Genomic DNA, 72,089 nt, shown 5'->3' on the forward strand with positions numbered 1-72,089 from the left:
CTATGTATAGCCTTGAGCTAAGCCCATGCTGTACACAGTTGATATTTTGTTCCATAAGAAGTAGACTTTACCAATGGCCTTGCCTCCAGTAACAACTATGAGCCACTACCATGAACAGTTCTGTCTAAGACCCACAACGATGATAACAGGGAAGTATATTGATCAACAGAGAAGGATTGATAGCCAATCGAATAAAGAAACAGACTTCATTGTTTTATTGTTCCAAAGCGAGAAGAAATTTGTCATCTCAAGAGGAGGGATACTATGGACTTCTGGAGTTCAGATGCAGATCAGCCATCGCCAAATGGTGGACCGAGAGCTGATGACCAATTTCACCAGCTGCCACTGCTCCCACTGGATCATCATGGGACCCAGATCAAAGGTGAGTGAAAGTACTCTGAGGATCGCAGGGTGGGGGTCGTGGAAGAGCTTTCAGGAACATCCCACTTGCCCATGCGGGGTCCCTTAATTAGGCTTCCAAAGGAGCGGGACATTTAATCCCTGAGCCGCAACTAAATTGAGGTGGGCTCAGAGATAATGGGTGTTAATTGTGGGGCAGACCAGAACATGGAGCTGCTTTGTGACCCTGGCTAGTTTCCCATAAGTACAGGGAGTCATTGGCTGCACACCCTCACGTCCTCACCAACACCGCCCCACCCCCCCAACGGTCCCCGCCCTACCCCACCCCTACCACGGCCCAGATCACTGTCAGCCACAAGGGCTTCCATTCCATCAGTGTTCCTCTTTATTTAAAAAAAATAATAATTTTTATTCAAATTTTCACAAAATATCAACAACAAAATACAGAAAGAAAAGAACAGCCCCCCCCCCCCCCCCCCATATACATAAATAATAAATTAACAGCCTTCATCAACACATAGGCAAATATACACTCCCACACAAGAAAAACGAATCAACCCCCCACCCCCCACCCCCCCCCCACCCCCCACCCCCCCCCCACCCCCCCCCCACCCCCCCCACCCCCCCCCCCCCCCCCGCCCCCCCGGGTTGCTGCTGCTGCTGACCATCTTCTACCGTTCTGCCAGGAAGTTTAGGAACGGTTACCACCGCCTGAAGAACCCTTGCACCGATCCCCTTAAGGCAAATTTCACCCTCTCCAATTTAATAAACCCCGCCATATCGTTGATCCAGGATTCCACGCTTGGGGGCCTCGCATCCTTCCACTGAAGAAGAATCGTTCGCCGGGCTACCAGAGACGCAAAGGTCAGAATACCGGCCTCTTTCGCCTCCTGCACTATCGGCTCCTCTGCCAGCCCAAATATTGCGAGGCCCCAGCCCGGCTTGACCCTGAAACCTACCATCCTCGACACCGTCCTCGCTACACCCTTCCAAAAGTTCTCCAGCTTTGGGCACGGCCAGAACATGTGGGTGTGGTTTGCTCGGCTCCCTGAGCACCTAACACACCTGTCCTCGCACCCAAAGAACCGGCTTAACCTTGCCCCGGTCATGCAGCGCCTTAAATTGTATGAGGCTTGCCACTTACCATTACATACCTACCGCCATTGTCTGCCACAATGCTCAACGCCTCAAACGACACTCTCTTCCCCACCAAGATCGCCACCCCCCGATTTTTTGCATCCAAACCCGAATGAAACACCTGCCCTACCCACCCCTTTCTCAACCTTACCTGATCCGCCACCCTCAGGTGCGTCTCCTGAAGCATGGCCACATCCGCCTTCAGCCCCTTCAGGTGCGCGAATACCTGGGCCCGCTTGACCGGCCCATTCAGTCCCCTTACATTCCAGGTTATCAGCCGGATCAGGGGGCTACTCACCCCCTCCCCCGCCGACTTGCCATAGCCCTTCCTAGGCCAGCCACGTGCCCGCACCCCCCACACGACCCGCTCCCCACAGCGGCAGACCCCCGCCCCGACGTCTTCTACAAACTCCAGCTCCCCCTTGGCCATTCCAGCAGCAACCCGGTCCCCCCCCCCTCACCCCCCCTCCCCCAGCTAGGTCCCCCCCCTCGCTGCATTGCTCCCCCCATTGCACTTCCGTAAATCAGCTGACTCATGCTGACCCCGGCCACTCCCGCCGCTCCATCGAATCCCCCCCGTGTGGAACTTCCCCTCCCCCCCCCCTTGTCCACCAGCAGGCTCTCATCCATTCCACTCCCAGCGCGGGAGAAAAAGCCCGCGCTTCCCAGCTCTGGCCCCGCCCCTTCAACCCTAAGCGTGGGAAAAAGCCCGTGCTTTCCACTCGCCCGGCCCCACCTCCCCGGCGCAGCTCCCTTTCCAGGCCCGGTCCCACTACCCCCAACTCAGGCCTCCCCCCCCCCCACCTCCGCGGGGCCCCATCTCCCCTACCGACCATCAACCCCCCCAAGCAGTTTACCTAACCCTCCCCACAAGCCCACCCGGCGGACCTAATCAAAACAATGCCCAATCAACCCCCGAAAAACAAAGAACTCCCCCTCGAAACACAACACAACAATCCCCAACCATCCTCCACCGCGACCCCTCGTCCCCGACCCTTAGTCTGAGGCCAGTTTTTCGGCCTGAACAAAGGCCCATGCCTCCTCCGGGAATTCGAAATAATGGTATCGGTCCTTATAGGTGACCCACAGAGACGCCGGCTGCAGCATACCGAACTTCACCCCCTTCCTGTGCAGCACTGCCTTCGCCCGGTTGGAACCGGCCCTCTTCTTCGCCACCTCCGCGCTCCAATCCTGGTAGATCCGAACCTCCGCGTTCTCCCACCTGCTGCTCCGCCCCTTCTTGGCACACCTTAACACACACTCTCGATCAGCAAACCGGTGGAACCGCATCAGCACCGCCCGTGGCGGCTCGCTGGGCTTGGGCCTCCTCGCCAGCACTCGGTGGGCCCCCTCCAGCTCCAAGTGCCCCTGAAAAGCCCCCGCTCCCATCAGCGAATTCAGCATGGTGACCACGTAGGCTCCCACGTCCGATCCCTCCTGCCCCTCCGGGAGACCCAGGATCCGTAGGTTCTTCCGCCTCAACCGGCTCTCCATCTCCTCGAACCGCGCCTGCCATTTCTTGCGGAGCGCCTCGTGCGCCTCCACCTTCACCGCCAGGCCCAGGATCTCGTCCTCGTTCTCCGAGACCTTCTGCCGGACCTCCCGGATCGCCGCCCCTTGGACCGTCTGGGTCTCCAGCAGCTTATCGAGTGAAGCCTTCATCGGCTCCAGCAGCTCTGCTTTCAGTTCCTTAAAACAGCGCTAGAGAAGCTCCTGCTGCTCTTGCGCCCACTGCCTCCACGCTGCCTGGTCTCTGCCCGCCGCCATCTTGGTCCTCCTCCCTCGCAGCTTTCTTTGCTTCAATGCCACTTTTTTAATCTCCCCACTCCTGGTCCAGTCCATACACTATCGGGGGAATGTTGCTGTCCCCTTCCCACACCGGGAAACGTCGACCAAGCGCCTTTACGGGCCCTAAAAAGAGCCCAAAAGTCTGTTTTTAACGTGAGCTGTCGAATGTGCGACTTAGCTCTGCATAGCCGCAACCAGAAGTCTAGTGTTTCTCTTTATAGCAACCACAGAAAAATCATCATGGGTGCTTGCGTAAGATTCCAGGGTCCTGCGTGGTGTCTTTGCAATGCACCAGTCAAACCTCCCTGAGGGTTAACCCTAACCCTAACCCTAATCCTAACCCTAACACCTCGAAGCAGAGTTAGTGGCTGTCTCAATGGATATGAGGGCCACCCTCTGAAGATGTCACCCTTAAGAGCCCAGACAGGGATGCCCAGGGGAGATACAATCAAAGCCCCTTGACAAAGAGAATTGTCATAGAACTTGCAATTAGAATGCCTGGACAGACTCAGTGTTATGAGCCTGAATACCCAGAATCGGAGGGGTGTGCTGTGTCTTAACCCCGCTCCCCAGCCTCAACAGTGTTTTGGCATAGAGTGTTCTAGAATTCCATCTCATTACAATTTCTCATTATCACTTCTCTTTTCCTTACACCACCATTGCGGTTGTCAATTAATCACTGCTGCCATCCAAGCAATCACAGATCTCTTTTCCTGTGCTGCTTTTTCCTGATTCTACACTTGCTTAAAAGATGTTGGTTTCTCACACCTCCTAGCTCTACTGAGAGATCAGCGATCTGAAGTACGGCTCTCCCTCAGCAAAATGCTGGCTGACCAAATATACAATCTCACCAGCTGAGGAGTAAGTAAGTTGCAGACAACCAGCTTGATTATTATAACCCACCTTATTCCTTACATCCTTTCTACAACATAGCTTCTTATTAAATAAGCATTCACAACTGGTTATGACTTTTCAACTTAGCAATTGCTGTCTCCATTTTAGACTTAAATGCTGACTACTCCGAAACTTGGCTTCATTTTTGAAGATGCATTTACGTTTGTAAGCCGTTGGAACAGAATGAATTTCAAATTGTTTGAAGTTGCACTGACAAACACACTGATATCCATGGAACTATCACCATAACAAACCAAAGCGCCATCAACAGCACCTTCCAAACCCACAAGCTTTACCACCTAGAAGGACAAGGGCAGCAGACACAAAGGAACACCATCACCTGCAAGTTCCCTCCAAGCCTCACACTATTCTGACAAGGAACTATATTGCTGTTCCTTCCCTGTCACTGGGCCAAAATTCATGTAGCTCCCTCCCTAACAATACTGTGGGTGATCTCCAAATTTCTTCTCTCAGAGGGTAGTTAATCCTTGGAATTCTCTACCCCAGCAAAGTGTGGAATCTGGATCACTGACTATATTCAAGGCCGAGTTACACGGATTTTTGATTGACAAGGTAGTCAATAGTTAAGGGAACAGGCAGGAAAGAGGATTTCAGGTCAAATTAAATCTGCCCTGATCATATTGAATGGTGGAGGAGGCTCGAGGGGTAGAATGCCCGACTTGTGCTCCTATTTGTTGTGTAATTTCCTTTAGTTAGGGGGCTCATTAACCACTTCAGAAATGGTGGCACAGTGGTTAGCACTGCTGTCTCACAGCTCCAGGGCCCCGGGTTCAATTCCGGCCTCGGTGATTGTCGGTGTGGAGTTTGTTCTTTCTTCCTGTGTCTGCATAGGTTTCCTCCGGGTGCTGCGGTTTCCTCCCACAGTCCAAAGATGTGCAGGTTAGGTGGATTTGCCATGTTAAATTACCCCTTAGTGTCCAAAAGGTTAGATGGGGTTACTGGATTACGGGGATAGGGTGGAGGCATGGGCTTAAGTAGGGTGCTCTTTCCAAGGGCTGGTGCAGACTCGATGGACCAAATGGCCTCTTTCAGCACTGTAAATTCTATGATTCTATGATTAAAGGTTGGGATACGACTGACTGACTGAAGTCATTGATGTCAGTTTCAGGTTGGAGTCAGAATTGACCAATTTAACTGAGGCCAAGGAGTTAACATGGCTCAGGTTAAGTCAGCTCTGACTTAAAATTGAGGGCAGAGAAAGTATCATTGAGCAGCGATGTTAGGTTTGGGAATGGTCCTCTCACCTTGCCAAGCTGTTCCACTCCAGGTGTGACACTGACATTTACCAAGCAAGGTGAAAAATTGCCCAGGTACGTCCTGTACACAAAAAGCAGGACAACTCCATCTCCAACCTGGCCAATAACTGCCCATCAGTTGACTCTTGACTAAAATGATGGAAGGGGTCATCAACAGTGCTTTCAAGTGGCACTTGCTCAGCACTGACACTCAGTTTTGGTTCCGCCATGGTCACTCAGCTCCTAACCTCATTACAGTGTAAGGGTTCTTCCTGATGTTTCTCTTATTTCCCCTTTCTTTATTTTTGCCATTATTATTTTGATCCCTGGATGCTTAATGGACATGTATCTTTAATGTATCTCTCTCTCTCTCTCTCTCATGTTTTCTCCAGAAAAGCTGCTGTATTTCTGAAACTGCCGAGACCTGAATGAATTTACAGTGAAAACCATTACAGACTGGAAAGTAGAAATCTCCACTGAAAGCCTGTTTAAAGGAACGTGTGCTAGAAATAACCTTCTGTAACAAAGACTCTTATCTTTTATTTATTATTTACCCCCTCTTATCCCTCTGTGTTTGTCTGTCTTGTGTGTGTGTATAGAGTGTGGGTTTAACTGGGGGTGAGAGGGTTAAGAATTCAATAATAGTTAACCGGTTGTATTTGCAGCATAGTTCATTATAGTTCTTATTATAAATAAAAAATAATTGTGTTTAAATTTACAAACCTGGGGCGAAATTCTCCCCCAACAGCGGGATGCCCGCCGACTGGCGCCAAAACCGGCGCAAATCAGACGGGCATCGCGCCGGCAAAAAGGTGCGGAAGTCTCCGCATCTTTGGCGGCCTAGCCCCAACATTGAGGGGCTAGGCCGACGCCGGAGGGATTTCCGCCCCGCCAGCTGGCGGAAATGGCGTTTGTTGCCCCGCCAGCTGGCGCGGAAATGCGGCGCATGCGCGGGAGCGTCAGCGGCTGCTGTCAGTTTCCCAGCGCATGCGCGGGAGCGTCAGCGGCCGCTGTCAGTTTCCCGCGCATGCGCAGTGGGGAGAGTCACTTCCGCCTCCGCCATGGTGGAGACCGTGGCGGAGGCGGAAGGGAAAGAGTGCCCCCACGGCACAGGCCCGCCCGCGGATCGGTGGGCCCCGATCGCGGGCCAGGCCACCATGGGGGCACCCCCCGGGGTCAGATCACCCCGCGCCCCCCCCCAGGACCCCGGAGCCCGCCCACGCCGCCTGGTCCCGCCGGTAAATACCAGGTTTGATTTACGCCGGCGGGACAGGCAATTCCTGGGCGGGACTTCGGCCCATCCGGGCCGGAGAATCCAGCGGGGGGTCCCGCCAACCGGCGCGGCCGGATTCCCGCCCCCGCCCAACCTCCGGGAGCGGAGACTTCGGCGGGGGCGGGATTCACGGCGGCCAACGGCCATTCTCCGACCCGGCGGGGGGTCGGAGAATGACGCCCCTGGTGACTGTATTTATTGGCCAGCCAAGCCAAGGGCCAAAGAATTTGGGTATTTTTCTAAGAAATATTGATGAATTCAATTGTGCTGCGATTCTGGGTCAAAAGGAGCTAGAATTGACCACACCCTAGCCCAGGATGTCGTAACGACAGCCTTGGTTCAAACGTGGACAAAAGAACCGAATTCCAGAGGTGAGGTGAGAGTGACTGTGCCCTTGACATCAAGGCCATATTTGACTGAATGTGGCTTCAAGGAGCCCTAGCAAAACTACAGTCAATGGGAATCAGGGGGAAACCCCTTTGTTGGTTGGAGTCATAACTGGCACAAAGGAAGATACTTGTAGTTGTTGGAAGTCAATCATCTCAGCTCTAGGAGATCACTGCTGCAGTTCTTCAGGGAAGTGTCCTAAGCCCAACCATCTTCAGCTGCTTCATCAATGACCTTCCCTCATAAGGTCTGAAGTGGGAATATTCACTGATGATTGCACAATGTTCAGCACCATTTGCGATTCTTCAGACACTGAAGTAGTCCAAGTGCAGATGCAGCATGACCTGGAATCTAACCATAACCCCTTGACATTCAATGACATTACCATCGCTGAAATGAGTCAACTACATTGCTATGGTTTTGGAGTCATATGTAGGTAAGGATGGTAGATTTCCTTTCCTTAAAGGACATTAATGAACCAGTTAGGATTTTATGAAAATCGACAATGGCAATTCCAGATTTTTGTTGAATTCAAATTTTGCCATCTGCCATGGTGTGATTTGAACCTGGGCCCCCAGAGCATTACCCTGGGTCTTTGGATTGCTAGTCCAGTGACAATACCACTATGCTATTGCATCCTCCAAATCCATGGCCACTGCCATCTAGAAGGACAAGGGCAGCAGATATATGGGAACCCCACCACCGGCAAGTTCTCCTCCAAGTCACCCACCATCCTGACTTGGAATGATCACTGTTCCTACACTGTCGCTTGGTCAAAATCCTGGAACTTCCTCCCCAGCAGCACTGAGGGTGTACCTACATCACATGGATAGCAGTGATTCATGAGGAGCTTACCAGCACCTTCTGAAGGGCAATTAGGGATGGGCAATAAAAGCTGGCTAACCAGGCTGGCATTTTCTCTGCGGCGGGAATTGGGCCTGGGGGTGCCCTGCTTGTGTGAGGTGAGGTGCAGGGGAGCCTGAGGACCCCCTTATAGGTGAGTTGGGGGTTTGGGGGCCTGGGGCTCGAGTGACGAGCAGAGCTCCTCAGTGCAAAAAACGGGACGAAGTGTGGCCTCGGCAGGGAGTTCCCCATTGAAGCCCAGAATTGCAACAGAATCCCGATAGATAGCATGGGGCGGGATTCACCGACCCCCCCGACGGGTCGAAGAATTGTCGGGGGCTGGCGTGAATTCCGCCCCCGCCGTGTCTCAAAGTCTCCGCCACCAGAGATTCGTCGGGGGCGGGAATCGCGCCGTGCCGGTCGGCGGGCCCACCCCCGCCGATTCTCCGGCCCGCGATGGGAATGCCTGTCCCACCAGCATGGATTAAACCACCTTTTGAACGGCGGGACAAGGCGGCACGGCTGGGCTCCGGGGTCCTGGAGGGGCCGCGGGGCGATCTGGTCCCGGGGGGTGTCCCCACGGTGGCCTGGCCCGCGATCGGGGCCCACCGGTCCGCGGGCGGGCCTGTGCCGTGGGGGCATTCTTTTTCTTCCGCCTTCGCCATGGTCTTCATTATGGCGGAGGCGGAAGAGACCCCCTCCCCTGCGCATGAGCGGGGATGACGTCAGCAGCCGCTGACGCTCCCGCGCATGCGCGGAACCGCTTCTCCCAGCGAAGACCTTTCGGCCCCGGCTGGTGTGGCGCCAAGGCCTTTCCCGCCAGCCGGTGGAGCGGAAATCGCTCCGGCGCGGGCCTAGCCCCTCAAGGTGAGGGTTTGGCCCCAAAAGGTGCGGAGACTTCCGCACCTTTGGGGCGGCCCGACGCCGGAGTGGTTCCCGCCACTCCATCACGCCGGGACCCCCCGCCCCGCCGGGTAGGGGAGAATCCCACCCATGGTGTTTCTCGGCGCTGCGAGTGCCGGGAAACACCCAGCTAAACGCGCTCGGCATTGGACTCTGTTCTAATTTGTTAGATCGCGCCCTACAGCTTTCCCCAAGATAATTTTAAAACTGTTACATTCTTTTGTCAAACTATTTACATTTCACGCTGAAATGTCTGCAAATCTCCTGTACTGTTTACAGTCTCTCTTCAGCCATTCCTTCCCCCGCCCCCTACACCCCCTCCAAGTCACTGTCAGCAAAGTCTTCCATCTCCAATGGTGTTCTCCACTGTCAGAGAATGTGCTGAACATATTGGGCATGATTCAGCGACCATGTTGCGCTTGGCATGGATCCGAGTGCAATGGCGAATCGCACGAGAACCTAAAATCAGCCTCACCTGACTTGTTTTGCCCGGTGCAATCTGAATCTTGCCCCGCTAGGCGAGATCCAGATGTGCATATTTAAATGTGCCATTATGCTTATTTAAATACCCGGACGCCACTTTCACCTGGTGCCCGGGAGCTAACAGCCGTGCCTGCGAGACCTTGACAGGGTGCCCTTTAGCACTGGTTTCCACAAATGTGAACCACTGTGGGGAGTTTTGCAGGCCATTGGAACCCCCTGGGTGATCGGGGACAGGGCAGAGTTGTATCCTGGCACTCCCCCGGCACCTGGCCACTCTGGTACTGCCATCCTGCCACTGCCATGGTCCCTGGGTGGCACTGCCATGGTCCCTGGGTGGCTCTGCCAGGGTGCCAGGTTGGCAGTTCCAAGATGAGCGAGTGCCAGGTTGGCAGTGTCAGGGATCGGGCCTGGAGGGGCCTTGTTCATTAGATGGGAGGTGAGGTGGGGTTTCGGGGGCCTCGAGAAGGTTGGGGGGATGAAGGGGGGGGGTCAATAAAGTGGAGGGGGGAACCTGAAAGGGGGGGTGGTGCAAAGATCGGGGCTGTCTGTAAAATGGCACCCAGATTTGCAAGGTGTCATTCAGCAGTAAATCGATTGAAGTGTGGCCACGGCAGGGAGTGGGATAGCAGCCTCTAATGACTACTGATTCCTGGGCTGTGACCCTCCCAACTGCCTGACTGGAAAGGCTGTAAAAACCAATCAGCAAAACACTGATTCCAGAGAGAAATCCTCAGGACTCAGCAAATCAAAACCCCTTGAAAAGGAAGAGGACAAACTTACATCCTCTCTAGAAACTTGTTTGACGTTGAGCACTGGGGAAAGGCCTGAGAATATGAAGCATCTTCAACTTCTGTGAAGAATTTCACCGCTGTATCATTCATTGCTTGCGTGATGATGAAAGGAGCAATACCTTAGACTGAAGTAAATCTAGCAAACGGAAGAACAAAGAACATCTTGAAGACATTGCAGGATATGAGGAAAAGATAGCTGTCCTACAGCTCGTAGGGTAGGATTTGTACTTCCTGTAGGTAGTGGTACCATTTACACACTTGTTTCAACATGAGGCTGCTCCGCTGTAGGAAATGAAATCACCTGGTGTCAGCATGAGAAGGTCGGACTACACCACCTTCAACAGTGGAATAAACATCCAGGCCTGGATTTCGATGAAATTCCCGTGTAGGACTCTTCACCTGTAGAAGCTCAATAGTTTGGGCCTCTGATTCCTCTTTACTGAAAGACAACTTGACCAATGACATGCGTCAAGAATTGCTGGCTGACAGCAGTAAGTTACCCAGAGAGAAAGAGATCATGAACTCCAAGTTGGGTCAAGCTAATAGAGGACATTCAGAGATTTTAAATTTGTACAAATGTAAGCTACACCTCAAACTTGAATCTTACCAGCAAGTCAAATACATTCAAATCCAGCTCCGTCTCCAAAATCTTGGCTTCCGGGAGCTGCAGCGGGAGACATTGTGGAGCGTCCGTGAGGCGGAGAGTAACATGGATAGCAGGTATAGAGAGGTGGTAACACCACAGGCTAAGACATAGACCTAGACATAGAATTTACAGTGCAGAAGGAGGCCATTCGGCCCATCCCGTCTGCGCCGGCCCTTGGAAAGAGCACCCCACTTAAGCCCACACCTCTACCCCCGTAACCCCACCTAACCTTTTTGGACACTAAGGGCAATTTATCATGGCCAATCCACCTAAACTGTACATCTTTGGACTGTGGGAGGATACCAGAGCATTTGGAGGAAACCCACGCAGACACGAGGAGAACGTGCAGACTCCGCACAGACAGGGACCCAAGCCGGGAATTGAACCTGGGACCCTGGAGCCGTGAAGCAACTGTGCTAATCACTGTGCTATCGTGATACCCCAAAATTCATTTCAAGGGGGCACCTGGATTTGAACCAAGGACTTCTTGATTTGCAGTCAAATGCTCTACCACTGAGCTACACCCCCAACTCTTGAGCTATGCCCCAACTCCATTGGCAGGAAGGGAATGGATGACCACCAGGCAGAGAAAGAGGATTAGGCAGCCAGTGCACGAGTCTTCTATGGCCATTCCCCAACAAAACGGATTTGCTGTTTTGGATACTGTTGGAGGGTATGGCCCCTCAGTGGGAAGCAGCCACAGCCAAATTTGTTGCTCCATGGTTGGCTCTGCTGCACAGGGGAGGAGTAAAAAGTGTTGGAATATAATGCAGGGGATTCAATTGTAAGGGGAACAGATAGGCATTTCTGTGGCCGCAAACGAGACTCCAGGATGGTATGTTGCTTCCCTGGTGCTAGAGTCAAGGATGTCTCAGAGCATCTACAGGTCATTCTGGAGGAGGAGGCTGGACAGCCAGTGGCCATGGTACACATTGGTACAAACGACATAGGTTAAAAAAAGGGATGAGGTCCTAAAAACAGAATATAGGGAGTTATGAAGTAAGTTGAAAAGTAGGAACTCAAAGGTAGTGATCTCGTGATCTTTAAAAAAAAGCTAAGCGGGGTACTGAGATACTGGACCAAAGAATTGGAGTTACAGAGAGGAAGATTATAGAGGTTAAAATCCAAAATGGCATTGGAAATTGCTAAGATCTTTCTAAAGATGGAAGATGTAACTTTGGCAGGTTTACAGAAAGTAACCAAGAGTCAGTTAATTGAATCAGCAGATAAACTGGAGTTAGGATTATCTACAGGGGTAAAGAAAGCTGACATTATTGCAAGAATAGTGAAACATTTAAAATTGGAAGGTTTGTCTGGGAAGGCCGAGAGCACAAAATTTCAAAGAGCAAACAAAGCAAGAAAACAAAATAATTTTGAGTGATCAGAAGAAGCATCTTAACAACATCCTTGAAACAGCTAAAAGAGAAGTAGTGAGATGCCGATGCACAAAATTTACATATCGACTGTTAAATCAAAATGCTAAGTTACCACCTGAATTTGGAAAGTGGACTCGACAATGGAGCAATGCCTACAAGTGACAAAAATGACAATTGCACTGTAGACTTTATTCTTTCTGAGTTTTAAACTAGAAATCAGAAGAAAAAGAAACACAAGACTTGAATTATGGTAATGTTATCATGTATAGATTCTGATGATGCTGTTGAAGTTATTGGGCAGGATTCTCAGGCAGTCACCTAGGGCCGGAATTGAACCTGGGTCCCTGGTGCCGTGAGGCAGCAGTGCTAACCACTGTGCCAGTCATTACTGAGTTATCAGTGTGGGAGGTGGGAGAGACATAACGCAGCCACTCTCACACTGCTCAGGGATGAGGCAACGAGTGTGCACAGGGGTTTACAGAGCATGGCGCCATGAAATGACAGGATGGAGGATCTGCTGGTGATCAAAGTGATGTTTATTTACATGAGCTAATTCACAGTTGTGACGTTATTTTAATTAGTGCCTACGTTTACCTGTGACAACTAGGTGCTGACTTACTCTTCCTCACCCTCTCGCTATGTCTAACTGTATGCCCAGAATCCACACCTGAGGTTGAGGTGGTCTGCTGCCTTCCATACCCTAATGCCTGAGATGACCTTGGTGGGCATCCGCTGGGGAGCCTAGACCTTGAGGGTCTGGGGCTACTTTCTAACAGCATGGGTGCTGCAGTGCTACCCTCCATGGTATTCTGACTGGATCTGTGTTGTTCACAGGGAGGGGGATGTCAGATAGGCTGGACACTCCCAGAATCCCCCAGTTGGATGGCCCTGGGTTCCGCTCCTGCCAATCTTCTTCTTTTCGGGTGCCCAGGGGCCCCTGGGATGCTACTCCATGGGATAGAGGGGCAGCTGGAGTGAGTTCTCGAAGCCGCGTTGTCCTCAGGTGCATACCTGTGGATTCCCGACCAGTGTTGGACCATTTGAAGCCTGCACCATGGAACTCATGCCCTCAGCCATGGAGGTCATGAGCTGAGCCATGGAGTGGACAACCCCACCATGGAGTACATGTCCTGCACCAAGTTCTCCACTGCAGACAGCACCCTGGCAAGGTTGGCCTCATTACATTAGAGTCTGAGGAGGGATGCTGTCATCCTTTTCTGAAGCTCACAACTCTACCTTTGCAGTTCCATCAGCTCTGGGATGATTGGACCCAGGAGCATATCATCGACCAGGGGCTTAGCAGTGCCCTCGGCTCTGTCTCCAAGTGCCGGATTCCTGGGACGGTCCCTGCCTCCACCTGCTCTGAACCTTCATCTGTGAGGTGAGTGACCCAGAAGCCTGCCTACAACATAATCCCACTGAGGTGTGAGTACCTGCACTGGTGGAAGGTGCAGGTTACAGCTGAGTCGCCTCTCCTATGGTGATGTCCGAGAAATCACCCTCGGAGTTGCTCGGGTCTGTGGTTTCCAGGGGGCATGAGGATGGTCTGGGCTGCTCTCCCGGTTGCCCTGCAAGGGAAGGGAGATGGCATCAGCACATCACGGGGAATAAATGGTGTGAAATGTTTACTCACTGGAGGTTTGAAGATTGACTGTTTGTCCTTTGAGTTCTCACTTTTGCTCACTGCCCCACTTAGCCATCCGCACAGGCATGGTCGTGCTCCTCCACGGCCAGCTCAAGGTCTTTTTCCTCGTGGGGGGATGAGGGTGCGGAGCTCTCGCATGACTCTTGGTGGAAGTGCCCTCTCATGCCGATTGTGGTCGATTTTGTCCTGCAGAGAGACAGATGGGGAGAGTGTAAGTGGGGGTCCTGCCAGTTCAGATGCTTGAGGAGTGGCATGTGGACTGGAGTTGAAGTGGGGATGTGAGGAGCAGAGCAGAGACTGGGGACCATGGCGATTGTGGGAGAGGAAGAGGGCCTCGTGACAGACGGGCAACCCATGAGGCGGCTTACACTGGCCACGCGAAGAAGGCCATTCATTTTTTTGCCAGCACTGCTGCCACGTCCTGTTCTGCAGGGAGCTGCCACTAACTAAAGCTACTGTGCCCTCCCAGACGGGGTGGTCACCTAGATGGAGGGATGCTTTCTGGCGTGCAGGCACAGGAGGTCTCTCCTCTGCTGGACACCATCCAGTAGTCTGGTCAAGGCTCCCTCCAAGAATCTTGGATCAGGCTTCTGGGCTGCCATTGTCTCAGTTGGATCTGGAACAAGTGCTGGGCAGTGGTGGGAGTTCCCCTGTGATTGCAGTGATTACGTGTCCCTGAGACGAGCGAAACAACTTGAGGCGTGATGCATATGAAGAAAAGATTGTTAGCTTGATATGGTCAAAATTCCGTGAGATTTTCCACCAATGTCATCGGGGGGAATTTGCATTGTTTTTCTCACTGGAATTGCTTTGCCATTTTTTGGTAAGATTCCACTGAAGATATTGAATCCATACGACTCTTCTTCCTATGTTCCATTGGTCCCGCCTGATTAAGCACCACCCCCTCCCCCTCAAAACGCCCCCCCAACCAAACTTACCATAGGGGAAGGCATTACATTCCACCCGATGATTCTAAATTATAGCTTCGACACCAATTTTCATTCTGTATTTAGCATTAATTACAAGTCCTCGTGCTCTAAAGCCCTGCAGCCTATTACTGCAGGATGAGTGTGCAGGTTTCAGTCCTCTTCACAAAATAAGAAACAGATCTCACCCAAGGCTTGATTTATTCCAGACTATTTGACAGCCAACCTATAATTAAAAGAAGCACAACCATAAGGATTTTATAAATGAAGGCGAGGACGAGCTTCGTCCTTTTAATATCCCGGCTGAAAATGTAACGTAAACCATAATTGATTTCTGTAAACACTTCGATCTCTTCTCTCCTTTCTGCAGGCTTTGAGTTTTTAACAGAATCCTTCTGTTTCTTTCTCAACAGCTGAGAGGAACTTGGATCTTGGCAATCCTTTGTTAGAGGTTCATGGGTCGTGCAACTTAACATAAGACCCTTGCAGAGCATTTACTTAGATCTGGGCTACGGTTAATGCTATTTACGGCACTGTTCTTTGGCAATTGCTTCTCTCAGGAAATAAGAACACATGGAAAGTATTGCTCCCTTAGTCGAGCGTTAAGTAACATTCTCCAAAGTCTTAGGTACTTTGAAGTCATTCCGAAGCTATTGGCATACACCATTCATTTTTGTTGTACACTTACCAAAAAAGTAATTGAATCAAAATGGGGAGTTTGTGAAGATTGATATGACAATATGCAAATTATATTTTTTTAAAACTTCTTATCCCAATGTCTTATCTGTACTGTGGCTGCACCATTCTCCTGCATTTCAGTAATGGGCTCTATTTTGAGTGCTATTTAACATACGAGAGCACAGACCCAGTGTGATGACATCGCAGCTTTATAGTTGAAGGGTATCCACCTCTTCACTTTTGTTGTCAGCCTCTGCCACAGAAGTCTGGCAGCCTCCTCTTTCTCCAGAGACCAGTACACAGCACTTAATATTTGATTCTTGCCCTCATTTTCTCTGTTGCTCATTCTTTGGAATTAAGAAACTAAAGGCATCAAGGAAAGGTAGGCGAGTGGGTTTCAGTTTTGGCTTAATAATGTATTCAGCATGAAGGCATGTCGAGATAATGTGGTTCTTTTTTCCAAAGCTATATTCAGAAATGTTTCATGTGCAGAGAACAAGCTAGGATCATTGCTTTTTAACCCTTGAAAGATGATTTTGTAATATATATATATATGTTACAGCTACTCTCTGTGGAATCATAGAGTGTGCTTCCGTACGTTTTTGCACTGTGGTGGATAGTAATAGACATGGTAAATCTATAGAGAAGGGCTGTTTCTGGTAAAGTAAGATGCAAAAGAACTGGTGTATGTTTTTGTGACCGCCATACATAGTGAACAAGCCACCACCCTGCGCGTACCAGATCAAAGCATGTCCATTAATATAGAAAGTGCCTCTCAACTAATTGCCACTTTTTACTGACTACAGGGAACTAAGACAATGCAGCAACTACGGTTGTCGGACGATGCTTTAGGTTTATTGTAGAAATAATTTCCCACCAATATGAATTCAAAGTATGATTTTAGTGGCCAAAACGCACAGAGCATCAAGTATGGAGAGCTCTTTTCTGTACATTCCAGAGGATATCTGTCTTAGATAAGCGCCTCTGTTCATTCCAAATAAACCAGATTCTTCTTCAAAGGAGAGGAACCGTCAAAAGTAATATTCAACCTTCTGCATCTGATAAGAGACAGAAGAGGTAATGATACAGTGGTAGTGTTACCAGTATGTAGAATGTTAATTGTTTAGGTCTGAAGCTCACTGCTTGAGTTTATTGTGATTTCTGTTTGTGGATGATATATTTTACAAGTCTCCCAGTGTACAATTTTACCTGCTTCCAGACTAAAACTGAAGTCCTCTGGTGCTAACTGTGATAAAGTTTATGGCACAAAATTCTTCAGCAGCATCGGCTTCAGAGATCTCAATCTTTGACCATTGTGTTCTGGCAAAATTACCAGCATTATTCTCAGAGGAAATTTGCTTTAAGAGTTCGGACCTTTGAGAATGAATTATTGTTATTCAACGTTGCCGGAAACTAATTTTCAACCTTTTGTTTAGAATGACAGGCTCTGTGGGAGTGAGAGGGTTTCTTTCACAATCCAAGTGTCAGCTTGCAATATAAATGTAATTTCCCACTGAACAGAAATGTATGCCAGCAACTCACTTCGAGATCACCCAATGCAAGTAAAGCAAAAGGACATAGAGGGTTTTAAATGAATCTGTTTTTATGACCCGATTGGAATAAGGCTACTGTGGATGAGTAGATTTGAGCTCGCATTTTTCAGATGCTGTTCTACTAATTACAACCATTGCTTGTTCCCAATGAGTAACTGAAAACATTACCACTAATTACCATGTTGTGCTTTAAGTCGCTGTTAATTGATGTTCTCATGTAGAATCTATCATCACTGGCTTAGGGAGAATGACCCCACACCAAGTATCTAAAGACTGACTGAAGCAGAGAATTTTAATGCAGGCATATTTTTAAAGTGTCCACTCTGGCATTTCGGGATTAGGGGGATCGGGGGTGGGGGGTTGCTGTAGAAGCTGTGACTGGAATACCAAACACGTATCATCGCTTTCCTTTATACCAGACTGTTTCAGAACCATTTCCAAAATATCAAGCATCGTCAGATAGTTCTGTCGACCTCTGTGACCCTGCTTCCTCCAGCTGACTCATGGCTGGATCCGGATTTGTGTGCAGAGCAATGGAGCAAGGCAACAGGGCCATTCCACCCACCCTGTCAGCACTGGAGTTCTTCTGCTCATGGCCTTCCTCATCTGTTCCTGCTCTTGTTTGCTCCCCACACCCATTCAATGTTCACCTTTCTTTGTTTTTTTTGTGAAGGAGATCATTCTTCTTAAATAATTGATGGAATTTGCTTCAACACCCATTTGTGATTGACAGTTTCACGTCCTATTGACTCTGGGTGTGAAGGCATCACGAGCTCTGAAATATTCCCATTTTGCCACCATCACCATGGGGGAGTGGGTTTTGCTGCCTGCTGGAGTCCCAGGTACCTCACCTGTGGAGCTCTCAAGCTCAGGGAATTTGCATGGTGGCGCACCTTAGGCACAAAGGATTATGGGAGCTGGAGGAGGCCATTCAGCTCCATGAGCTTGCTCCACCATCTAATGAGATCATGGCTGAACAAATCCATTTACCTGCCTTTTCCCCTATCCCTCTGCCGCATCTTCTACCCCTCCCAGTCTTGACCTTCCTTAGGTGGGGAAGGGAAGATCTGGTGGAATGATGAATCAGTCCCTCCTTAGAAAGGTTAGACGTTGAAAGTCCTTTGAATATTCCAGGCGTGTGATTTCTCTTTTAGGTCCCAGTTCTCCGAAAGGAAAAAATACGGTATTCCTGTGCCCTCTAGGCATGCAGTATTGTGGGCACAGTAGGCAAGACTAGTGCCAATTCTGGTGGGTGCTGCCACATTCTTCTGGTCAATCGCCCCCACTCCCATCTAATGGAGACTGGTGTGGCTGCCTCTGAATTATGTATACCCTCTGTTTTACTGCACCAAGCTGCAAGGAGGCAGGCGCAACTACTACCCGCTTCCCCCACCCATTTCTCAGTAAGAAATTATCCCGCCCTTTCCTTCTGGGCAGAAACCTGCCAATCCTGGGTCTGGCTTTGTCTTTCGCCCCTTCTGTTGCCCCCTACGCCAGTGGTCTGCCATATTCACCAGAAAACCCAGGGGAGATTTCTTCTTGCCTTGCCTTTCAGTCAGTTTTCTAAGACGGTCAACAACTGTAAATGAATGTTGTCATCATAGGTGCCCGCCAGTGGCAGAATTGCATGTTGGGAAACACAAAAGAGCTATGTTGTGGGACAAGGAAATGGAAGACACTGAAACAAAAGTTATTAACCATCAGATCAATCTCCTTCTGAATACAATATTTGTTCTGTGTAGGTTTGCTGAAATAATGTTGATGTGCCTTTATATCTAAAATTGTTACTTTATTCATCTGCAGCAGGCTTAATGGGAAATTATGTAATATTGCTCAAAGAAATACATGTTGCCAAAACTTTTCACCTTTGGGTATATCATCATTGTGACACACCTACTCTACTCATACTATAGGAAATTTGAAATTTTGCATTCTTGCATGTGTCCTAATGAGTGCAAAATTGGAAAGCTTCAGCAACAGATCTTTCTTTTCAGCAATATTCAAGTTCTGCAATGCTCATGTTTTATCAGGCAGGTCTGCAGAACTGTCAGCATATTCGGGTATTCAGGAAATCCTTTGATTGCAAAGCACAGAACAAGAGTAACTCATTAAACATATCCTCCTCGTTAAATGGAGACCCTTGGCAACTTTATTTGTGATAAAGCTGTGAGTAAAGTCCCACTGTCCCACATAGGCTGCTTTCTCCTTCAAGGACAAGGTTGAGAAGCCAGGGATTTCATGCGTAACCTCAGCCAATAATAGGAATTGAACCCGCGCTGCTGGCCTTGCTCTGCATCACAAACAAGTTGTCCAGCCAACTGAGCTAAACCGGCCCTCAGTAGTCAACCCAGTAGTCCCTCCCTTGAAATTCTCATTTGTTCCCCTCTCAAAGAATTTCATAAAAATTATTACTGAGATCCCTACATTTATTAGTTGTTATTGTTAGCTAATGTGATTGATCACAGAGTGCTAGAAACCAGACTTGCTATGTTCACATCGTCACAAGGTGATCCTGACCTCAAACCAGACAATACAACCAGGGACTAAGAACTCCCAACAGGGTTAATATTCAGCCTAAATTGGGGAGCAGCAACTGGTAGAAATTCTGGGTGGCATGGTATAATTATGAGTCAAGCACATAAAAGAATGTCTACACATGCTACTTGTAAATTAAACCAATTAAACTGTTGCTTTTTGAATATATCTTTATATTCACCTAGACAGCCTCCCACATTTTGCCCTCCCTAAACTTGAGGATATAGAAAACTCTGCTGCCAATGTCTTAACTCTGTGCTTGCTCACCTACATTGGCTCCAAGTTAAGCAACTGCTCCACTCCAAAATTCTCATCCCTGTATTCAACTGCAGGCAGCGGGATCCTTTATCCCAGCAGCCGGTCAATGGGGTTTCCCATTGTGGCCACCCCCACGCCATCGGTAAATCCACGGGACTGAGTGCGCTGCCGACGAAACAGAGGATCCCGCTGACGGAGAATCCCGCCGAAGATTTTTTTCTGGTTGTACAGCCTTTTGTGATGAGGGCATGGAGGGATTTGAAAGGAAGCGTGAGAATTTTTAATTCGAGGCATTCAAAAAACCTGAAGCATTGGTTAACTGGGAGCTAATGTAGGCCAGTGAGTACAGGAGTTGTGGGTGAACAAGCTTGAGTTTGGGCAAGGGCAACAGAGTTTTGGGTGACCTCAAATTTACAGGGCGTAGAATTTGGTAGGTCAGCAAGGATTGCATTGGAATAATCAAGTACAGAGGTAACAAAGGCATGAATGAGGCTACAAGTAACAAAATAATAAGATAGCTAATAGCATAGTTCACTCCCTTTTTATTAGTTCTGTGGCTACTTGACATACAATGGGTTAATCTTCATTAAGCTATAGAATCCTACCCTATTGTCTGAGTTGCCATACTAAAGGCTGAATGTTCCTGGTGCTATGGTGATTGGCTTGGAAGTGGATAAGGTGCCAGTAAATAATGGGGGAGCTGGTTGGCTCCTTGATGCAGTCCTGCCAGTGGGCAAATTTCCCAGAGGTGAACTAGGAAGCAGACTGCTTGCCCACTTACTGGAGGTGGTCAGTCAATTAATACCAAGCCCCCAAAATGGGCAATTTTGCAGCCTGGCTGGCATCGCACCACTGACAGAGCAGCACCCAGCTGCACGTGGAGAGTGCCAGCTCAATGAAGGTCATCCGAGCCAGAGACTCCATGCCTCAATGATGGGGCTTTCCTGCAGGAAAGGCTGTACTTGCAGCCCAAACAGTCCGGTTGGCGGGGTTTTGGTTCCTTTGCCCAGAGGCCCAGGCACTTTTTTCAGTCATTTAAGGGTTTCCAGAGCTAGACATCAGGAATAACATTTAACCTCTGGGTAATCGTTTAAAATAAAAGTCCCCTTGTCATTGCGCAGATATTGAATTGAAATTCTGAAATATTTTGTTGAATATTAATAATGTTAGTGTCACAAACAAAATACGTCGCTATTGCTTCACGATGTGATTAATGATGCCATGTCTGCTTTCTCCTTTGTTTTTACACACAGCTTTACAATTCCTGAGATGAAGCTCATTTACCTTCCTATATTTGCTTTGCTGGTCAGCAGCATACTTTGTCAGTACGACTACAATGAATATTATTATGAACCAGTAGGTTTCCAGGGATTGCCTTATCCAGTATGTTCCGTTGAGTGTGACTGTCCGCTGAACTTCCCCACTGCCATGTACTGCAACCACCGCAGACTTAAAACAATCCCCGTGGTACCCGCACAGATAAAATACCTTTACCTCCAGAACAACCAGCTCACTGGCATTCAAAGTGGTGCATTTGAAAATGCCACTAATCTCCTCTGGCTGGTCCTTGACGACAATCAAATTACGAGCGACAATGTGGGCAAAAATATATTCTCAAAGTTAAAAAGCCTGGAGCGGTTGTACATAAACGGCAACAATCTGACAGATGTTGTCCGCTCCCTTCCAAAGTCATTGGTGGAACTGAAGCTTTCCTTAAACAAGATCTCGAAGATTGGCAACAGCTTGAAAGGACTGGAAAACCTGACCACTCTTCTTCTCCACGACAACAATCTGAATGACGTCGGTGGGTCTTTGAGTGGTTTGAAGTCTCTGATGTACCTTGACTTGAGTGCCAACAAATTGACAAAACTTCCTGATGACCCTCCACCAGCCGTAGAGATGCTTTATATTAATCACAATCGGATCAAGAGCATTCCAAAGGACTACTTTAGCAAGATGAGTATTCTCCAGTACCTACGCATGGCACACAATGAACTAACCGATGAGGGTATCCCCGAGAAAGTCTTCAACATCACCTCGCTGATTGAGTTGGATCTTGCATTCAATGAATTGAAGAGCATCCCTCTTGTTAATGAAAACCTAGAAAATATGTACCTACAGGCGAATAAAATTGACAGTAAGTCTGAATGCATATCACTTACTCTGGTAAAGAACTGAGATCTGAGAAGTCACAAGGTAAAATGTGGAATTGAGGTCGAAGATGGGAAGTCAGGGGGAATGTAGTCACCCCCTCCACCCCCCCATATAAAGGTTTGTTACAAAGGAAGGTAACTGATGCAAAGAGTTAAAAGTGAACGCAAAGGCAATTGGATTATCCTTGAAGGGAGAACGGATTAAGAGATGTGGAGGAGGAGCAGGAGGTCAGGGATTGAATTATGAAAATAACGGATTGTTTTTCTTTTCCTAAAAATTCTCATATTCTAAAAAAACAGACTGATTTGCTAAACATTTACCTTGATATCATCACAGTTAAAGTATCTTGTGAATTCTGGCCAAACGAGATTCACTCAATGCTCCAATAAAGAGGTAGCTCACGAAAAAGGTTTGACTTCTAAATAGGTGAAGATAATTTGCATTTTCTATGATAATATGATTGGTGGCTTCATGGTAGATGATAACTGGCCATCTCCACCGCATCTGTCCATTAATATAGCTCAAGGCAAAGTTCCTAGATTATAGGTTGTCAATGCAATGTAAAACATTGAACTTCAATCTTCAAGCATATTCAGTTCAACAAAACACTCAACGGAGTAACACAAGATGAACCTGAGACATTTACTCTTGCAATCTCCTCACCCTCCAAAATCTCTAGTCTCTTCCTGGTTTTGATTACTCAACCATTGACAACCATGCCTTTGATTGCCAAAACCCTAAACTCTGGAATACCCTCCCTAAACCCATCCACCTCCCCTCTTCTTAAAATCTCCCTCTTTGACTTTTTTAGCAAGAGAGTTCCAAAGTCTCACAACTCTCGGAGTGAAAACATTTTGCCGAATCTCCATTTAAAATGGGTGACCCCTTAATTTTAAACAGTGACCACCCTAGTTTTAGAAACATCCTCTCCACTTCCACCCTGTCAATACCCCTCAGGATCTTTTATGTTTCAAACAAGTTGCCTCTTATGCTTCTAAACTCCAGCGGATACAAGCCTATCCTGTCCAACCTTTCCTCATAAGACAACTCGCCCATTCAAGATATTAGCCTTGAAAACCTTCTCTGAACTGTTTCCAACACATTTACATCTTTATTTAAATGAGGGGACCAATACTGTACACATTATTTCAGATTGGTCTCACTAATGCCCTGTACAATTGAAGCATAACCTCCCTACTTTTGTAATCGATTCCTCTCACAATAAAATATAATATTGTATTAGCTTTGCTAATTACTTGCTGCACCTGTAAACCAGCCTTTAGTGGTTCATGCATTCAGACACCCAGATCCTTCTGCACCTCCGAACTCTGCAAAATCTAACCATTTAGATAATCAGCATTTTTTATTCTTTCTACCAAAATGGACAATTTCTTTCCCCCACTTTATATTCCATTTGCCAGATCCTTGCCCATTCACTTAATCTGTCTGTATATTTTTGTAGCCTCTTTATGTCCTCTTCACAGTTTACTTTCCTAGTGTTGTTGTAGAAAATTATTAGGACAAAGGTCCTCGAGAGGTAGTAATACTGCCATCTGAATCTCATAATACTTCTAAATGTCTTCTTTTGTTGGTTATTCACCTAAAACGGATAAATTCAGTTTAAAACTAATTTCCAGTATCGTAGAAAATTGAAACCTAATTAAGGCCCACATGGTGGCATATTATGTGTTATTTCCCAAATTTGATAATGCTCAGTATGGCGAGAGCTCAATGCCTGTCATCCGGAGAGAAGGCAGTGTACGCACCCCTACCAACTCTGACAGCCCACCTCCATTTTACATTTAAATGAGCTTTGATTTGCAGCAGGCAGGTCTTACATCCTCACTTGACCGACAGCTCTCCAGCCCATCCAGGCACAGCGCTGCAGTGGCCCGAAGAGGTATTGCAGATTCATGCCTGAGACTAAGTTCTGTGAACTGCAGTGCTGGTAAGTACCAGTGGTCTGTGGGAGGGGAGGGGATATACTGGGGGATCATGTGGGGGGAAATCTTGCAGTCTGGAGGTAGGTGGGGAGGGGTATGGTGAGGGGTAGGGGGAGGGAGCGTTGGAGGTCTCCGGTCCATGAGGGGAGGGTGCCCCCAGTTTGAAGGGGTCTTCCGATGGAGGCGCCCCTCCTTTCTCACCGGAGATGGAGGGTGAGACTTTTTCTGTTTCTCACCCTCAGTTATCGGGCACATGCCAGCCTAAAAATTGAGGCTATGTGGGAAACGACTTTAATTGGGGCATGGGTGGGCTTTCCATCTGAGGCTCTGTCCGGTCTACCATAAATTCTTGTCGTGGGCGGGCAGGATTCCAGACAGAATCTGTCCGTGCTATTTTAGGTTCCTTTCCAGCTTCATAACCCGTTGGGCGAGGAACGTAAAACTCTAGCCATAATATTCAAAGGGTGTGATTTAACCACCTCGTTGTGCCCGGCGCGTGTTGGGCGCACTGGTTAAATATGGGAATATGGGGGGGTGGGGGGTGGGTTAGGCTTACCTGGGGAGGAGGGAGGGTGGATTGGGCTTACCTGGGGAGGAGGGAGGGTGGATTGGGCTTACCTGGGGAGGAGGGAGGGTGGACCTGGGGAGGAGGGAGGGTGGATTGGGTTTACCTGGGGAGGAGGGAGGGTGGATTGGGCTTACCTGTGGAGGGGGTTGCACAAGCATTCCAGGTTAGGGATCGCCCCAGGCCAGGGGCTTTTTTGTCCATGAGGCCTTCAAGCTATCTTTAAATATTGTGAAGAACCATAACAGGGGAGACTATGACTGCTTCTGTCTGTCTTACCAAATACTTTAAACATAACAGAGCCCTGTTCTTGCTTATCTGCTGAAGGCCACTTTAACTCCCTTTGACTGTAAGTAGCCTCTAGCTTCACAGCTGAAGGCTATTACCAAAAAGGAATTGGCCTTGTTAGTTGTGAGAGCACTTTACAGCTCCCAAATGGCTTCTTGAGGGTACATGGCCATGTCTCAGACGATGATTATTGCTTCACATTTCAATCAAACTTTGAAGCCTGAACAATTTGCCTGACCTCTAGAAGTGTCAGCACCATAGAGGCAGCAGCCAACAATCGACCACTCCAGAGCTGGGCTTCAGCACTGGGAATATCCTTGCGACCAAAGGTTGAGTGTGTGGATCAGGACCAGAGCATGGTCTTCCTAATGTTCCCGGCAGGGGTCTGGGGTCTCGGGGCTCCTGATGTTGCTGAGGGTGAGTTTGCAGAGCGAGGTTCTCCAGCACAACTGGCTACGTGGATGGCGCTCTGAGAGAAGGCAGGCAACGTAAATGTAGGGGAGGCATGGGAGATTTGTGGGTTTTGTGTGGAAGCCCTAACTGATCGTCAGTCTCTCTCCTTCTCCAATTCCTTACAGATACCAAAACGGATGGTGATGTCGGTCCCGCAGAGGATGCCCTCGGGTGTCGGTGGCAGCCCAGGTGACCAGACGCCGGAGAAGGCAGCAGCTTTGGTGCAGGCTGGAGGCGGCACCCTAGGTGCAGGGGGCCGCCTAACATCCTGAAGACCCGGCCGCCCATTGGGCTGACAGGAACCCAGAGGGGGATGTGAGCGATGGCCCAAGGTTACAGGCGTCGTTGGTCTTTCGAGAAGATGATGGATAGCATTTGCCACAGGAGACTCCGTCTCAACAAAGAGACAGTGCGGCACCCCGTGGAGGAGGAGGATACATGCTCCCAGCAGCCATGAAGGTCACCGCAGCCCTGAACCTTTAGATCACTGATTCATTCCAGGGCTCGAGCGGTGACCTGTGCGGCATATCACAAGCTACAGCGCACAAATGCTCCATACTGATGCCTGTATACCCGGGCATCAGACTTTATCAACTTTGGCCTAGGCCAAGCCTACCAAGATGCCCGACAGCAGGATTTTCTGCTATCGCCAGGGTGCCCCAGGTCCAGTGGGTGATTGATCGCACACATGTTGCCTTGCATGCTCCGGGGCATATCATTGAGTGGTGCATCGGACTGCTCGAAATGCAGTTCCGATGCCTGGACCTCTCTGGTGGTGCACTGCAGTCCACTCCCCAGAGGGTCTTCCACTTTGTGGCGATCTTCTCTCCACAATCTGACAGAGCAGCAGCGTGACGTGCTGCAGGAGGAGGAGGAGGGACATGTGACCTCGGCTGAGGAGGTGGCGAGACCAGGATGGGATGAGTAGCAGCCACGGAGGAGCCAGAGGATGGAGGATTGGTGCAGTGAGGGTCCGGCATGCCTGGAGGACCAGGGAGGCCCTCATCCACACCCAAGTCTCATAGGACGAGGCTTTGTCCATCAGCTCATCCCCTCCCCCCATTCCCCTCTCCCCATTTACAGCCTTCCTGCCCCCCCCCCATTCCCCTCCTTCCTCCATGCCCCCTCCCGACTACCCTGTTCCATTTGCCCAGGAACTGCGTAACATCACCCCAGGGTGTTGGGCCTGTGTCAGTGGATCAATATACAAGGCAGAAGAATGATGATCACTCGTATGAGATTATGAGATTAGCTCTGGTGCTTCTCAGTTTATCCCAAAGTCTGACTCCTGCCTTTCTGCTGACAGCGTGCTCACACCCATCCTCGGAACGTGGTCTGCATCTTGAATCACTGTGCCCTGAGGCAGGGGATGGTGCAAGTGGAGGGCCAGAGGGGATGGGGTGCAGACAGGCCCGCTGTGAAGTTTAACATGACAGAGGCTGCACATGTATCAGGTGTGACATGTTTCAATAGTGAACATTGAACATTGAACATTTCCCCAAGCTACACATAGTGACTACACCCCCCCCCCCACCCCCCAGTGCCGTCTCGTCTCAGTACTCCTTGATATTCTTGATCTTACGTGGTCTACTGCTAGGTTTAGGTGTGTCCCCAGGATGCACATCAGAGGCAGAGGCAGCCTGCTGCCTTTCATGCCCTTTGGCCTTTGATGCTCATGGCGGACGTCCTCTGGTGGGCCTGGTGCAGGAGGGAACCGGCCGAATTACCGGTGTCACTGGCTTCGCTGTGTCACAATATTCTGCCCGCTGCCATTGAGATGTGCCAGTGTCAGGAGGGGGGATTCGTAAGAACTGGAGACCGCCGTCGTCTCCTTGGTGACAGGCCCTGGGTCGGCATCCACTGCTTGCTCATACCTGGCAGTGCCCATAGGGTCCTGGGAGTCTCTCTGGGACAGAGAGGCTGCTGGGGGGAGGTCCAGAGACCTCTGAGTCATCTGGCTCTGCCAGCATTGGTGCCTCCCCTTTGTCTGCACCATGGTTTTGACATCCTCACCGATGTTCCTCAGTGACTGGGCCATGCTCTGGCAGTGCCTCGGCAATGTCGACCTGTGTATGGGACAGCGACTGGGACATGATGTCGAGGCCCTCTGCCATGGTTGCACCAGATGGAGCCATGCCTTGGACACCACTACTCAAGACACTAACCTCATGCTGCAAGCTTTCTATTGTGATCGCCACCTTCGGGCCACACATTGTCGGCATCATCGCCTGCGCCTTTAGCCTTTGGGATTCCTCCAATCAGCTATGCACTCACTGGAATGTTGCTGACATCCCTTCCTGAATGTCATAGTCATGTTCTAGCATCTGCATCTGCTCTGGGGATAAACTTGTCCAGAGGCTCGGCAATTGTCCGGGACTCAGCAGACTCCTGGGACCCAGCAGACCTCCGACTGATAACTCCCTTGGATTTTCCTGCCTCCTCCTGATGTGCAGCAGCAACTATGTGGTGCTCACCAGATTGTGCCTCAGAGGCCTGGCCATTAATCTCGCACACTGAGGTGAGTGTCTCTGCGCTGGTGTAAGACAGGGGTGATACTGTCTCGATGGTGATCTCTTGGGTGGTGGAGTGGGGTGGGACAGCTCTGGATGGCCCGGCTCCATCAGATGGGGATCCTGTGAGCGAATGGACATGTGGTCAGTGAGAGGGAAGGATGTTTTTTTCTGATGTGAACAACTCACTTGAGGCAGGTCATCTGGGTGAAGGGGCAGCAATTCCTCACCTCTCTGGCTCAGACCAGCCTCGCTGTCAGTGACAGTTCCCTCCTTGGACAGCCCTGCGATTTGCAGGGCCCCTTCCCAAACCCCCCACGTCTTGGCCCTTACCCATTTATTCTGGGCTATCTTCTCCTGCGGGGCCAAAGAGAGGACATCGTGAGGTGCACGTTTGATGGGTAATGGGGGATCTATAGCAGGTAGCCTGTGTGGGCACCGCACCTGGACATGAATAGGTTGTCTGGTGGGTGCCAGGGGGTTCTGAGGAACAAGCACTAGGATCGGATGTGGGGAGGGTGCGAGGTGCCAGCCAGCGGTTTGTGGGGTAGCAGGGCGGGTTGGGAATTTGTGGGACTGGCAGGCAGAACTGATGCCAGGAGAGAGGTGGTATCTTACACTTGCAGCTCGCTGGAGGTCGTTGGTCTTCTTCTGACATTGGACATGCTGCCCGTACTGAGAGCTGCTGTCACTGCCTCCCAGGCGGTATTGATGACCCTACTGCTGGTCCTTCAACCCCCTTGAGCGAACAGGATGCCCCGTCTCTCATTCACAGCATTGGGAAGCCTGTCCAGGTCACCAGGTCAGCATCCCCAAAGCAAGGAGCAGGTTTGCATGCTGCCATGCCTGTGTGCTGATTGGGAGTGAGTGGTGAGGGAGTGTTTAAAGTAGCTCCCCCTCGTTAGTGGCGAGGCGCTGCAGCATGAGTGCCGTTAAATACGGGCCGTGATCTCACCACTGTGCGGGCGAGAAACATCCCGTCAATTGCACTCAAAATGACACTTAGAAATGTTTCCCTTAAATCGCGCCCTACACCAAAGATGTTCTGTCTGCCTCCAAAATGCTGTAGTATAGATTGATATTACAAGTAGAATATTCATTTCTCAGGCTATTTGAATACAGCATCACTCACCCTCTGAATTTTAATTTTGCAGAGTTCAACCTGAATAGCTTCTGTCGTGTTACAAGCCCAGTGGATTTCTCCAGGATCAGACACCTGCGTTTGGATGGTAATAATTTGACTCGAGGTAGCTTGCCCTATGACGTGGCTCAATGCCTTCGCCTGGCTGGGGATGTGTCGTTAGATTTTTGATTCACACCCACCCGATTAGGAAGATACAAGGTCGGGTCCTATTTTAACTCTGTAAGCTGACGGGGCTTTGAGTGAGTTAAAATCTTACCCCTCCCCCCCATAACATTTCTAAATTAGATTTGTTCACTTATTAACACATCATATAGTGCAAACTAACCCCTTTAAGCCTTATATCTTCACATAATCATGCCTTTTCTACTAGATCATCAATCAGTTAAGGAAAACTGACAGAATTACTGGAAAGAAAGTAGTGATTCAGGAAGTGGAGGATAAATAAAGAGTAAAGCTGTGTAGTGTGGTAAAAAGGTATTATTCTTTCAAAGTGGATGGCATTTCAACCTCTTGAGAAGTACATTTGAATCAAATCCTGCTACACATATTGAGTAATGATTGAATAAAGCTTGGGGTTAGAACTTATGAAAGAGGAAAATTCAATGAGCAACGCTAAAATTAAATTTACTCCCTTCACTGTTCTGTGCATATATCAATTACCTCTCATGTAGAGTCCTCTTCTGCTTTGTTTATTGTACCATATGTTTAGAAGTGATTTTTAAAAGATTCCGCACTTTTATAACAAACTATATTTCTGCGCAAACCTTGCAAATTATAGATTTTCTGAAGATTTTCTAATAAACTCGAATCAAAATATTATTTTCAAGAAACCTATATAGGATTGTCGTGGGACGTCAGCGTAACTTATAGTGAATCGAATGGTACCTGCCCATTCCATAGTTACTGTATTATGAATATTTTAGAACAGAATTGACATTAACACATTAAGATCCGTAGGATGTGGGTAAGAGAGCTTAGGGATTTAATTCTTGTACAGAGGTTATTATGAAATAAAGGGAAACAGTAAGCATTATTTTAATAACCGATTCTTTCAATAATTTGTTTCCTTGCTTCATTTTCTTTGGCTTAAAAAGCTGGGAGTCTCTGAAACAGTCAGATTAATTTTACATCTGTGCAATGGAATATTTTAACCACAGCTTGCATCATGTGCTGTAAATCATGCATGGCCTTTATGCATCTTCCTTTAACCAGCTGTATGCAACTTATCATACAGGAGATAAAGCATGGTTAAGTAAGTTGAAGTGCTGATGGCTGCCTTTAACTTTTCTGTTGTATTCTTCTGTTTTCGCTCACACGTTTGAAACTACAGGAATGTCATTAGTATATACAGCCACTGTTTTCACAGCCTGATATGTAGTGTTGGGTTTGAGTTTGGATCACCTGGGTCTCTGGTCTCCAGTTGCTAATTACTTGCAATGAAATTTGTCCAATTGTTAACCAGGCTAATAGGGGAGGGCGTCATTTAGACTTGGAGCATTCTGCCTTTGGGGAATCCGGGGGGGTGGGGGGGGGGAAGGGTTGATGGGTTAGACTGGTTTTGGGGGGGGGGGGGGGGGGGGGAAGAGTCACCTGACATTGTTATCCTACACCATTACAAGGAGACAATCTCTTCAGCTGATCGCACAATGAGCAACATGGAAACGTTTGTGGTCAAACCCCACTTGAAGTAGACCGCACAAGATCTCCACCTGGATGGGCTGGACATGAACCTGAAATTATTGAACGTGGTGTGACTGGAAGAAAGATTTATTTTATAAGTCCACAAAAAAAACTTTTTCCTAAAAATTGACCTGAAAATGTAACACTTCCAGATGTAATTATCTGACCTTGTAGTTTGAGCTTTCTATACTAACTTTTTCTCTGTTTATACATATTAACCATTAAAATATATCTCACCTATTTTCATTTGTGGTCTATTTTGTTCAGCCAAATTTTCTGGGTTTTCATTTACTTGTTATTGATAGATCAAGAGAAATTCTTCAGTCAAGAGAAGAATTTTCTGGTACATGTGTTTCAAATCAGCACCTCATTTAACACAATAAGCCACTTGTTTGGTCAGATGTATTATTGTTCATGGTTGGATGTTGTCCAATTACTGTTCATGGCCAGGCAACCTTCTTAATTAACCACAAGTGACTGTATTTACAACTGAATGGCTTGTTTGGTCACTTCCTGGGGCTTTATAACCTTCCACAAAGCATGAAAGGGGCATTGGGACCTAGATATCAGGATTTTAAAAAAATCAGGTCCAGAGCCTGTGCCTGCCGGCAGCAGTACCTGTCTGGCAATTTTACCAAATGCAGTCTCCTAAATGGTTGCCTGTGGGCCATTATGCTGCCAGCCCAAGCAGAGGACTGGCAGCTCAGAGGCCTCAGCAGTGCCACTTGGAGGGGTGGCCACTACTGATTGAGGCAGGCAGGAATCCTCGGGCATTAGGCCAGGGAAGTAAAATAAAAGGAAGCGTCACTGTGCTGAATGTCAAAGAGGAAGCCTCTCCCCTGGGGGCGGGCAGTGGTGCGTGGGTGCTGCCTTTCCTTCCCACAGACCCTTCTTCTTTGGTACAATGGGGCTTTCACATTAGACTGGCACTGGGAGGATGTTTCCATTTAGCTGGCCCCCTCCCTGTCCTCCCCTTTTGCCCAATGTAGAATGGCCCTGAATAGTATAATTCCGTATATAAACCAGCTGCTCTCCTCCTTGGGATGGGTAGCATCGCTGCAGCCGGCACCTGTCAGTAAAACAGGGATGGTGTTGGTGAGCTGACCCAACTCCGGATCCTCATAATATTACTGTCCCCCCCCCCCCCCCCCCCACACACACACACACACCTATCTCCCCCCCACCCCCCCACACACACACCTATCACCTCTCACCCGGTCTCTGGAGGGCCATTAAAATACTTGGCTACACATCCATGAATATTAGATAGTTTTTCCACAACCCAATAGCCTTCATGGCCATTTTCTTTCAGGTCCAAACCCAGACATTTTGGGGTCAGAGGAAGAGGGGTAGACCCTCAGCCCCATTCCACCAACTACTTAGTTTTGTGTCTGGCCTCCATCTCCCTATATTGATTCTGTAACCCTGAACATCCTTGCCTAACAATATTCCATCAATCTCAGTTTTAAAGTTTCCAAGTGACTCCCCAGGCCTCAAAAACATGTTTGGAAAATGTGTGCCAGGTTTCCAGACTCATTTGCTTGAAGATATGTTTCCTGATATCAACCCTGTCCAGCCTTGCTCTACTTTCTATGTTATATCAGTATGCTGTTGTTAACTTCCCTACCAGAGGAAATAGTTTCTCTGGACAGAACCTATCAGATTCTTTCATCATTTTAATCACCCCTATTTGTTCACTCCTAATCTTTGTATTCTTATTTGTTCATGTGATGTAGTTGGCATTGGCTAGGCCCGCATTTATTGCCCATCCCTAATTGCCCTTGAGAAGGTGAGCAGTGGAATCCATGTTATACTGTTTCTGAGAAAGGGTCATGAGTTAGTATGAAATTCATGTATCCTGGAAAAACGAAGAAGTTAGAATGGAATCCATAATAAACTAGAGCTTAGTGAATGACGCAAGTCTGTGGAGACAGAATGATTGAAGTAGCCGTAACACGGGTGCGCTTTTCTGTAAACCACCCTAACCTCCTAGTCGGCAAGGGAGATAAGTATGCAAAAGAAGGATAGAAGGAGCTAGTGTTTCTATTGGTCCAACTGTCCTGTTTTCTATCGCTTTCTATCGGCTAGAATTACTGTCCTTTCATTGGTCAAAAATGATAGTTTAACTGTGATATTATTGGCGTATGCGACTGTAATGACCTCCAATTGGCATTATTGGTTGGCCAATTGGAGTATGAGCTCCCTCAATGATAGCTCATTGAGGGGGCCCATATAAGCACCTGTGTAGGCTTTGTGAACCAGTCTTAAGTTGACTGGAATGCTAGCAGCACTGTTTGGAGCTGCTCTTGCATATAGTTATCGCAAATAAATACTGATGTAGTGACGGTACCCCTGCCTCCTGTGGATTATTACAGCGACAATCAATTAAAGGCTTGAAATGTATCTGTTAATTCTATTGGTTAAATTAAGCTATTAATGTTTCTGCTTACTAAGTTAATTCAGAGTAATACCAGTGCATCCCACTGGCTTTGCCCTCCATGTGCACATGTTAATAAAACTTGATCAAAGAGCTCCTGTGTCAGCCTTGCAATACTTCGACAGAGCCATCTTCTTGAACCACTGCAATCCGTGTGGTTTAGGAACACTCACTGTGCTGTTAAGGAGGGTGTTCCAGGATTTTAACCCAGCAAAAAATGGTCATTTAGTTCCATGTCACGTTGGTGTATGGTGTGGAGGGGAACTTGCAAACGGTGGTGTTTCGATCTGACTGCTGCCCTGGCTGGTCTAGGTGGTGAGTGTTATGGGTTTGGAAGGTGCTGCCTAAGGAGACTTGGTGAGTTGCTGCAGTGGATCTTGTATATGGTACACATACTGCTGCCATTGTGCATTGTGATGGATGGAGCGAATGGTTAAGTTGGTGGATGGGGTGCCGAATAAATGGATTCAAGGAAATACAATCCCAAACTTTTATTGAGTTCAGCATCACAACTGGCTATGGTAGGGTTTGAACCCTCAAGCTCCACATTATACACTGGGCAGTTACCATATACCCCAAATAAGTTCCAGAATGCAGGAAGAGCAGCAGGAAGGGGAGGAGGAGAAGGAAAGGGTGAATGAGGAGGAGAAGAAGGAAGGTGAGGAGGAGCAGCAGAGGGTAAAGGAGGAAGTAGGAAGGAGATGGGAGGAGCAGGATGTGGAAGGGGAGGAATCAGAGTGGGCTTTAAGGGCCCACACCTTTAGGAGGACAAGAGATGATCAGCCTGTACCAGATCACAAACACAATGTTACAATTGGTTTCTATTACAGGCTGAACACCTGTAATGCTCGTTTGCATATGGTGGAAAGTTGGAAGTCAATCTCCAAATATATTCTATGATCGGCTTGATTGCACATTGTGGACTCAATGGATCCAAAGGCCTCTTGCACATTTTGCATTTGCTTCTGTCTTGATGGTATTTAGTGGGGACGTTTTGTGAGGGCCACGAAGAATCCAGCACGAGTTTTAAGAATACAAAGTAATAACATTTATTTACAATAATATATATGTATATATATATGTATAAAACAGCAGCAGCAACTTCCCTTGCTGCACACTCCTTCCTGCTGTTTCCAAACTGGCCAGCTTTATTTATACTTGGAGTTGACTAATGGTTTCTCCGCCCCCCTCATTGGGGAAGCTCATACTCGCACAGGATTGTGGGATTGTCATTAGTCCCCAGCCAATGGTAAGCAGGCAGGTTATAACATCCCTCCCCCGCAAAGTCCAAGGAATCCACCGAAGACCCTGGCGAAGGAGGGCGTCGGACTCGTTTTGCCGCAGGCCGGACACCATTTGCACGCGGCGCTGGATCAGGCCGTGTGTAACGAGACGGAAACCGGTGCTTCCGTGATGAACTGCGCAACGGTTCGGCACATAGTCCTGTATGGTGGGCAGCATAGACAGCTCCCAGGCGAGTTGCGGGCATTTTCCTCCAAGCTGTCAGAATTCAGCGTGGAAGACGGCATCCTCTTGTGGGGGACGCGTGTGATTGTCCTGGAAAAAGGCCAGGAGCTGATACTAACAGACTTGCACAATGGGCATCCAGGTGTGACCAAAATGAAAATGTTGGCCCGGAGTTATGTCTGGTGGCCAGGCCTCGACACCGACATTGAGAAGGTGGCCCGAAACTGCTCCATTTGCCAGGAGCATCAGAAGCTTCCGCCGGCCGCGCCCCTACATCACTGGCAATGACCAGGGCGGCCTTGGGCACGCTTGCATGCAGATTTCGCAGGCCCTTTTCAAGGATCCATGTTCCTTCTATTAATTGACGCCCAGTCTAAATGGCTAGAGGCGCATAGGATGCAGGGGACAACGTCATGCGCAACAATTGAAAAGATGCGTTTGTCTTTTAGTACGCATGGCCTCCCCGAGGTGCTGGTCACGGATAACGGCACTCCATTCACGAGTGAGGAGTTTGCGAGGTTCACGAAGATGAACGGCATACGCCATATCCGCACTGCCCCTTACCACTCGGCTTCAAATGGGTTGGCAGAGCGCGCAGTGCAGACATTCAAAAGAGGCCTAAAGAAGCAGTCTTCCGGATCAATGGACACGAGACTGGCTCGCTTTTTGTTTACGTATAGGACCACCCCCCATGCGGTGACTGGGGTAGCTCCCGCAGAACTCCTAGTGGGCCGGAGTCTTCGCACCTGCCTTAGTATGGTTTCCCCAGACATTGGCGCAAAAGTACGCCGCACACAAGAATGGCAGGGACAGGGTTTTTCTCGGCATCAGCCGATTCGGCAGTTTGCGCCCGGTGACCCAGTGTTCGTTCGGAATTTTGCTGGTGGTGCCCAGTGGGTTCCTGGTGTAATCTTTCACCAAACTGGCCAGCTTTATTTATACTTGGAGTTGACTAATGGTTTCTCCGCCCCCCTCATTGGGGAAGCTCATACTCCCACAGGATTGTGGGATTGTCATTAGTCCCCAGCCAATGGTAAGCAGGCAGGTTATAACAGGAAGATACCCTGATTCTTTAACATAAACATGCCCAGAATGTTTCCAATATCCAGAATACTGGAAAATTCACACTGAGAAAGCAGTAAAACTGCAAAGCCTGTTGTTTCATATTGTTCCAGCGAGCAGTCATTTCCTTTCTCCAGCTTTGATTTTTCAGATGGGACAAATTATGGGAAGAGAATGAGATCAGCAGAAGAAATGGAGCCAATGGAACACTTTCACCGTAGTTACTTTTCTAGCTCTCTGTGGTCTCATTTACAAACATTTGTGACCTTTTCTCAGTTTTCAACAGCCCTTAAGTATTCTAAAAGGCTCAGACCAGATTTCACTGGCTTCACCCCATCCCATCTGTGGAAATTGCCTTTCACTCATTGGGGCAAATGCCAGAATGCCGAATTTCAACTGATCAGACAACAATTTATACTATGGGAGAAAAAGATGCTGACTGGTTGGCCTCCCTTCTCCTGTAGTATGAATTGTTGCAATCATTTAGTGCAAGATAGAAAGCTTCAGCAACATGTCTCTGTTTGCAGTAATACTCATCTCTGGAAACTGCTTAAACATCTGCCTTGACACATGGAATGAAACCCCCCTGATTAAAGCCCCTGTTTAGGGTTTGAAATTAAATGACCAGCCTAAATGGTCAACATTTAAGCACATTATTGTGCTTTTTCTTGATGAAATGGTGGATGTATTCAGAAACGTTTTGATGTCAAAGTTCTCATTTCTGTTTTCAAATCCTTCCATGACCTCCCCCCTCTCTAATATGTAATCTCCTCCAGCCCCGCATCCCTCTGAAACATCTGCAACTCTCCAAATCGGGCCTCTTGACCGTCCCCGGTTTTAATTGCTCTCCTGATAGTGGCCATGTCTTCAGCTGCCTGGGTCCTAAGCTCAGGAATAGCCTCTCTACACCTCTCCACCCAACATTCCTCCTTTAAGACATTGCTGAAGACCTGCCTTTGGTCATCTGACCGAATATCTTGTGGTAAAAACAACCACTCCAAATTTGTGATTGTTCAAGTAAAAGGGTTGCAAGCATATGCTGGAGAGGGAGATCCAGAGCATGTCAGGTGTCTCTTTCAAGGATACAGGGTTACAGCACATATTTATATTCTTGGGTGTGATCTATCTGCCTCGTCATGCCCGACTCGGGACGCAATGAGGCCGGTATATCTTGCAAGAGGTCTCTCATGAGATTTACCGGCCTTGTCATGCCTCATGAGATCTAACAAGATTTTGCAAAGCATCCCGATTTGGATCCCGCCCATTGAGGTCGGAACCCAGACTCAAGTGAGCAGTTAGTCTCAATTGAACATGTCTACGTCGAATCTATCCAGCGCCCGGCACCTAAAGGCCTTACCTCAGAGACCCCAAGTGGGTGCCGTTTAGCACTGATTTCCACAAATGTGAACCAGGCATATCAGCACTTGGGGAGCGGGGGTTCGGGGGGCGGGGGGGGTTCTGGCGATTGGGGGCCCCTGGGTGGTGTGGCTCTGGGCAGGTTGGTACCCTGGCACTCACCGATGCCTCGCAGGCACCCTGGCAGTGCTACCATGATTTACCAGGTTGTGCTAACAGGGGCATTGCCAGGCAGGCAATGTCAAGGTGCCCAGGTGGCATCATGCCCTTGCCGGTCATTGGGCCCGTGGTGCTCTTCCCTCATGAGATGTGATGTGGCAATTCAATTACCCCCTTATTGGTGAGTTGGGATGTTGGTGGGGTCTGGAGGATGCGGTGGGGGGGCAGTAGAGATCAGGGCGCCACTTTCATCTATTCCTGCACTGGCGAACAGAGTTCGTTAGTGAAGGAAACAGGATTAAGTGCGGCCTCGGTGAAGCGTTCCTTGGCGAGGCCCAGAAATGAGGCAGAGTCTGTTTTTTAGCTGCGAGCTCCAGGAAACACCCGGCTAAACACGCTCGATACAGGACCCTGCTTCATTTCCGTTAAATTGCGCCCAACCTATCTTCCTACTTTTCATCATGATATTCCTCACTCATTTCTTAACCAACCATACTATTCTACCACTGATGTTCCCATTATCTCACCACTCAGTTTTGTGTATGGCCTTCACCCTTAACTCCTTCTTGTCCTGTTCAGAAATGAATGTCTATGAAAGCTGTTCGTGTTGGGCTAGCTGCCTCTGGAACTACCCTTGGCCAAGGAACTCAACAGGCCTCTAGCATTCTCTAGATTTCCCATCATGCCTAGTAAGATAACTTCATTTGCCTATTCAAAAGCTATTAAGGCACATTTTAATATCAATCTGAATAAAATAATTTCATTGATCCCACTTCAGTCTCTTTATTTGTCATTTTATATTAATCTGTGAAGAACCTTAACCATTTCAGTACATCAAAAGTGCTGTATGAATATAAAGTGTTGTTGTAATTGTTGTGTTAATTGCTCTGAAGATAAAATCCGTATGATGTGACAAATTGTTCTTTGAAGGAAAACTTGATAAAATGTAATGGTTCTTCATGTCCTTGAAATAAGTCATATTTTTACAAGTCACCAATCTTCTGGGAGTTCTTCACACTGATAGTGTGGCGGAATTGAATACACGAAAGGCATTTGAGAACATATTGTAATCGTTCCCATAAGATCCTGGTACAATAAAAGGCAAATTGTATTTGAAACTAACTTGACAACAGGGAAAGGAGAGTGTTAACAGTGCAACGGTACCCGGGGCTGGGGAGCAGAGCAGGACGGAGAGGCAAAATCGATGGCGGGAGTGGAAAACTTGTCACCTTTCAGAATCCATGCGATTATGTCAAAGGGGAGGATGCCAGGATGGCTTTCCCGTTCAGGGGCAAAGTAAGGACATGAAGTGGACAATTAAGGGCCACTGAAGGTCTTCTTCACACCGGTGCTGGCAATTTACCAGCGGTTGGTGGGCCACCAGCTATGTTGGAAAACCGTCTAGTAACATCTAGTGACCTCATTGCAGGCTTGGAGGTTGGGGTGGGAAGCCTAATCAGGCAGCCTGTGGCTCACGGTGCCCTCCAGAGTCTGTCCTGTGCGAAAACAGCCCCCCCCCCGTCATGATATTTAGGTAAACATCATGGTGCAAACATACATACATACTGATGGACAGATCAACGGACCAATCAATACACACACAACACCACAGGCAATCACAGGCAAGAGCATACATACTATAAAACGGGGAACACGACACTTCCCGGGGATTCCAGCAGGAGACAGCTCAGGGCACAGAGCTTACAGCAAGCGACTCAGACATTCACCATGTGCTGAGTGCTTCTCCAAGATAGTGTTAGGGCTGGGTCCACAGGTTAGAGGGTAATGAACGAACCACAGTAACCAGTTTATCATTGTAAATATTGTTAGTAATAAAACTAAGTTGTACCATCCGCAACCGTGTTGGTTCGTCTATGGAGCTGAGAACACAACACAACACCCCCCCCCCCCTCCAAAGCTCTCACCAACCAATCCCCTATTCGCTGGGGTTTGCCTAACTGGCCCCAAGACCACCCCCCCATTTACTTTGGTTCATCATTTTTCTCGAAGCCTGGTGCAGTTCCAGCAATGGCCTCCACTCGGTGGACTGCCGAGCTGCCTGCCCTCTGATTGGCTGTCAGCTCTTGGGGGGTAGGGGGGGTTGCTCCTGTCTTTTAAAGAGACGGGAGCCTCTGCGGCAGCAAGTTAATAATAAATAATCTTTATTATTGTCACGAGTAGGGTATCAAACCCGGGCCCCTGGAGCTGTGAAGCAACAGTGCTAACCACTTTGCTACCGTGATGCCCAAATATGTACTTAAAATAGTATATAAACATTTTAAAGCTGAAATATTTATTCTTTTAAAATGGAAAGGAGGTGAAATTGCAGAATGGTGAAAAACCAGGATCTTTCTAGAAGCATATCAAAGCCTTTTCTATTTGTGGCAGTTTTGGTGCATGCTATGGAGCCTCACGGGCTAGTCATAACGCTAAACATAAATGTTTCATTCATCTAAACCTATCTCTAGCTGCAGACACAAACACATCTTGCTATCCTGATTGAGGATTTATTCATCCATTAGACAACATTGTCGAGAATTACCTTTTGCAAAACAAAGTTTAAGAATACCAATTGTGTAACAAATAGAGTTGCAAAAAGAGTTCTATCCCCTTCTTGGGCCAGAATATCAGGATTTGAAGGCCAGGTATGACTGACAGATTATAGTTTAGATTGTTCAAAAGATGTAAAAGTTGACAGAAATGCAAGCCCACCCTCTAACAATAAAATATATGTACAGAGGCAGAGGTTCCCAACCAGTGGTTCATGCAAGTACTGCAGGTGGCCCATGGGGGGGAAAGAACAATACAATTACGTGGACCTTATATGTATCATAATCAATGTTACATTATTATTTGCAATGTAATTTGCTTCAAAAACATTGTTGTGTGATATAATCCACAATGTATTTGTGACTATGCATCATAAACTATTAGAAATAGCTGCATTTTTAATACCAGTTGATATATAAGCTCGACTCCCAACAGCCGTATTTAGTTAATTGCCTGAGGGGTGGAAAATGCGACAGAACAACTCCCAAGTTTTCCAACTGACATCGGGACTCCTGCTGTGGCAATAAAAGTCAGCCCTAGACAGGAAAGTAGGCAAATAAAGTTTCTCGAGACGAAGGGGCTAAAGCTTTCTGAAATTAATATATTGTGTGTACACAAAGTATTTACAATCATTAGGTCTTCTTTGCAGCTCAATATTGCAATAAAGACATAAAAAAAATGAAATGAAAATCGCTTATTATCACAAGTAAACTTCAATGAAATTACTGTGAAAAGCCCCTAGTCGCCACATTCTGGCGTCTGTTTGGGGAGGCTGGTACGGGAATTGAACCGTGCTGCTGGTCTGCTTTCAAAGCCAGCGATTTAGCCCTCAGCGATTCAGATACCTGAATCCGCATATTTCTAAATGTTTTTCAAACAAGCAACCTGTGCCAAAGGGTCCATTCATTTGTTATCTACCAAGAAGAATGAGGGAGTTCAGCGATATCAAGTGACTACAGAAATTGGGAGATGATGGTGCAAGTGGTAATGTCATTGGCTAAATGGACATCCAGTCCAGTGGTGGTGACCATCTTGAGAATATGGAGGCAGTTTAGGCAGTATTTTAAGCTGGGTACTATGTCATTTTTGGCCCCAATCTATGAGAATCACCGTATTGTACCAGCGGCCTTGGAATCATTGTTTGGGACCTGGAGGGAGGAGGGGTTGGAGTGGTTTGGAGATTTGTTTACAGATGGGAAGTTCACTGATTTTGAGGGGTGGGTGGGCAAGTACCGATTTTCAAGTGTGTAGTACCGTCAATATGACGCAAGGCAGGTTGAGGTAATGTCAATTGAAGGCTTTATTAAGCAGAACTTTATCCCCAGCAGCGTGGTTACAGAATGCAGCTGGTGAGGAAAATGGAAGGAAAAGCTGGGTTCTTATACTGGCATTTCTGGGTGGAGTCCAGTAGGTGGCAGAGCCTATCAGGACCTGGCATCCCTCCACCAATAGCCTGTCGACACGTGGTGTACCGTATTACCCCTAATACATACCACCACATTCACCCCTTGTTGAAAAAGAACCCGGCGGGATGGTGGTAGGGGTTTACAGAGTCGGTACTGTGCCGTAACTTTGAACAAAACACAAAATTATCGCTTCAACTGGACCAACGGGCCAAACAGGGTCGGCATGGTGCCATAACTATAACAAGACACAATAACTGAAAACGTTGAGAGTTAAAGTGATTCGATGAGCCGGTTGGGCGCCCTGGTCGTCCTTTCCGATCGTCTCGGGCGTGGTGGTGATGGCGCTGGCTCGAGTCCCGTCGACTCTGGGAGCGTAGCGCTGTCCCCTGTGTCCTTACTCCTGGGCGGGTCTGGGAGGAGAACCGAACCCCCCGGGAAGGGGGTGGCTGCGGGATGAACCGGCGGGAGTGAGGAGGTGGTGATTGGTGTTGGGGGGGTGTGGGTAGCTCCGGCGGGCGCCAGGTCTCGCAGGGAGACCGTGTCCTGTCGGCCATCGGGGTACTCCACATAGGCGTATTGTGGGTTGGCGTGAAGGAGATGCACCCGTTCCACCAACGGGTCTGACTTGTGCGCTCGCACATGTTTCCGGAGCAGAATGGGTCCTGGAGCTGCTAGCCAGGTCGGAAGTGGTGTTCCAGAGGAGGACTTCCTAGGAAAGAGGAGGAGGCGCTCGTGAGGCGTTTGATTCGTGGTGGTGCACAGCAGGGACCGGATAGAGTGAAGGGCATCCGGGAGGACTTCCTGCCAGCGGGAAATTGGGAGACTCCTAGACCAGAGGGCCTTCCAGACCGTTCCATTCTCCCTTTCTACCTGCCCGTTCCCCCGGGGGTTGTAACTGGTCATCCTGCTCGAGGCTATGCCCTTGCTGAGCAGGAATTGACGCAGTTCGTCACTCATAAAGGAGGACCCCCGGTCGCTATGGATATAGCCGGGGAAACTGAACAGTGTAAAAATGGTACCGAGAGCTTTAATGACCGTGGACGCTGTCATGTCGGGGCAGGGGATGGCGAAAGGGAAACGGGAGTATTTGTCAACGACATTCAGGAAGTACGCGTTGCGATCGGTGGAGGGGAGGGGGCCTTTGAAATCCAAACTGAGGCGTTCAAAGGGTCGAGAGGCCTTAACCAGGTGCGCTCTATCTGGCCTGAAAAAGTGCGGTTTGCACTCAGCGCAGATCTGGCAGTTTCTGGTGACTGTTCGGACGTCCTCGACGGAGTAAGGGAGGTTGCGGGCCTTAAGGAAGTGGTAGAAACGAGTGACCCCCGGGTGGCAGAGGTCCTCGTGGAGGTCTTGTAGACGGTCCACTTGTACATTGGCACATGTGCCGCGAGATAGGGCATCGGACGGCTCGTTCAGCTTTCCGGGACAGTACAAGATCTCATAATTGAAGGTGGAGAGTTCGATCCTCCACCGCAAGATCTTGCCGTTTTTTATCTTGCCCCGCTGTGCACAATCGGACATGAAGGCAACCGACCATTGGTCAGTGAGGAGAGTGAATCTCCTACCGGCCAGGTAATGCCTCCAGTGTCGCACAGCTTCCACTATTGCTTGTGCCTCCTTTTCCACTGAGGAGTGGCGGATTTCTGAAGCGTGGAGGGTTCGGGAGAAGAAGGCCACGGGTCTGCCTGCTTGGTTGAGGGTGGCCGTCAGAGCTACATCCGATGCGTCGCTCTCGACCTGGAAGGGGAGGGACTCATCGATGGCGCGCATCGTGGCCTTTGCGATATCCGCTTTGATGCAGCTAAAGGCCTGGCATGCCTCTGTCGACAGGGGGAAAGTAGTGGACTGGATTAGAGCACGGGCTTTGTCGGCGTATTGTGGAACCCACTGGGCATAATAAGAAAAGAAGCCCAGGCAACGTTTCAGGGCTTTGGCACAGTGGGGGAGAGGGAACTCCATGAGGGGGCGCATGCGTTCGGGGTTGGGGCCTATCACTCCATTACGCACTATGTAGCCCAGGATGGCTAGACGATCGGTGCGGAACACGCATTTTTCTTTGTTGTGAGGTTCAGGGCGTGAGCGGTCTGGAGGAATTTTTGGAGGTTGGCGTCGTGGTCCTGCTGGTCGTGGCCACAGATGGTGACGTTGTCGAGATACGGGAACGTGGCCCGTAAACCGTGCTGGTCAACCATTCGGTCCATCTCTCGTTGGAAGACTGAGACTCCGTTCGTGATGGCGAATGGAACCCTTAAAAAGTGGTATAACCGCCCGTCTGCTTCGAACGCAGTATAGTTGCGGCCACCGGGACGGATAGGGAGCTGGTGGTAGGCGGACTTGAGGTCCACAGTGGAAAAGACCTTGTACTGTGCAATCCGATTGACCATGTTGGATATGCGGGGGAGAGGGTACGCATCTAGCTGAGTGCACCTGTTGATGGTCTGACTATAGTCGATGACCATCCTCTGTTTCTCCCCGGTCTTAACGACTACCACCTGGGCTCTCCAGGGACTGTTGCTAGCCTGGATGATGCCTTCCTTCAGCAGTCTCTGGACTTCGGACCGGATAAATGCCGGTCCTGGGCGCTGTACCGGCTGCTCCTTGTGGCGACCGGTTTGCAATCCGGGGTGAGGTTCGCAAACAAGGAAGGCGGTTCAACCTTGAGGGTCGCGAGGCCGTAGACAGTCAGTGGGGGTATAGGGCCGCATCTGTTTCGGTATTATCAGGTAGGCGCCTTTGTCTGTAAGGGGATTTCTTCCTTCCCCTTGGTGCCTTCGCTCTCATTAATGGATAGATTTCTCTTTGTGGTGGATGTAGGGGAAGGAATGATGTCGGACATTTATAGTCGGCCTGTGTCGATGGAGCAGGTTCCACTGGAGAAGGTTAAGGGGAAGTGGGAGGGGGACTGGGCCAGGTGTTTGAGGGGGGGGGCGTGGCTCTGTACAGAGACAACTCCACCTCCTGGTGCGCTAGGCTAAGCCTGATTAAGTTTTAAAGTGGTTCATCGGGCACATTTGACCAGGGCACAGATAAGTGGGTTCTCCTCGGAAGTAAATGATAGGTGTGAGCGGTGCTCTAGGGGGTCCAGCACATCATGCTCACATGTTCCGGTCTTATTCTCAGCTTCTTCAACACCATGTCATGAATTTCCTACTTCAGGAAGCTGGGGCGGGATTCTCCGAAAACTGGCGCGATGTCCGGGACGGCGCGGATCACTCCGGCGTCGGGCCCCCCCAAACAACGCAAATTCTCCAGCCCCGAATGGACTAGCAGCGGCGTGACGCCGTTCATGATGGCATCACCCGCGTGGACGGCGTGATGGCTCAAACAAACGCGCCCCCCCCCCCACCCCGACAAGATGGCCGCCCGCTGTGCAGCCCCGAGGTTCCAGGACCGCGACATCGAGGCGCTCCTGGATGCAGTGGAGCAGAGGAGGGAGTCCCTGTATCCCGGGCACGGCCGCAGAGTTGCCCCACGCCTCAGCCGGCGTCTGTGGAGGGAGGTCGCAGAGGTCGTCAGTGCTGTGGCTCTGACACCACGGACAGGCACCCAGTGCCACAAGAAGGTGAACGACCTATTCAGGGCAGCCAGGGTGAGTCCCCCCCACCCCCCCCCCCCTGCCCGATGTGCGGCACATCCCCAGGTGAAACCAACCCTAACCCTAACCTCTGCACTATGCGCGCAACCGATGGCGTGCATTCATATACCTGTCTAACACTGTTGCCCTTTACCCCTGCCACCCACTCGCCCCCCACAGGAGAAGCGCGCACACAACAATAGGGAGCATGTGAGGACTGGAGGTGGCCCCGCTGATGAGAGGCCACTCACCGTACATGAGGAAAGGGCCCTGGAACTGGCTGGCGGACCTGAGGACCGGGAGATTGCCGATGCAGAGGTCGGGGGCCCACCAGCAAGTGAGCCACCGACAGCCCGTCCCCATATCCCCTCTCCCCCATATCCCCGCTCCCCCATATCACCTGATCACCGCCTGCGTGTCTAACCATGCATGCTTCATTGTGTATTGCAAGAGCAGACGTCGAGGCATCCATCCCCGCAGATGCCGAATGCCCACAGGATGCCCCAGGGCGACCATGGGATACGGAGATACCCGGACCCTCTGGCACGCGACGCCCGCAGGATGCCCCAGGGCGATCACGGGATACAGAGATACCCGGACCCTCTAGCACGCGACACCCGCAGGATGCCCCAGGGCGACCACGGGATACTGAGAGACCCGGACCCTCTGGCACGCAACGCCCACTGGATGCCCCATGGCGACCACGGGAGACAGAGAGACCTGGAGCAATAGTGGGGGGACGCCCCCGTCACGTGCGGGTGTGGCGACGCAGGCGTGTGCCACCCGGCGAGGCCCCCATCGCAGCCGAGCCACAAAACCACTAGGACCTCTCTAATTGTCCTATCTGTACTAATGGCTTGCGGATCAAACCAATAGTCGCCTACTGAGCAGATTCTGTGTTCGTAGTCTTCTACTGTGAGCGTGGCAGGGGCTCTCGCTGTTCTAGCCATTTTCCAAACACACTTATTCACGGGGTCAAAGGAAAGGTTGTGTGAACTCATGAAGTCGATCCCTAAAATGTGTTCTGCTGTTTGGGGCAAATCTACTAAAACAACGGGGTGCTTGGGATTAATGTTTCCGATTTGAATATCTACGGGGGCCGTAATATATCCCTGCTGGATATGTCCTGTAAATCCGCGAAGAGTGATAGTGTCTGTAGTGGGCCATATATCTCGCTGATACATTGTGGAGGAGTTTAAAGTGGTGCGGGACCCTCCTGTGTCCCAAAGGAACTCTACGGGGTGTCCCCGGACTGTGCCTGTGACTATTGATCTACCTGACTTGTCACAGAGTGTGTCGCACACCCAAGTTGGGGAGTCCGAACGCCGTCAATCTGTGCTATTTATGGCAGAATTGTCTGGGCGGGCGCTAATACTGTGTATAGGCCTGGCATTGTTCCTATGTGGGGCATTCGCTTGCTGATTCCGTTGCTGGTTCGGGGCGGCATTGTAGTCGCGGGCGTAATAGAACATAGAACATAGAAAACATAGAGCATAGAAAATACAGCACAGAACAGGCCCTTCGGCCCACGATGTTGTGTCGAACCTTTGTCCTAGATTAATCATAGATTATCATTGAATTTACAGTGCAGAAGGAGGCCATTCGGCCCCCTGAGTCTGCACCGGCTCTTGGAAAGAGCACCCCACGCAAACTCAACACCTCCACCCAACACCAAGGGCAATTTTGGACACTAAGGGCAATTTATCATGGCCAATCCACCTACCCTGCACATCTTTGGACTGTGGGAGGAAACTGGAGCACCCGGAGGAAACCCACGCAGACACGGGGAGGACGTGCAGACTCCGCACAGACAGTGACCCAAGCCGGAATCGAACCTGGGACCCTGGAGCTGTGAAGCAATTGTGCTATCCACAATGCTACCGTGCTGCCCTTAAAAACAAATAAATCTACACTATATAATTTTACCGTAATCCATGTACTATCCAATAGCTGCTTGAAGGTCCCTAATGTTTCCGACTCAACTACTTCCACAGGCAGTGCATTCCATGCCCCCACTACTCTCTGGGTGAAGAACCTACCCCTGATATCCCCCCTATATCTTCCACCTTTCACCTTAAATTTATGTCCCCTTGTAATGGTTTGTTCCACCCGGGGAAAAAGTCTCTGACTGTCTACTCTATCTATTCCCCTGATCATCTTATAAACCTCTATCAAGTCGCCCCTCGTCCTTCTCCGTTCTAATGAGAAAAGGCCTAGCACCCTCAACCTTTCCTCGTAAGACCTACTCTCCATTCCAGGTAACATCCTGGTAAATCTTCTTTGCACCTTTTCCAAAGCTTCCACATCCTTCCTAAAATGAGGTGACCAGAACTGTACACAGTACTCCAAATGTGGCCTTACCAAAGTTTTGTACAGCTGCATCATCACCTCACGGCTCTTAAATTCAATCCCTCTGTTAATGAACGCGAGCACACCATAGGCCTTCTTCACAGCTCTATCCACTTGAGTGGCAACTTTCAAAGATGTATGAACATAGACCCCAAGATCTCTCTGCTCCTCCACATTGCCAAGAACTCTACCGTTAACCCTGTATTCCGCATTCATATTTGTCCTTCCAAAATGGACAACCTCACACTTTTCAGGGTTAAACTCCATCTGCCACTTCTCAGCCCAGCTCTGCATCCTATCTATGTCTCTTTGCAGCCGACAACAGCCCTCCTTACTATCTACAACTCCACCAATCTTCGTATCGTCTGCAAATTTACTGACCCACCCTTCAACTCCCTCATCCACAATGTCCCTTTTGTCCACAATTATAGCATCCCTGTGCTCTGTGGTGCTGTCCGTCATGTCTACCCTCGTTTACCCATGCGGGGTCCTGATGTGTTCTTACTGGATTCATGTTTGCTTCTGCCTTCTCCTGCTCTGCCTTTTTATGTAGGGATTGTTCCCAAGCACTAGAAAATCTTTTCAGAACCCACACTTCATTATGTGTGGCGCCTGAGGGGTTATAATTGGAAAAGGCTTTATGACCTGCTTCTGTGGCGTGGGAGACTAAAATACGGGTCCATTTGGTTGTGTTTTTGACATTTACGTGTGCGCGGACTAAATCTCCAAATACCGCTTTAAAGTGTATCCAAAGGCATCCTACGTATGCAGTCGGATGCTCTTCCTTCTTTTGTCTGCAACGATTTAGACCTTCTATGGGATCTCCTCTGTTATAACCAGTTGCATCTAATCTAGCTGCCTTCATGTCCTGGAGGCTTCCTCCGTCTACATTCTGTGGATCGGGTAATGCTGAACTAAGCTTTGCGCAGGTGAAGGAGACACATCCTGAGTGAGTGAGACACATCCAGAATGGTAATTGGAACTTGGTAATTTGGTGCAGTGAGGTAATCAGGAAAGGTAAGTGGTAAGTGTAATTTTGCTGTTTTTCAGTTAAAAGTGCAGCATGTAGCTTAGTGTCTGATTGGCTGAAGCTGCCCCCACCCTAATTGCTGAGAGGCAGTTATCTGTCAGTCACCTGAGGCCTGTTTAGTGGCACAAGGGTGTACATTGTATTCTTCTGTTTGAAGCTTAAGTAGTGTGAGTCACCCTGGTTAGCTGAGGTCTGTATAAAAGACAGACAGAAAGCGGACTCAGTAAGCTTTGCGCAGGTGATGGAGACACATCCTGAGTGAGTGCAACACATCCAGAGTGGGAATTGGCACTTGGTAATTTGGTGCAGTGAGATAATTTGATGCAGAGTGGGAAAAGGTGCTTTTTCCCTACCGTTTTGTTCTCTTTCTTCTGGTCTGTAACTATTAATCTGCAGTGAGAGAAAAGGGCATCCTGGGACGGTAAGTGATATTTATTACCTTTTCAAATTGTGTGGGGGAGGAAAACTGAAGTGACATCACAGTAAAACTGTGACCTGATTGGCTGGGTGGGAATTTGTTAAATTTGAAAAAAAAATAACGTTGCAAAACAAATCTAATTGATTAACTAGATAGTGGAGTAACTAAACCTGAGGGCAGTGATTGGTATTTAGCATTTAATTTTACAGTAAAAATCATCTAGCGTCAGGGCCATATAGTTAATTGTAACTCAGTCTAACAATAATTCAAGTGTTTATTTTAAATTAATTAGTTAATGCTTAAATGTCACTCAGCGGGGTACAGTGCTCCAACTGTGAGATGTGGCAGATCTGTAACACTTCCAGCATTCCTGTCGACTACATCTGCAGCAAGTGTAACCAATGGCAGCTCCTCACAGACCGCATGGTTCGGTTGGAGCAGCAATTGGATGCACTTAGGAGCATGCAGGTGGCGGAAAGCGTCATAGATAGGAGTTATAGAGACATGGCCACACCCAAAGTGCAGGCAGAAAGATGGGTGACCACCAGAAGGGGCAGGCAGTCCATGCAGGAATCCCCTGTAGTTGTCCCCCTCTCGAACAGGTATACCGCTTTGGATATTGTTGGGGGGAATAGCCTATCAGGGGAAAACGGCTGGCTCTGATGTTAAGCAGGGAGGCTCAAAGCGCAGAAGAGCAATAGTCATAGGGGACTCTAGAGTCAGGGGCACAGATAGGCGCTTCTGTGGACGTGAAAGAGACTCCAGGATGGTATGTTGCCTCTTTTGTGAGGGCCACGAAGAATCCAGCACGGGTTTTAAGGATACAAAGAAATAACATTTATTTACAACAACATATATATACAACAGCAGCAGCAACTTCGCTTGCTGCTCACTCCTTCCTGCTGGTTCCAAACTGGCTAGCTTTATTTATACAGGGAGTCTGCTAATGATTTCTCCGCCCCCCTCATTGGAAACTCATACTCCCACAGGATTGTGGGATTGTCATTAGTCCCCAGCCAATGGTAGGCAGGCAGGTTATAACATCCCTCCCCCCCCAAAGTCCAAGGAATCCACCGAAGACCCTGGCGAAGGACGGCGTCGGACTCGTTTTGCCGCAGGCCGGACACCATTTGCACGAGGCGCTGGATCGGGCGACGTGTAACGAGACGGAGACCGGTGCTTCCGTGATGAACGGCGTAACGGTTGTACATCCACGGCCTGTGGGCCCGAGGATTCCCTCTCCGATGCGTCTCCATCTCGGAGTCAGAGTCTGCTGCCTCCGTCATCTCGGCGTCTCTATCTCCACGCAGTTCTGTAACGACCTGCGCAGGCTTTGAGTGAGGCACCAGGGGAAGATTGTGAGGACTACTTTCCATTGTCTCTGGTCTCTGTGGCTGTAGAAATGAGCTCCGGGGGTGGGGAATCTTTGGAAGGGATAGTATTCTGGACTGAACGTGGTCTACATGTTTGCGCTGGAGACGACCCTGGGCTTGCACCTGGTAAGATATAGGGCCCGTTTGGTGAAAGATTACACCAGGGACCCACTGGGCACAACCAGCAAAATTCCGAACAAACACTGGGTCACCGGGCGCAAACTGCCGAATCGGCCGATGCCGAGAAAAACCCTGCCCCTGCCGTTCTTGTGTGCGCCGTCCTTTTGCGCCAATGTCCGGGAAAACCATGCTAAGGCGGGTGCGAAGTCTCCGGCCCATTAGGAGTTCTGCGGGAGCTACCCCAGTCACCGCATGGGGGGGTGGTCCTATAAGAAAACAAAAAGCGAGCCAGTCTCGTGTCCATTGACCCGGATGACTGCTTCTTTAGGCCTCGTTTGAATGTCTGCACTGCACGCTCTGCCAACACATTGGAAGCCGGGTGGTAAGGGGCAGTGCGGATATGGCGTACGCCGTTCATCTTCATGAACCTCGCAAACTCCTCACTTGTGAATGGAGTGCCCTTGTCCGTGACCAGCACCTCGGGGAGGCCATGCGTACTGGTAAACAAACGCATCTTCTCAATTGTTGCACAGGACGTTGTGCCGAGCATCTTAAGCACCACTAGACTGGGCGTCAATTAATAGAAGGAACATGGATCCTTGAAAAGGGCCGGCGAAATCCGCGTGCAAGCGCGCCCAAGGCCGCCCTGGCCATTCCCAGTGATGTAGGGGCATGGCCGGCGGAAGCTTCTGATGCTCCTGGCAAATGGAGCAGTTTTGGGCCACCTTCTCAATGTCGGTGTCGAGGCCTGGCCACCAGACATAACTCGGGGCCAACATTTTCATTTTGGTCACACCTGGATGCCCATTGTGCAACCTCCTAATATCAGCTCCTGGCCTTTTTCTGGGACAATCACACACGCCCCCACAAGAGGATGCCATCTTCCACGCTGAATTCTGACAGCTTTGAGGAAATTGCCCGCAACTCGCCTGGGAGCTCTCTATGCTGCCCACCATAAAGGACTGTGTGCCGAACCTTTGACAGGATTGGCTCCGTCTGGGTCCACTCACGGATCTGTGATGCCGTAACAGGCAAGGTGTCCATAAAATTTAGGGTTGCAACAACCTCACCGGTCGTGGGGGTCGCCATGGGGCCGGTCGAGAAAGGCAATCGGCTCAGTGCGCCGGCATTCGCTATCTGCATTCCTGGTTTGTGCTCCAGAGAATACTCGTATGCAGCAAGCAACAAAGCCCAGCGCTGGATCCGTGCGGAAGCAATGGGTGGTATTGGCTTATCCTCTCTGAAAAGTCCCAGCAGAGGCTTATGCTCAGTCACGATCGTGAAGTGGCGGTCATACACGTACTGGTGGAAACGTTTCACCGCAAAGACCACTGCCAGGCCCTCCTTCTCGATCTGCGCAGACATTTTCTTCGCTGCGGTCAATGTGCGGGAGGCGAAAGCTATCGGCCGCTCGGCCCTGTTCTCCATCTTGTGGGACAGGACGGCACCAATACCATACGGGGATGCATCACATGTGACGAGTCAAGGCTTTCCAGGATCATAGTGTGTTAGTAACCCAGACAACGACAATTGTTGTTTTATCCGCCGGAAAGCAGTTTCTTGCGGCTGACCCCAAACCCAGGTATGATTTTTCTTTCGCAGAAGGTGCAACGGGGCCAGGGTAGTTGCCAGATTGGGGAGGAACTTCCCATAATAGTTTACGAGGCCGAGAAAAGAACGAAGATGCGAAGTGTCAGTCGGGGTGGGGGCCTGTTGAATCGCGCGCATCTTCTCTGCGACGGGGTGCAAACCTTCGCCACCCACCCGATAACCCAGGTAGACTACTTCCTTTGCCTGAAAGACGCACTTTGTGCAACGTAAACGGACTCCAGCCTCCGAAAAGGGTCTAAGGACAGCCTCCGGATTTTCCAAATGTTCTTGCTCCGACGTCCCTGTGATCAAAACGTCATCTAAGTAGACAGCGACACGGGGTAAACCTCTCAAAATGCCCTCCATAACGCGTTGAAAAATAACGCAGGCAGAGGATACTCCAAAAGGCAAACGTGTCTCTTCATACAGGCCTCGGTGTGTATTAATCGTTACATATGGTCGGGAGGCAGGGTCCAGCTCCAACTGTAGGCAGGCGTGACTCATATCTAAGTTTGTGAATGAGAGTCCGCCTTGGATATCCGTCGAGTCGGGAAGCCGTATTCAATGTAAGTTTATAGGCGCTGCACAAGTGAACTGTGGCATCTGGCTGCATTACAGGTACAATTGGTGTTGCCCAGTCAGCGAAACGGACAGGCCTGATAATACCCAAAGTCTCCAAACGAATGAGCTCCCCTTCTACCTTCACGAGCAAGGTGTAAGGCATCGGGCGCGCCTGGAAATAGCGCGGCGTGGCTCCTGGTTCGACTTGGATACGGGCTACGGCCCCTTTGATTTTCCCCAAACCAGGCTGGAATACATCTGGGTATCGTCCTAGCACCTCAGTCAACCCTTCAGAAACTGTTTGGAGGATGTGCTGCCACTGCAACCGCAAATGGCGCAACCAGTCCCGACCCAACAGGCTGGGCCCATGGCCGCGCACCACGATAAGTGGGAAACACCTCTCCTGGCGTCCATAAACAACAGGGGTCATCGTAGTTCCTGCAATGTCCAATGGTTCCCCCGTGTAGGTGGCCAACCTGGCCTGTGTGTCGGTTAATGTAAGGGTCTGTATACCCTGCTTGATGCAGTCGAATGTCCTCTGGGCGATCACGGAGACCGCTGCGCGAGTGTCCAACTCCATCTCAAGCGGCTGACCATCGACCTGTACTGTCACGTTAATGGGGGTCACACGGGGACCTGTCTGACACGGACATGGCTCCTCATCCATTGGTTCTGCAGAAGGCTTCCTTCTGGGAGGAATGTGCGACGGCCACTGGCGTCGGTCTGGACGTTGCCTCGCCCAAGGTACCGCAGGAGTGCGGGGGACGTTTTCGGACGGAAGGGGTTGCGCCCCAAGGCATGCACTTCCATTCCCTGTAGCTCCTGCACTCCTCGCTCTGCGCTCTCTCGGGACAATACTATTTGAATGGCCTGTTGAAAAGTCAATGTTGGCTCAGCAACCAACCTTCTCTGGGTGGCCGCATTGTTAATACCGCAAACCAAACGGTTGCGTAACATTTCTGACAAGGTCTCACCATAGTCACAGTACTCCGCAATACTGCGTAGCCTGGATAGAAAGTCGGCAAGGGATTCTCCCGGGATCCTCTCAGCGGTATTAAACTAGTAACGCTGGACTATCGTGGACGGGGCTGGGTTAAAATGTTGCCCCACTAAATTCACAAGTTCATCAAACGTTTTGGTGCCCGGCGCAGCTGGGTACGTAAGGCTCCTAATCACCCCAAACATATGGGGGCCGCAGGCGGTGAGCAATATGACCACCTGGCGCTTGTTTTCGGTGATATTGTTTGCCCGGAAATAGTAACGCATCCGTTGTGCGTACTGGTTCCAGCTTTCCAGCGCAGCATCAAAAACATCCAACCATCCGTACAGAGGCATGGTATAATAGAAAACAACTTCCAACCTGTATCCAACAAAAATCCAGGGAGGTGGCTTCAGCGGTGGAGACAGCTATTCACTTTAACCCTCGTCGCCAGTTTTGTGAGGGCCACGAAGAATCCATCACGAGTTTTAAGGATACAAAGTAATAACATTTATTTACAATAACATATATATACAACAGCAGCAGCAACTTTGCTTGCTGCTCACTCCTTCCTGCTGGTTCCAAACTGGCCAGCTTTATTTATACAGGGAGTCTAATGATTTCTCCACCCCCCTCATTGGGGAAGCTCATACTCCCACAGGATTGTGTGATTGTCATTAGTCCCCAGCCAATGGTAAGCAGGCAGGTTATAACAGCCTCCCTGGTGCCCGGGTCCAGGATGTCTCAGAACAGGTAGTGGGCATCCTGAAGGTGGCATGATATTCAGGTGAACATCACAGCACATACATACATACATAATGATGGACAGGTCAACGGACCAATCAACACACACAACACGACAGCCAATCACAGACAAGAGCATACACAGTACAAAACAGGGAACACGACACTTCCTGGGCACTTGAGCAGGAGACGGCTCAGGGCACAGACCGCATTGCCAGCCACTCAGACATTCACCATGTGCTGAGTACCAGAGTTTACTATGTTAATAGTTGATTGAAATAAAACTGCGTTGTACCATTCGCAACCGTGTTGGTTCGTCTGTGTATCAGAGTACCCAACACTTCATGATACCAGGAGTGATTTGATACCTACTCACAAATCTGCCATCCTGCACCATGGACACCGTCAACACACCGCAGCCATTGCAAGTCGCTGGGAACCTCGGCGTCAATTGGAAGCTGTTCAAACAGCGCTTCCTGCTTTTTCTGGAAGCCAACGAAAAAGTGAGCGCCTCGGACACCAGAAAAATTGCCATCCTCCTCACCACCGCAGGTCAGCACGCCATCCATGTCTACAACTCCCTGGTGTTCGCGGAACACGAGGACAAATCTAAATACGAGACAGTCCTTCTCAAGCTCGACCAACACTTCAACGTCGAGGTCAATGAGAGCTTCAAGAGGTATGTCTTCCAGCAGCACCTGCAAGGTAAGGATGAGCTCTTTCAGTCATTCCTTACGCATCTCCGCATCCTCGCGCAGTCCTGCGGTTACGACACCACCTCAGATTCCATGATCCGGGACAAGATCGTTTTTGGGGTCGCCTCGGGCAGCCTACACCAGCAGCTTTTAAAAATAAAAGGCCTCACCTTAGCCTCCGCAATCGATGCCTGTGTCCTGCATGAAAACACGACTAGCCGCTATGCCCAATTTCAGGCGACCGAATCGGCGCGGCGGGGATCCTACGCGGCCGGATCGGCGAGCCAGGCGCCCCACGAGGCCGAACAGGTCCAGGCGATCGAGTTCCTCCCGGCTCGCGGCCCGGACGAGGGCGGCCATTTCGTGCGCTTTTCGAGGCCTCCCGCGCTTGTGCGCGCCAAAACATACGGCAACACTGAGGGACGTGATGCGCAGGTGCGCTCGACGCAAGACTGAACTGCGCATGCGCAGTGGCGCAATGAACGCCATGACGTCACGACGTGCGGCAACTGTGGAGCTGCACATTTAAAGCGGCAACGTCTCGCAAGAACCCAACAATGCCTATGCTGTGGCAATGTGGGCCACTACGCTGCTTACTGTCGAGCAGCTCAACCTGTCAATCTTCCACAACTCCGACAACCTCGCAGGGACGTGCGGGCCATTCAGCCTCCCCATTACGAATCGTGCCCAGACGACATCCAGACCGGTGACACAGATGACCTAGATGCCTTCCGTGTTGCGGTCATTGATGGGAACCGAGTTAACACGATCAATCCGGGTGATGAATGGTGTGCCACCCTGACGGTCAACCGATCGCCGATAACTTTCCGCCTGGACACTGGCGCCTCCGCCAACCTCATAGCATGGTCAGCCTTCTACACCATGAAGGTCAGACCACCAATTTGGCCGTCCCGGTGCAGGATGGTCGACTACAATGGGAACGTTATCCCGGCTATGGGATCCTGCCAGCTCCAGGTGACACACAACACACACACGGCCACACTTTCGTTCGAGATAGTCGGATCATCAAAGGACTCCCTGTAGGCACACAGGCATGCAAGGTTCTCCACCTCGTGCAACGAGTCCACTCTCTCTCTCCAGATGGCACATCTGACTTCCCGGATGCAGAGTTGAACGCACAGCTCCAATCGCTCCTCGCCCACAACCAGGAGGCATTCGAGGGCATGGGAACACTGCCATACACCTACAGAATTTGGCTCAAACCAGACGCCACCCCGGTCATTCACACACCTCGCAGAGTCCCTGCGCCACTCAAAGACCGCCTCAAGCAGCAGCTGCAGGATCTCCAGGACCAAGGGGTCCTATCCAGGGTCACGGAGCCCACGGCGTGGGTCAGCTCCATGGGGAGTGTCCAGAAGCCCTCCGGCGAGCTCCGGATCTGTATTGACGCAAAAGACCTCAATAACAATATTATGAGGGAACATTACCCCATCCCAAACGGGAAGAGATCACGAGCGAAATGGCCCAGGCGAAAATATTTACGAAACTGGATGCCTCTAAGGGTTTTTGGCAGTTCCAACTCGATCCCTCCAGCCGAAAGTTGTGCACCTCCAACACCCCTTTCGGCAGGTTCTGCTACAACCGAATGCCATTTGGCATCATCTCGGCATCCGAGGTCTTTCATAGGATCATGGAGCAGATGATGGAAGGCATCGAAGGGGTGCACGTATACGTGGACGACGTCATCATCTGGTCCACCACACCACAGGAGCACATCTATCGTCTCCAACGCGTCTTTGCACGCATACGTGAAAACGGCCTGCGCCTCAACCGAGCCAAGTGTTCTTTCGGCCAAACCGAGCTGAAGTTACTGGGGGACCACATTTCCCGGTTAGGGGTCCGTCCGGATGCAGACAAGGTGAGCGCCATCACAGCCATGCCGCAGCCGGCAGACAAGAAAGCAGTGCTACGCTTCCTAGGCATGGTCAACTTCCACATGACAGCTCTGCGCCACTTCGTCAGAAAGTCCACGGAGTTCCAGTGGCAGCACATACACCAGCAGGAATGGGAGGAGCTCAAACTCAAGCTCACCACTGCACCGGTGTTGGCGTCTTTTGACACGTCTCGTGCCACTAAAATCTCGACTGATGCCAGCCAGTCCGGCATTGGGGCAGTGTTCCTGCAGCGGGATGACACCGCATGCGTCATGGGCCCCGGTCGCCTATGCATCGTGGGCCATGACCCCCACAGAGCAGCGCTACACGCAGATCGAAAAGGAGTGCCTGGGCTTGCTAACCGGTTTAGACAAGTTCCATGACTATGTGTATGGTCTTCCCTGGTTCACTGCTGAAACTGACCACCGCCCCCTGGTCAGCATCATAAACAAGGACCTGAACGAGATGACCCCTCGCCTCCAGCACATCCTACTCAAACTTAGGAGGTATGACTTCCAATTGCCTACACCCCAGGGAAGGACCTTATCATTGCGGATGCCCTATCTAGAGCAGTGAGCACGCCGCCAGATTCGGAGGGGTTCGTATGTCAGGTCGAGGCGCAGGTGGCCTTCACATCGGCAAATCTGCCAGCTGACGACTCCAGTCTGGCCTGTATTCGCTGAGAGACTGCGGCCGACCCCTTTCTACAACGTGTGATGCGCCACATGACGGGAGGGTGGCTCAAAGGGCAGTGCCCGCAGTTCTACAATGTCCGAGACAACCTGGTCATCATTGATGGTGTCCTTCTGAAGCTGGACCGGATTGTGATTCCGCACAGCATGCACAAGCTGGTTCTCGACCAACTACACGAAGGCCACCTGGCGGTCGAGAAGTGCAGAAGGAGGGCCCGAGAGGCGGGATACTGGCCGGGCATCAGTGATGATATTGCCAATATGGTGCTCAACTGCCCCACCTGCCAAAGGTTTCAGCCGGTGCAACCTCCTGAAACGCTTCTGCCCCATGAGCTGGTGACATCCCCCTGGGCGAAGGTGGGTGTGGACCTCTTTCACGCGCTCGGCAGGGACTATGTCATCGTCGTTGACTACTTCTCCAACTACCCAGAGGTCATACGCCTGCACGATTTGACGTTGTCTGCTGTCATAAGGGCCTGCAAAGACACCTTCGCTCGCCACGGCATTCCGATGACTGTCATGTTGGACAATGGGCCCTGTTTCGCCAACCAGGAATGGTCATCGCTTGCTGCCTCGTATGGCTTCACACACGTGACGTCTAGCCCTCTGCATCCCCAGTCCAATGGAAAGGCGGAGAAGGGCATTCACATTGTCAAGCGGCTCCTCTGCAAGGCTGCTGCTGCCGGATCGGATTTCTGCCTCGCCCTGCTGGCCTATCGCTCGGCCCCACTAGCCACTGGTCTCTCACCAGCCGAGCTGTTGATGGGTCGCGCCCTCAGGACCACTGTGCCTTCCATTCTGGCACCCACAATCGACCATGCTCCGGTACTGCACAGGATGCAACTGCAGCGCGGTCGCCAGAAGAGGTCATATGACATACGGGCAACTGATCTTCCCGCCCTGGCCCCTGGAGACGAAGTCCGCATCCACCTACCAGAAGGTGGCTGATCAGCACCTGCTGAAGTTCTCCGATGCGTGGCTCCCCGCTCGTTCCTGGTTCGCATGCCTGATGGATCTGTTCGTAGGTGCAATCGCCGGGCTCTATGCCTACTTCCACGCTCGCTACGAGACCTTGCACTGACACCGTGCCCTCCTGTTGTTCCTGATATCGACTTCGTGGAGCTGCCTGCTGCCGTGCCCCTTCCGTCGTCGCCCGTGGCCAGGCCCGTTCCTCAGCCGGTGGTTCCAGACCTACCCTTGAGGCGGTCAACCCGAATTCGTCGCCCACCTACTAGACTGGACTTATGAGACTGTTTATACATTGAACCCATGCAACCACTGTGTTAATATGTTTATGTTCTTATCGTGACAGGAATTTGTTTTATCGTTCAACATTTCCCCGTTCTTTGTTTATGGTACAACCTCGTTGTTATGTCACACCCGACATCGCCCCTTGTATATAGTTAAGCCCCATGTACATGCTGTAAATATTACACACACACACATTTAGCTGCACTCAGTACACATCTCTATTTATAATCACGTAGGCACATAATCTTGTAAAAAAGGAGGGATGTCATGACATTCATGTGAACATCATAGCACATACATACATACATAATGATGGACAGATCAACGGACCAATCAACACACACAACACGGCAGCCAATCACAGACAAGATCATACACAGTACAAAACAGGGAACACAACACTTCCTGGGCACTTAAGCAGGAGACGGCTCAGGGCACAGACCTCATTGCCAGCCACTCAGACATTCACTATGTGCTGAGTACCAGAGTTGACTATGTTAATAGTTGATTGAAATAAAACTGCTTTGTACCATTCGCAACCGTGTTGGTTCGTCTGTGTATCAGAGTACCCAACACTTCAGAAGGGGGAGGGCAAACAGGCAGAGGTTCTTGTACATATTGGTACTAACCACATAGGCAGGAAGGGGCATGAGGTTCCCCAGCAGGAGTTCAAGGAGCTAGGCAGAAAGTTAAAAGACAGGACCTCTAGGATTGTAATCTCGGGATTACTCCCTGTGCCACGTGCCAGTGAGGCTAGAAATAGGAAGATAGAGCAGCTAAACACATGGCTAAACAGCAGGTGTAGGAGGGTGGGTTTCCATTATCTGGATCACTGGGAGCTCTTCCGGGGCAGGTGTGACCTGTATAAGAAGGACGGGTTACATCAAAACTGGAGAGGCATAAATATCCTGGCCGCGAGGTTTGCTAGTGTCACACGGGAGGGTTTAAACTAGTATGGCGGGGGGTGGGTACCGGAGCAATAGGTCAGAAGGTGAAAACATTGAGGGAGAACTAGGGAATAGGGCCAGTATGGCTCTGAGGCAGAGCAAACAGGGAGATGTTGCTGAAAACAGCGGGTCTGGTGGCCTGAAGTGCATATGTTTTAATGCAAGAAGTATAACGGGTAAGGCAGATGAACTTAGAGCTTGGATTAGTATTTTGAACTGTGATGTTGCCATTACAGGGACCCGGTTGAGGGAAGGACAGGATTGGCAGCTAAACGTTCCAGGATTTAGATGTTTCAGGCGGGATAGAGGGGGATGTAAAAGGGGTGGCTGTTGCGCTACTAGTTAGGGAGAATATCACAGCTGTACTACGGGAGGACACCTCAGAGGGCAGCGAGGCTACATGGGTAGAGATCAGGAATAAGAAGGGTGCAGTCACAATGTTGGGGGTTTACTACAGGCCTCCCAACAGCCAGCGGGAGATAGAGGAGCAGATAGATAGACAGATTTTGGAAAGGAGTAAAAGCAACAAGGTTGTTGTGATGGGAGACTTCAACTTCCCCAATATTGACTGGGACTCACTTAGTCCTAGGGGCTTGGACGGGGCAAGGTTTGTAAGGAGCATCCAGGAGGGCTTCTTAAAACAATATGTAGATAGTCCAACTAGGGAAGGGGCTGTACTGGACCTGGTATTGGGGAATGAGCCCGGCCAGGTGGTAGAAGTTGCAGTAGGAGAGCATTTCGGGAACAGTGACCACAATTTAGCAAGTTTAAAAGTGCTTGTGGACAAGGATAAGAGTGGTCCTCGGGTGAATGTGCTAAATTGGGGGAAGGCTAATTATAACAATATTAGGCGGGAACTGAAGAACGTAGATTGGGGGCGGATGTTTGAGGGTAAATCAACATCTGACATGTGGGAGGCTTTCAAGTGTCAGTTGAAAGGAATTCAGGACTGGCATGTTCCTGTGTGGAAGAAGGATAAATACGGCAAATTTCGGGAACCTTGGATAATGAGAGATATTGTAGGCCTCGTCAAAAAGAAAAAGGAGGCATTTGTCAGGGCTAGAAGGCTGGGAACAGATGAAGCCTGTGTGAAAGAAAAGGAAAGTGGGAAGGACCTTAAGCATGGAGTCAGGAGGGCTAAAAGGGTTCACGAAAAGTCATTGGCAAATAGGGTTAAGGAAAATCCCAAGGCTTTATACACGTACATAAAAAGCAAGAGGGTAGTCAGGGAAAGGGTTGGCCCACTGAAGGACAGGCAAGGGAATCTATGTGTAGAGCCAGAGGAAATGGGCGAGGTACTAAATGAATATTTTGCATCAGTATTCACCAAAGAGAAGGAATTGGTAGATGTTGAGTCTGGAGAAGGTTGTGTAGATAGCCTGGGTCACATTGAGATCCAAAAAGACGAGGGGCGAAATTCTCCCCCAACGGTGCGATATCCGCCGACTGGCGCCAAAAACGGCGCCAATCAGACGGGCATCGCGCCGGCCCAAAGGTGCGGAATGCTCCGCATCTTTGGGGGCCGAGCCCCAACATTGAGGGGCTAGGCCGACGCCGGAGGGATTTCCGCCCCGCCAGCTGGCGGAAATGGCATTTGTTGCCCCGCCAGCTGGCGCGGAAATGCGGCGCATGCACGGGAGCGTCACCGGCCGCCGACAGTTTCCCGTGCATGCGTAGTGGGGAGAGTCACTTCCTCCTCCGCCATGGTGGAGACCGTGGCGAAGGCGGAAGGGAAAGAGTGCCCCCACGGCACAGGCCCGCCTGCGGATCGGTGGGCCCCGATCGCGGGCCAGGCCACCGTGGGGGCACCCCCCGGGGTCAGATCGCCCGGCGCCTCCCCCAGGACCCCGGAGCCCGCCCACGCCGCCTGGCCCCGCCGGTAAATACCAGCTTTGATTTACGCCGGTGGGACAGGCAATTTCTGGGCGGGACTTCGGCCCATCCGGGCCGGTGAATTGAGCGGGGGGTCCCGCCAACCGGTGCGGCCCGATTCCCAGCCCCGCCCAATCTCCGGTACCGGAGACTTCGGCGGGGTCGTGGGTGGGATTCACGGCGGCCAACGGCCATTCTCCGACCCGGCGGGGGGTCGGAGAATGACGCCCCAGGTGTCTTGAAAAATATTAAGATAGATAAGTACCCAGGGTCTGATGGGTTCTACCCCAGAATGCTGAAGGACACTAGAGAGGAAATTGCTGAGTCCTTGACAGAAATCTTTGGATCCTCACTGTCTTCAGGTGATGTCCCGGAGGACTGGAGAATAGCCAATGTTATTCCTTTGTTTAAGAAGGATAGCAAGGATAATCCAGGGAACTACAGGCCGGTGAGCCTTACGTCAGTGGTAGGGAAATTACTGGAGAGAATTCTTCGAGACAGGATCTACTCCCATTTCGAAGCAAATGGACGTATTAGCGAGAGGCAGCACAGTTTTGTGAAGGGGAGGTCGTGTCTCACCAACTTGATAGAGTTTTTCGAAGAGGTCACAAAGGTGATTGATGCAGGTAGGACAGTGGATGTTGTCTATATGGACTTCAGTAAGGCCTTTGACAAGGTCCCTATGGCAGACTGGTACAAAAGGTGAAGTCACACAGGGTCAGGGGTGAGCTGGCAAGATGGATACAGAACTGGCTAGGTCATAGAAGACAGAGAGTAGCAATGGAAGGGTGCTTTACTGATTGGAGGGCTGTGACTAGTGGTGTTCCGCAGTGATCAGTGCTGGGACCTTTGCTGGTCGTAGTATATATAAATGATTGGGAGGAAAATGTAACTGGTCTGATTAGTAAGTTTGCAGACAACACAAAGGTTGGTGGAATTGCTGATAGCGATGAGGACTGTCAGAGGATACAGCAGGATTTAGATCGTTTGGAGACTTGGGCGGAGAGATGGCAGATGGAGTTTAATCCGGACAAATGTGAGGTAATGCATTTTGGAAGGTCTAATGCAGGTAGGGAATATACAGTGAATGGTAGAACCCTCAGGCGTATTGACAGTCAGAGAGATCTAGGTGTACAGGTCCACAGGTCACTGAAAGGGGCAACACAGGTGGAGAGGGTAGTCAAGAAGGCCTATGGCATGCTTGCCTTCATTGGCCGGGGCATTGAGTATAAAAATTGGCAAGTCATGTTGCAGCTGTATAGAACCTTAGTTAGGCCACACTTGGAGTATAGTGTTCAATTCTGGTCGCCACACTACCAGAAGGATGTGGAGATTTTAGAGAGGGTGCAGAAGAGATTTACCAGAATGTTGCCTGCTTTGGAGGGCATTAGCTATGAGGAGCGGTTGAATAAACTCGGTTTGTTCTCACTGGAACGAAGGAGGTTGAGCGGCGACCTGATAGAGGTCTACAAAATTATGAGTGGCATAGACAGAGTGGATAGAGTCAGAGGTTTTTTCCCAGGGTAGAGGGGTCAATTACTAGGGGGCATAGATTTAAGGTGCGAGAGGCAAGGTTTAGAGTAGATGTACGAGGCAAGTTTTTTACGCAGAGGGTAGTGTGTGCCTGGAACTCGCTGCCGGAGGAGGTTGTGGAAGCAGGGACGATAATGACATTTAAGGGGCATCTTGACAAATACATGAATAGGATGGGAATAGAGGGATACGGACCCAGGAAGTGTAGAAGATTTTAGTTTAGACGGGCAGCATGGTCGGCACGGGCTTGGAGGGCCGAAGGGCCTGTTCCTGTGCTGTACTTTTCTTTGTTCTTGGTTCTAACGGATGGGTCAAGGCGAGTTCGGCCAGACCGCACATAACTGTCTGTTGTCTTACTCGCTCAAAGAAATGGTGTGGGTCTGCTGTGGGTTGGAATGGTTCAATTCTGGCACAGGCATCTCTCAATTGTGTGATGGTTAGTGGGGTGGTGTAAACAAAATCGGGCTCCTCGCGATCATGTGACGTGCACTGTGTGGTGACTTGATTCATGGGGTTGTGTGCTGCCTGTGCAGTCGGTGGTGCGGGTGCTTTCCTTTCCGGGGCCTGGGGGGGCTCTATTGTGATTTTTGGTGTCTTCTACATACCTATAGGCAGTTTCATTGAGTTCCTCCCAATCGGGGCCATCTTCCTGGTCTACATTTGGTCCAAAGGTGCCTCGAAAGCCATTTTGCACTGAGAGCAGTGACTGTAACCTTGAAATTTGGTGCCTGCATTTGGCGTGGTCTACTGAACTCTGCCTTTGTTCTGTTGTGGAAATATGGAGTGCTCGTAAAGCTGCCTTCAAATCTGCGCATTCCTTCTTTAACTGTTCTACCGTTGTTCCTTTGTTCCGTCTCTTCTGTTACCAAGACTGCGCGTTGTGTATCTTGGTAGGCCTTATCATATTGTGTCTGACAGCTGCTTAGGTGGACTAAACAAGATTGCTGTGCCCGTTTGACATCAGCCACCTCCTTGTCTTTTGCAGCTAGCTGCTCTCGGAGTTGTCATTAACTTTTTCACACTTGCTAACGTTTCCCTCACTCTTCTCCTCTTTCTCTACAAGCTGTCTGCGGCGCATCCTCACGACCTCCTCTGTGCCTTGTAATTGTGCCAGACAGGACACGATTGCCATCCGCTTCCGAACTTTTCCTAAACTCTTCTTGTGTATCTCGGTTAGGTTGTCCCACCAGGTTTGTCCTATACTACCAGGACCTGACTCTTCATTCGAACAAAACTCAGACCAAAGGGGCCATCCTTTCCCCTTTAAGTATTTCCTTAGTTCTTCTTCCCATATGGGACACTGCACTGCTCTACTGGTCGCTGCGACCTCAGGTCCCTGCGGGTTCATAAGGCGTTCCATTGCCTTTGCTGCCATTTCCACTGATATTTCTTTTCTGTATCCTAAATTTGGGACAGGGAGGAATAGGGCGGCGATGCAAACAGCGGGTATGGCCTCAGCTATTTTCCGGTTCACAAAACTCCCGATAGTTTTACGCAACAAAATCTAACGAGTCTACCTTATATCCCTGTTAGTACGCATGCAAATTACTACACACTTCCGAATCTTGGAGATTTGATCAATACGGGTCTTAATTAGGAATGAAATTAAATCAATAGCACTAAACGACATAGGGTCAGATGATGTGGAGTCTGTGTGGGTAGAGTTGAGGAACCACAAAGGCAAAAAAACCATAATGGGAGTTATGTACATGCCTCCTAACAGTGGTCAGGACCGGGGGCACAAAATGCACCACGAAATAGAAAGTGCATGTCAGAAAGGCAAGGTCACAGTGATCATGGGGGACTTCAATATGCAGTTGGACTGGGTAAATAATGCTGCCAGTGGACCCAAGGAAAGGGAATTCATTGAATGTTTACAGGAGGGCTTTTTGGAACAGCTTGTGATGGAGCCCACGAGGGAACAGGCCATTCTGGACTTAGTGTTATGTAATGAGCCAGACTTGATTAAAGATCTTAAAGTAAGGGAGCACTTAGGAGGCAGTGATCATAATATGGTCGAATTCAATCTCCAATTTGAAAGAAAGAAGATAGAATCAGATGTAAAGGTGTTACAGTTAAATAAAGGTAACTACAGGGGCATGAGGGAGGAACTAACGAAAATCGACTGGGAGCAGAGCCTAGTGGGAAAGACAGTAGAACAGCAATGGCAGGAGTTTCTGGGAGTAATTGAGGACACAGTACAGAGGTTCATCCCAAAGAAAAGAAAGGTTATCAGAGGGGGGATTAGGCAGCCATGGCTGACAAAGGAAGTTAGGGAATGCATCAAAGCAAAAGAGAAAGCCTATAATATGGCAAAGAGTAGTGGGAAGTCAGAAGATTGGGAAGGCTACAAAAACAAACCGAGGATAACAAAGAGAGAGATAAGGAAAGAGAGGATCAAATTTGAAGGTAGGCTAGCCAGTAACATTAGGAATGATAGTAAAAGTTTCTTTAAATACATTAAAAACAAACGGGAGGCAAAAGTTGACATTGGGCCGCTCCAAAATGACGCTGGTAATTTTGTGATGGGAGACAAGGAAATAGCTGAGGAACTGAATAAGTACTTTGCGTAAGTCTTCACAGTAGAAGACATGTGTAATATCCCAACAATTCCGGAGAGTCAGGGGGCAGAGTTGAATATGGTAGCCATCACAAAGGAGAAAGTGCTAGAGAAACTAAGAGGTCTAAAAATTGATAAATCCCCGGGCCCAGATGGGCTACATCCTAGAGTTCTAAAGGAGATAGCTGAATAAATAGTGGAGGCGGTAGTTATGATCTTTCAAAAGTCACTGGAGTCAGGGAAAGTCTCAGAGGATTGGAAAATTGCTGTTGTAACCCCCTGTTCAAGAAGGGAACAAGGAAAAAGATGGAAAATTATAGGCCAATTAGCCTAACCTCGGTTGTTGGCAAGATTCTAGAATCCATTGTTAAGGATGAGATTTCTAAATTCTTGGAAGTGCAGGGTCGGATTAGGACAAGTCAGCATGGATTTAGTAAGGGGAGGTCGTGCCTGACAAACCTGTTAGAGTTCTTTGAATAGATAACAAATAGGTTAGACCAAGGAGAGCCAATGGATGTTATCTATCTTGACTTCCAAAAGGCCTTTGATAAGATGCCTCACGGGAGACTGCTGAGTAAAATAAGGGCCCATGGTATTCGAGGCAAGGTACTAACATGGATTGACGATTGGCTGTCAGGCAGAAAGCAGAGAGTTGGGATAAAAGGTTCTTTTTCGGAATATCAACAGGTGACGAGTGGTGTCCCGCAGGGTTCAGTGTTGGGGCCACAGCTGTTCTCTTTATATATTAACGATCTAGATGACGGGACTGGGGCATTCTGGCTAAGTTTGCCGATGATACAAAGATAGGTGGAGGGGCAGGTAGTACGGAGGAGGTGGGGAGGCTGCAGAAAGATTTAGACAGTTCAGGAGAGTGGTCCAAGAAATGGCTGATGAAATTCAACGTGGGCAAGTGCGAGGTCTTGCACTTTGGAAAAAAGAATAGAGGCGTGGACTATTTTCTAAACGGTGACAAAATTCATAATGCTGAAGTGCAAAGGGACTTGGGAGTCCTAGTCCAGGATTCTCTGAAGGTAAACTTGCAGGTTGAGTCCGTAATTAAGAAAGCAAATGCAATGTTGTCATTCATCTCAAAAGGCTTGGAATATAAAAGCAGGGATGTACTTCTGAAGCTTTATAAAGCATTAGTTAGGCCCCATTTAGAATACTGTGAGCAATTTTGGGCCCCACACCTCAGGAAGGACATACTGGCACTGGAGCGGGTCCAGCGGAGATTCACACGGATGATCCCAGGAATGGTAGGCCTAACATACGATGAACGTCTGAGGATCCTGGGATTATATTCATTGGGGTTTAGGAGGTTGAGGGGAGATCTAATAGAAACTTACAAGATAATGAATGGCTTAGATAGGGTGGATGTAGGAAAGTTGTTTCCATTAGCAGGGGAGTCTAGGACCCGGGGGCACAGCCTTAGAATAAAAGGGAGTCACTTCAGAACAGAGAGGAGGAGAAATTTCTTCAGCCAGAGAGTGGTGGGTCTGTGGAATTCATTGCCACAGAGGGCGGTGGAGGCCGGGACGTTGAGTGTCTTTAAGACAGAAGTTGATAAATTCTTGATTTCTCGAGTAATTAAGGGCTATGGAGAGAGAGCGGGTAAATGGAGTTGAAATCAGCCATGATTGAATGGTGGGGTGGACTCGATGGGCCGAATGGCCTTACTTCCGCTCCTTGGTCTTATGGTCTTACCCCCTGTCACTGCCAGAAGCCAAAGGACGCAAATGGTAAATAAAGTGTGGGGTGGGAGATGATTATTTTATGCAGCGTGTTATGATGATCAGGAATGTGGGACGGGTTCTCCGCTAGCGGGATTCTCCGTTTTGCTGGTGCCCGGGGGGTTTCCCGACAGCGTGGGGCTGCCCCATAATGGGAAACCCCATTGACCGGCTGGCGTAACGGAGAATCCCGCCGGCGGGTCGGGGCAGAAACGTGGCGCGGCGGGACGGAGAATCCAAGCCATGGTATCTGAAAGGACGGTGCAAGCATTCAGTAATAGCTCTCAACAGAGAATTGGATATCGATTTGAAAAGGAAAGTTACATGGGTTCTACCAAAAAGCAGGGGAGTGGGGCTGATTGGATAGCTCTTTGAAAGAGCTAGTGCAAACACAATGGGCCAAATGGTCACCTACTGTGCTGTATGATTCCAACTTTCTCTTATTAAAATAAAAATAAAATTGTGGCTGATGTTATATATTCCCGCTCACGGCCCGCGAGCAATACCCCTCGGACATTACCCATCTATATTCACTTGGCAATTTGATAGATCACTTCAGATGGACATTACTTAACCAGTGTTAGATTGCTGTTTGAAAATAAATTCAGATATTCATTAAAATGTGATTGGTCAAACTGGGGGAGATATGATGCACCCGTATTATTCAAAGCCTTCCAACTAGTCTTGATTTTGACAACTTTGTGGAACCAGTTGAGGAAAGAAGATGAAACCAAAAAGAAAATGCTGGAAAATCTCAGCAGGTCTGGCAGCATCTGTAGGGAGAGAAAAGAGCTAACGTTTCGAGTCCAGATGACCCTTTGTCAAAGCCCTGGTCATCTGGACTCGAAACGTTAGGTCTTTCCTCTCCCTACAGATGCTGCCAGACCAAGGACAGAGAACATAGAACAATACAGCGCAGTACAGGCCCTTCGGCCCACGATGTTGCACCGAAACAAAAGCCATCTAACCTACACTATGCCATTATCATCCATATGTTTATCCAATAAACTTTTAAATGCCCTCAATGTTGGCGAGTTCACTACTGTAGCAGGTAGGGCATTCCACGGCCTCACTACTCTTTGCGTAAAGAACCTACCTCTGACCTCTGTCCTATATCTATTACCCCTCAGTTTAAAGTTATGTCCCCTCGTGCCAGCCATATCCATCCGCGGGAGAAGGCTCTCACTGTCTACCCTATCCAACCCGCTGATCATTTTGTATGCCTCTATTAAGTCTCCTCTTAACCTTCTTCTCTCCAACGAAAACAACCTCAAGTCAATCAGCCTTTCCTCATAAGACCTGCTGAGATTTTCCAGAATTTCCTTTTTGGTTTCAGATTCCAGCATCCCCAGTACTTTGCTTTTATTTATGAGGAAGGAAGATTATTGCTGAATGATATCACTTTAACATCTATTTCCAAGTGGTCTAAAATTAAGTCTATAAATTTGTGAGGAAAAACCAAAACAGGAAATTTTGTAACTCTTCCTTTGGTAACAGTCTAGTCAGCCCAAGATGGAAAAAGTTGAAGTGTTTTTCTCAGAACAGAGGGCATATTATATTATAATTGTCCTCTTGGGCTGGTTTCATTTATATTTGTATTTTATAACATTTTGAAATCAGAGATGACTCAGGGCTACAAATAAGAATATACAAATAAAAATATATTTCTAGACCTATTCTAGACATTTGACAGGCACATCTTTTGAGAATTTAATGTCACATTTTCCAGCTCATTTTCCCGAAATGTTAGATCCATAGCTGCTGCCAAACATGATGAGTATTTCCAGCAGTTACTGTTTTTTATTCCAGTCACTGTTTCGTATGATTTAGAATAGCACCTCTCTTAGGTTAATTCAAATTTCAAAATTCCTAATTACTTTTTAAACCATTTGGATCTGGGTTTTGCAAGTCATACATACCCTGGGCGAAATTCTCCGTTATCAGCGGAAAGTCCGCCGATCGGCGCAAAAAACGGCGCGAATCCGACTTGCGTCACGTCGGAAAAATGGGTCGATAGTCTCTGGCCCGAAATGGGCTAGCAGCGACGTAACGGGATCCTCGCTTGCGCAGTGGTTCACGTCGTGCAGCGTCATACGCGCCGCACGGCGTGACGGCTCATAAGGCCGCGCTGCTCCCCCCCACCCGACCGGAACACCCGACCGCAACACCCGACTGGATGGCTGGCCGCCGCTCAGCCCCGAGGTTCGAGTCACGCGATGTGGAGGCGCTCCTGGACGCGGTGGAGCAGAGGAGGGACGCCCTGTATCCCGGGCACGGCCGCAGAGTTGCCCCACGCCACAGCCGGCGTCTGTGGAGGGAAGTGGCAGAGGCCGTCACCGCTGCGGCCCTAACACCACGGACAGGCACCCAGTGCCACAAGAAGGTGAACGACCTCGTCAGAGCAGGTAGGGTGAGCCTCCCCATATCCCCCTCCCCCATATCCCCCCTCCCCCATATCCCCCATATCCCCCCTCCCCCATGTCCCCCATATCCCCCCTCCCCCATATCCCCCTCCCCCATATCCCCCCTCCCCCATATCCCCCCTCCCCCATATCCCCCTTCCCCCATATCCCCCTCCCCCTATATCCCCCTCCCCCTATATCCCCCCTTCCCCCATATCCCCCCTTCCCCCATATCCCCCCTCCCCCATATCCCCCCTCCCCCCATACCCCCCTCCCCATATCACCCCCTCCCCCATATCTTCCCTTCCCCCATATCCCCCCTCCCCATATCCCCCCTTCCCCATATCTCCCCTCCCCCATATCCCCCCATATCCCCCCTCCCCACATCCCCCCTCCCCCATATCCCCCATATCCCCCCTCCTCCATATCCCCCTTCACCCACATCCCCCTCCCCCATAACACCCTCCCCCCATATCCCCCCTCCCCCATATCCCCCCTCCCCCATATCCACCCTTCCCCCATATCCCCCCTCCCCATATCCCCCCTCCCCATATCCCCCCTCCCCCTTCCCCCATATCCCCCCTCCCCCATATCCCCCCTTCCCCCATATCCCCCCTCCCCCATATCCCCCCCTCCCCCATACCCCCCTCCCCCATATCCCCCCTTCCCCATATCCCCCCCTCCCCCATATCCCCCCTCCCCCATATCCCCCATATCCCCAAGTGAATCCAGCCCTAACCTTAACCTCTGCAATGCACGCGCAACCGATGGCGTGCATTCATATACCTGCCTAACAGTGTTGCCTTTTACCCCTGCCACCTCCCCCCCCCCACAGGATAAGCGCGCACACAACAATAGGGAGCATGTGAGGACTGGAGGAGGCCCCGCCGATGAGAGGCCACTGACCGAACACGAGGAAAGGGCCCTGGAACTGGCTGGCGGACCTGACGACCGGGAAGTTGCTGATGCAGAGGTCGGGGGCGTAGTAGCAAGTGAGCCACCGACAGCCCGTCCCCATATCCCCCCTCCCCTATATCCCCCTCCCCCATATCACCTGATCACTGCCTGATGTCTAACCATGCATGCTTCATTGTGTATCGCAGGACCAAACGTCCAGGCACCCATCCCCGCAGATGCAGACCGCCCGCAGGATGCCCCTCGGAGGCCACGGGAGACGGAGAGACACGAACCCTCCAGCATGCGACGCCCGCAGGATGCCCCTCGCACACCACGGGAGACGGAGAGACCCGCACCCTCCAGCATGCGACGCCCGCAGGATGCCCCTCGCACACCACGGGAGACGGAGAGACCCGCACCCTCCAGCGTGCGACGCCCGCAGGATGCCCCTCGCACACCACGGGAGACGGAGAGACACGGACCCTCCAGCATGCGACGCCCGCAGGATGCCCCTCGGAGGCCACGGGAGACGGAGAGACCTGGAGCAACAGGGAGACGACACCCCCGTCACGTGCGGGAGCGACCACCCAGCGACGAGGGGGGCAGCCACAGGCCCCCGTCACATCCGAGGCAGGACACCACTACCCAGGACACCACTACCCAGGACACCACTACCCAGGACACCACTACCCGGGACAGCACTGCCCAGGACACCCCTACCCGGGACAGCACTACCCAGGAAGACGAAATACCGGACAGTGACTCAGAGTGGATGGGTGGAGACGAACCCCCACCCCAAAGTGCCATGGACTCAGAGTGGGACGAAGAGCACGACACAACGCCACTGCTGTCACCAACACCCTCCACCATCGCAGAAACACTCACCTCGGTTGGGCACTTTAGTGATGAGGCGTCTGGTACACTCACTGGTGCGCACAACACAGCCGTCCCGGTACAGCAGGTGGAGGTAGGAGCAGCAGAGGGGCCGGGCGGTCGGAGGGCAGCCCAGCCCAAGCGAACATCTGCCGCCCAGATGGATCCCGGGTTCCTGGAGTTTCCACACCCACACATAGATCCGATGCAACCACCGACCCGGAGACGAGCGAAGAGGGTGACGGGCGGCTTGCGGCGGCTGCAGTCGCAGGTGGAGGAGTCCACCCACGTCCAGGAGCTGGGAGTGGTGCCGGTCATGCGTGCCACCCAAGCTGACACCGCACGGGTGGCGTCCGCGGTGGAGGCAATGGGTGCGACGGTGTCAGACAGCGTGCAGGCGGCGTCTGTGGCCCAGGAAATGGCTGCCCTCTCACAGGAGGCCATGAGCCAGTGCCAGCGCCAGATGGCAGAGGCGCTCAACGCCATAGCCCAGTCTCTGCTGGCCATGGCCCAGTCTCAGCAGGCCATAGCCCAGTCTCAGCAGGCCATGGCCCCGTCTCTGCAGGCCATCGCTGAGGGCATCGGCGCCAGTGGCCATGTGCGAGCCGGCGTCGCACTGTCACAGACAGGGTTTGCCAACCCCCTGGGCTCCATGGCTGCAAACCTGCAGACCCCTGTCGATACCAGCACGGGCCTCCAGGACTGGCAGCGCCAGATGTCCAGGGGGCGTCGGATGGCCAGTCCGTTCGCATCCCCCACCCATGTAGAGGCCTGGGGGCTATCGGGCACCCCAAGAGACGAGGAGGTGGTGTGGTCCGTCCCGGCTCCCCCTGTAGGGGAGGTCCCGGTACACCGCGACACCTCGGACTCCCCACCTTCCGTCCCAGGTGCATCGGGTGGGCAACGGGCAGGACAGGCTGGCAGCTCGCCATCCCAGTCGCCCGGGCAGCAGCCTGGCCCATCTAGGCCAGGGCGCCCCAGGAAACGGCCGCCAAAGGGATCCAGTGTCAGAGGGCAGGAATCACAGGAGTCCACCTCTAGTTCTGCTGTACCTTCTGGGGAACAGGGCCCCTAAGGCCAAACAATTAGACACTGGGT

General features: G+C 50.1%; 1 protein-coding gene and 1 non-coding gene across 2 annotated transcripts; one reads left to right on the plus strand and one right to left on the minus strand.

Annotated features, from left to right (window-relative positions):
* Window positions 1–11,217: 11,217 nt before the first annotated feature.
* trnac-gca (transfer RNA cysteine (anticodon GCA)) lies at window positions 11,218–11,289 on the minus strand. The gene has a single exon. It is a non-coding gene; the product is annotated as a tRNA-Cys (tRNA).
* Window positions 11,290–15,324: 4,035 nt separating this feature from the next.
* Window positions 15,325–30,306, plus strand: lum (lumican). Its single transcript, XM_072484946.1, has 3 exons — window positions 15,325–15,768; window positions 20,986–21,869; window positions 28,800–30,306. Exons 2-3 carry the CDS (start codon window positions 21,002–21,004, stop codon window positions 28,955–28,957), a joined length of 1,026 nt encoding a protein of 341 aa, XP_072341047.1. The 5' UTR covers window positions 15,325–15,768; window positions 20,986–21,001; the 3' UTR covers window positions 28,958–30,306.
* Window positions 30,307–72,089: the final 41,783 nt, after the last annotated feature.

The sequence above is a fragment of the Scyliorhinus torazame genome, chromosome 19, assembly GCF_047496885.1.
Source record: "Scyliorhinus torazame isolate Kashiwa2021f chromosome 19, sScyTor2.1, whole genome shotgun sequence".
Classification (NCBI taxonomy): domain Eukaryota; kingdom Metazoa; phylum Chordata; class Chondrichthyes; order Carcharhiniformes; family Scyliorhinidae; genus Scyliorhinus; species Scyliorhinus torazame.

Bases quoted from the DNA above. Each gene is read 5' to 3' on its own strand.
- lum (XM_072484946.1), top strand. From the start codon at position 21,002: ATGAAGCTCATTTACCTTCCTATATTTGCTTTGCTGGTCAGCAGCATA. The intron at 21,870-28,799 runs GTAAGTCTGAAT...TTAATTTTGCAG, and splicing joins ACAGGCGAATAAAATTGACA to AGTTCAACCTGAATAGCTTC.